The 71,562-nt window shown below is 51.0% G+C and overlaps 1 protein-coding gene across 1 annotated transcript; it reads left to right on the top strand.

Annotated features, from left to right (window-relative positions):
- The first annotated feature begins 20,720 nt into the window (after nt 1-20,720).
- Nucleotides 20,721-57,205, top strand: ETNK1 (ethanolamine kinase 1). Its single transcript, XM_077267217.1, has 8 exons — nt 20,721-21,129; nt 32,964-33,223; nt 44,239-44,379; nt 44,645-44,787; nt 46,701-46,784; nt 46,863-47,023; nt 47,135-47,208; nt 54,669-57,205. The coding sequence occupies exons 1-8, from the start codon at nt 20,983-20,985 to the stop codon at nt 54,739-54,741; spliced, it is 1,083 nt and encodes a 360-aa protein (XP_077123332.1). The 5' UTR covers nt 20,721-20,982; the 3' UTR covers nt 54,742-57,205.
- The last annotated feature ends 14,357 nt before the right edge of the window (nt 57,206-71,562 follow it).

The following is a 71,562-nucleotide window of genomic DNA, read 5'->3' as shown; positions in this document are numbered from 1 at the left end:
TTACTCGCCCGGGTATCACTATGCTCGGGGTACTCGCCCGGGTATCACTATGCTCGGTGTACTCGCCCGGGTATCACTATGCTCGTTACTCGCCCGGGTATCACTATGCTCGGTGTACTCGCCCGGGTATCACTATGCTCGGTGTACTCGCCCGGGTATCACTATGCTCGGTGTACTCGCCCGGGTATCACTATGCTCGGTGTACTCGCCCGGGTATCACTATGCTCGGTGTACTCGCCCGGGTATCACTATGCTCGTTACTCGCCCGGGTATCACTATGCTCGTTACTCGCCCGGGTATCACTATGCTCGTTACTCGCCCGGGTATCACTATGCTCGTTACTCGCCCGGGTATCACTATGCTCGGTGTACTCGCCCGGGTATCACTATGCTCGTTACTCGCCCGGGTATCACTATGCTCGGGGTACTCGCCCGGGTATCACTATGCTCGGTGTACTCGCCCGGGTATCACTATGCTCGTTACTCGCCCGGGTATCACTATGCTCGGTGTACTCGCCCGGGTATCACTATGCTCGGTGTACTCGCCCGGGTATCACTATGCTCGGTGTACTCGCCCGGGTATCACTATGCTCGGTGTACTCGCCCGGGTATCACTATGCTCGTTACTCGCCCGGGTATCACTATGCTCGTTACTCGCCCGGGTATCACTATGCTCGTTACTCGCCCGGGTATCACTATGCTCGTTACTCGCCCGGGTATCACTATGCTCGGTGTACTCGCCCGGGTATCACTATGCTCGTTACTCGCCCGGGTATCACTATGCTCGGGGTACTCGCCCGGGTATCACTATGCTCGGTGTACTCGCCCGGGTATCACTATGCTCGTTACTCGCCCGGGTATCACTATGCTCGGTGTACTCGCCCGGGTATCACTATGCTCGGTGTACTCGCCTGGGTATCACTATGCTCGTTACTCGCCCGGGTATCACTATGCTTGGTGTACTCGCCCGGGTATCACTATGCTCGGTGTACTCGCCCGGGTATCACTATGCTCGTTACTCGCCCGGGTATCACTATGCTCGGTGTACTCGCCCGGGTATCACTATGCTCGGTGTACTCGCCCGGGTATCACTATGCTCGGTGTACTCGCCCGGGTATCACTATGCTCGTTACTCGCCCGGGTATCACTATGCTCGTTACTCGCCCGGGTATCACTATGCTCGTTACTCGCCCGGGTATCACTATGCTCGTTACTCGCCCGGGTATCACTATGCTCGTTACTCGCCCGGGTATCACTATGCTCGGTGTACTCGCCCGGGTATCACTATGCTCGTTACTCGCCCGGGTATCACTATGCTCGGTGTACTCGCCCGGGTATCACTATGCTCGTTACTCGCCCGGGTATCACTATGCTCGGTGTACTCGCCCAGGTATCACTATGCTCGTTACTCGCCCGGGTATCACTATGCTCGGTGTACTCGCCCGGGTATCACTATGCTCGGGGTACTCACCCGGGTATCACTATGCTCGTTACTCGCCCGGGTATCACTATGCTCGTTACTCGCCCGGGTATCACTATGCTCGTTACTCGCCCGGGTATCACTATGCTCGGTGTACTCGCCCAGGTATCACTATGCTCGTTACTCGCCCGGGTATCACTATGCTCGGTGTACTCGCCCGGGTATCACTATGCTCGGGGTACTCACCCGGGTATCACTATGCTCGTTACTCGCCCGGGTATCACTATGCTCGGTGTACTCGCCCGGGTATCACTATGCTCGTTACTCGCCCGGGTATCACTATGCTCGGTGTACTCGCCCGGGTATCACTATGCTCGTTACTCGCCCGGGTATCACTATGCTCGGCGTACTCGCCCGGGTATCACTATGCTCGTTACTCGCCCGGGTATCACTATGCTCGGGGTACTCGCCCGGGTATCACTATGCTCGTTACTCGCCCGGGTATCACTATGCTCGGTGTACTCGCCCGGGTATCACTATGCTCGGTGTACTCGCCCGGGTATCACTATGCTCGTTACTCGCCCGGGTATCACTATGCTCGGTGTACTCGCCCGGGTATCACTATGCTCGGTGTACTCGCCCGGGTATCACTATGCTCGGTGTACTCGCCCGGGTATCACTATGCTCGTTACTCGCCCGGGTATCACTATGCTCGGTGTACTCGCCCGGGTATCACTATGCTCGGTGTACTCGCCCGGGTATCACTATGCTCGGGGTACTCGCCCGGGTATCACTATGCTCGGTGTACTCGCCCGGGTATCACTATGCTCGGGGTACTCGCCGAGCACCGAGCATTTCCGGGATTATTCGGCAGTAACTGCAGTCTCCACCCTGCGTTTTTGGTGGACTTTAGAGACCCAATCACGGTGCAGGGATTGTCTGCCAGGCCATGAAACGCGGCAGCCATCTTTGTTGTGGTCGTGCAGTGATTGACTATAAGAGACCTGGCGCCGCCCTGCTGGCCGGACTCAGCGAGAGTAGGGAGAACTGCTGCCGAGATCGGGTCAGAACCGTGGTTTTATGGGTAGTGTAGGTCTGCAACTGTTACATCCACAAAGAAACCAACAGTCCTTTTTAGGGCTAATTCTTGGGTCCCGAGATTGCAGCGCTAGGCAGGCAGGGCACAGCACATCCCCATCAGTGCGAGGCCTGCAGGCACTGTATGTGAGTACATTAGTCCCACTGCATCCCTCCCAAAGCTCCTTAACTGCCTGCTGCAGCTTATTTACTATATACCTAGTTCCATTTTTTTCCCCAAAAAAATTCACCCCCCAAAAAACAAAAATATACAGTCTGTTCTGTCAGACTGAGGCCTGTTGAAAAATAGTTTGTCAGGCATACGTAGCATAGTTGTGTGTGCTAGCCTTGTGATTTTTTTTTTTTGTCTTTTAAAATCACCGTGACAGCCGTCTTATACAGTACAGACCAAAAGTTTGGACACACCTTCTCATTTACAGATTTTTCTGTATTTTCATGACTATGAACATTGTACATTCACACTGAAGGCATCAAAACTATGAAGTAACACATGTGGAATTATATACTTAACACAAAAGTGTGAAACAACTGAAATTACGTCTTATATTCTAGGTTCTTCACAGTAGCCACCTATTGCTTTGATGACTGCTTTGCACACTCTTGGCATTCTCTTGATGAGCTTCAAGAGGTAGTCACGGGGAATGGTCTTCACTTCACAGGTGTGCCCTGTCAGGTTTAATAAGTGGGATTTCTTGCCTTATAAATGGGGTTGGGACCATCAGTTGTGTTGAGCAGAAGTCTGGTGGATACACAGCTGATAGTCCTACTGAATAGACTGTTAAAATTTGTATTATGGCAAGAAAAAAGCAGCTAAGTAAAGAAAAACGAGTGGTCATCATTACTTTAAGAAATGAAGGTCAGTCAGTCCGAAAAATTGGGAAAACTTTGAAAGTGTCCCCAAGTGCAGTGGCAAAAACCATCAGGCGCTACAAAGAAACTGGCTCACATGAGGACCGCCCCAGGAAAGGAAGACCAAGAGTCACCTCTGCTTCTGAGGATAAGTTTATCCGAGTCACCAGCCTCAGAAATTGCAGGTTAACAGCAGCTCAGATTAGAGACCAGGTCAATGCCACACAGAGTTCTAGCAGCAGACACATCTCTACAACAACTGTTAACAGGAGACTTTGTGCAGCAGGCCTTCATGGTAAAATAGCTGCTAGGAAACCACTGCTAAGGACAGGCAACAAGCAGAAGAGACTTGTTTGGGCTAAAGAACACAAGGAATGGACATTAGACCAGTGGAAATCTGTGCTTTGGTCTGATGAGTCCAAATTTGAGATCTTTGGTTTCAACCACCGTGTCTTTGTGCGATGCTGAAAAGGTGAACGGATGGACTCTACATGCCTGGTTCCCACCGTGAAGCATGGAGGAGGAGGTGTGATGGTGTGGGGGGGCTCTGCTGGTGACACTGTTGGGGATTTATTCAAAATTGAAGGCATACTGAACCAGCATGGCTACCACAGCATCTTGCAGCGGCATGCTATTCCATCCGGTTTGCGTTTAGTTGGACCATCATTTATTTTTCAACAGGACAATGACCCCAAACACACTACCAGGCTGTGTAAGGGCTATCTGACCAAGAAGGAGAGTGATGGGGTGCTACGCCAGATGACCTGGCCTCCACAGTCACCAGACCTGAACCCAATCGAGATGGTTTGGGGTGAGCTGGACCGCAGAGTGAAGGCAAAAAGGGCCAACAAGTGCTAAGCATCTCTGGGAACTCCTTCAAGATTGTTGGAAGACCATTCCCGATAACTACCTCTTGAAGCTCATCAAAAGAATGCCAAGAGTGTGCAAAGCAGTCATCAAAGCAAAAGGTGGCTACTGTGAAGAACCTAGAATATAAGACATAATTTCAGTTGTTTCACACTTTTTTGTTAAGTCTATAATTCCACATGTGATAATTCATAGTTTTGATGTCTTCAGTGTGAATGTACAATTTTCATAGTCATGAAAATACAGAAAAATCTTTAAATGAGAAGGTGTGTCCAAACTTTGGGTCTGTGCTGTGTCTCTGTGCTCCAAGTTTGGGCATTGGAGGCCGGTGGACCCTTTTTTTGCTGTCTGATACTCCAATTCCATACAGCACTATTTAGCATAAATTTACTTCACAAAAAAGCCCCCAAAAATTGAATACAGTCTGTTAGGTCAGGCTGAGGTCTGCCTGGTGTTTGGGTTTGAAAAATCATAGATTTACAGGCATACTGATCACATATTATTTCAATAGTAATAAAGACATTTGTGTTGAGCATTTGAAATAGTGCAGTAGTCCATTTACAATGGTTAAAGGGAACCTGTCACCCCCAAAATCGATGGTGAGATAAGCCCACCGGCATCAGGGGCTTATCTCCAGCATTCTGTAATGCATTCTGTAATGCTGTAGATAAGCCCCCGATATTACCTGAAAGAGGAAAAAAAGACGTTATAATATACTCACCCAGGGGCGGTCTCGCTGCTGGTCCGCGGTCAAATGGGCGTCTCAGGTCCGCTCCGGCGCCTCCCATCTTCATTCCATGACGTCCTCTTCTGGTCTTCATGCCGCGGCTCCAGCGCAGGCGTACTTTGTCTCCCTGTTGAGGGCAGAGTAAAGTACTGCAGTGCGCAGGCGCCGGGCCTCTCTGACCTTTCTGGCGCCTGCGCACTGCAGTACTTTGCTCTGCCCTCAACAGGGAGACAAAGTACGCCTGCGCCGGAGCCGCGGCATGAAGACCAGAAGAGGACGTCATGGAATGAAGATGGGAGGCTGACCTGAGACGCCCATCGGAGCGGACCGCCCCTGGGTGAGTATAATCTAACATCTTTTTCTCCTCTTTCAGGTAACATCGGCGACTTATCTAAAGCATTACAGAATGCATTACACAATGCTGGAGATAAGCCCCTGATGACGGTGAGCTTACCTCACCATCGATTTTGGGGGTAACAGGTTCCCTTTAAGGCAAGGGACGGGGAAGTGGACGTGATGCTGATGGTGCATGCAGAGGACGAGGCCGTGGGCAAGGTGAAAGTGGGCAACAACAAAGACCCACATCTTCTCGCTCCCGCTTGTTGGCCTTAGACTGAAGGCGTGCATCCATCCGTTCCCCGTAACACCAACATGAGGGAAGTTGCCATTCCAACTGATAGACCTTCCCGAGTCTGGTTATTTTTTAAAGACTCTGCTGATAACCCCAAACAGGCCATTTGCAGCACCTGCTATGCACTCATCAGCAAGGGTAGCAAAACAAACAGCCTGACCACCACCAGCATGATAAGGCACATGGCAGCAAAGCACCCGACTTTGTGGGACAAACCCCAGGCTCCAGGACCACTGCCTGCAGGTCACACCACTGCTTCTTCCACTGTTTTGCGTAGAAGCCAATCCCCAGTCCACTGTGCATCTGAAGATGCCTCTAGCCCTAACCACCGATCAACCAAACTGCTGCGCGGCCAGCTCTATCCTCGCCTACTGTATCCTCACCCATCCCTTGTAGACTGTGAGCCCTCTCGGGCAGGGTCCTCTCTCCTCCTGTATCCTCACCCATCCCTTGTAGACTGTGAGCCCTCGCGGGCAGGGTCCTCTCTCCTCCTGTATCCTCACCCATCCCTTGTAGACTGTGAGCCCTCTCGGGCAGGATCCTCTCTCCTCCTGTATCCTCACCCATCCCTTGTAGATTGTGAGCTCTCGCGGACAGGGTCCTCTCTCCTCCTGTATCCTCACCCATCCCTTGTAGACTGTGAGCCCTCTCGGGCAGGATCCTCTCTCCTCCTGTATCCTCACCCATCCCTTGTAGATTGTGAGCCCTTGCAGGCAGGGTCCTCTCTCCTCCTGTATCCTCACCCATCCCTTGTAGATTGTGAGCTCTCACGGGCAGGGTCCTCTCTCCTCCTGTATCCTCACCCATCCCTTGTAGACTGTGAGCCCTCGCGGGCAGGGTCCTCTCTCCTCCTGTATCCTCACCCATCCCTTGTAGACTGTGAGCCCTCTCGGGCAGGGTCCTCTCTCCTCCTGTATCCTCACCCATCCCTTGTAGACTGTGAGCCCTCGCGAGCAGGGTCCTCTCTCCTCCTGTATCCTCACCCATCCCTTGTAGACTGTGAGCCCTCTCGGGCAGGGTCCTCTCTCCTACTGTATCCTCACCCATCCCTTGTAGACTGTGAGCCCTCGTGAGCAGGGTCCTCTCTCCTCCTGTACCCTCACCCATCCCTTGTAGATTGTGAGCCCCCGCAGGCAGGGTCCTCTCTCCTCCTGTATCCTCACGCATCCCCTGTAGACTGTGAGCCTTCACGGGCAGGGTCCTCTCCCCTCCTGTACCCTCACCCAGCCCTTGTAGACTGTGAGCCCTCGCGGGCAGGGTCTTCTCTCCTCCTGTATCCTCACCCATCCCTTGTAGACTGTGAGCCCTCGCGGGCAGGGTCCTCTCTCCTCCTGTATCCTCACCAATCCCTTGTAGATTGTGAGCCCTCGCAGGCAAGGTCCTCTCTCCTCCTGTATCCTCACCCATCCCTTGTAGACTGTGAGCTCTCGCGGGCAGGGTCCTCTCTCCTCCTGTATCCTCACCAATCCCTTGTAGACTGTGAGCCCTCGCGGGCAGGGTCCTACTCCTCCTGTATCCTCACCCATCCCTTGTAGACTGTGAGCTCTCGCGGGCAGGGTCCTCTCTCCTCCTGTACCCTCACCCATCCCTTGTAGATTGTGAGCCCTCGCAGGCAGGGTCCTCTCTCCTCCTGTATCCTCACCCATCCCTTGTAGATTGTGAGCCCTCGCGGGCAGGGTCCTCTCTCCTCCTGTATCCTCACCCATCCCTTGTAGACTGTGAGCCCTCGCGGGCAGGGTCCTCTCTCCTCCTGTATCCTCACCCATCCCTTGTAGACTGTGAGCCCTCTCGGGCAGGGTCCTCTCTCCTCCTGTATCCTCACCCATCCCCTGTAGACTGTGAGCCCTCGCGGGCAGGGTCCTCTCTCCTCCTGTATCCTCACCCATCCCTTGTAGACTGTGAGCCCTCGCAGGCAGGGTCCTCTCTCCTCCTGTATCCTCACCTAGCCCTTGTAGACTGTGAGCCCTCTCGGGCAGGGTCCTCTCTCCTCCTGTATCCTCACCCATCCCCTGTAGACTGTGAGCCCTCGCGGGCAGGGTCCTCTCTCCTCCTGTATCCTCACCCATCCCTTGTAGACTGTGAGCCCTCTCGGGCAGGGTCCTCTCTCCTCCTGTATCCTCACCTAGCCCTTGTAGACTGTGAGCCCTCTCGGGCAGGGTCCTCTCTCCTCCTGTATCCTCACCAATCCCTTGTAGACTGTGAGCCCTCGCGGGCAGGGTCCTCTCTCCTCCTGTATCCTCACCCATCCCTTGTAGACTGTGAGCCCTCGCGGGCAGGGTCCTACTCCTCCTGTATCCTCACCCATCCCTTGTAGACTGTGAGCCCTCGCGGGCAGGGTCCTCTCTCCTCCTGTACCAGCTGTGACTTGTATTGTTCAAGATTATTGTACTTATTTTTATTATGTATACCCCTCCTCACATGTAAAGCGCCATGGAATAAATGGCGCTATAATAATAAATAACAATAATACCCCTGCACCTGTTGTGGCCCACAGTCAAGCAGCACCATCAGCAAGCCCGTCCACGTCCTTGTCCCAGCACAGCCTTCAGTTGTCTATAACCCAGTCTTTGGAACACAAGCAGAAATACCCAGCCAACGCCCCATAGGCCACAGTCCTCAATTCTAATATTTCTCTTCTGCTTGTGCTAGAAATGCTGCCTTTTAGGCTTGTTGAGACGGAAGCTTTCCGCAACCTGATGGCAGCGGCCATCCCAAGGTACTCGGTCCCACAGTCGCCACTATTTGTCCCGGTGTGCCGTAATGGCATTACACCAGCATGTGTCCCACAACCCTCAACAATGCTGTTACCGGGAAAGTCCACCTAACCACGGACACGTGGACAAGTGCTTGTGGGCAGGGACGATACATCTCACTGACGGCACACTGGGGTAACATAGTGGAAGCCGGGACCCAGTCGGACCTTGGGATGGAACACATCCTCCCCACGCCGAGGATTGCTGACCCAACTTCAATCAGGTTTGCCCCCACCGTCTACAGCTCCTGCACCTCCTCCTCCTATTCATCCTCCATCTCTGAAATCAACACATCAGTCAGAAGCTGGAAGCACTGCAGCACTGCCTCAGCCAAGCGGCAACAGGCTATGCTGAAGCTAATCTGCATAGGTGACAAACCGCACAATGCAGAAGAGTTGTGGACAGCGCTGAAAGAGCAGTCATATGTTTGGATGACACCACTGAACCGACAGCCAGGAATGGTCATGTGTGACAATGGCCGTAACCTGGTGGCAGCTCTGAGGCAAGGTGAGCTCACACACGTACCTTGCTTGGCCCATGTGCTTAACCTCTTGGTTCAACGTTTTCTGAAAAGCTACCTGGAGCTGCCAAATCTGCTAGTGAAAGTATGCCGTCTGTCTGCCCATTTTAGAAAGTCAGCTACAGTTTCCGCCACCCTTGCCGTGCTTCAGCAGCGTTTGCAGCTTCCAGCTCACCAGCTGGTGTGTGATGTCCCCATGCTTGGAATTCTATGCTGCTTATGTTGGAAAGGATTTGTGAGCAGAAGAGGGCAGTTGTTGACTACCAACATCAACAAGGCCGTCAAATTTCAGGTCAGACTCCACACATAAGACCTCAGGAGTTGACATGGATGTCCGACATATGTAACATCCTCCAAAACTTTGAAGACTGAACCAAGATGGTGAGCAGCGATGACGCCATAATTATTGTCACCATTCCGCTTCTCAGCATTCTGAAAAACTCTCTGCTCACAATCAAAATGGATGCATTGCAGGCAGAGCACGAGGACATGGAGCAAGGAAACATACAGGGGGATTACACTCAGCCCAGCCTCATGTCTTCTCAATGTGGATTGGTAGTCAATGAGGAGGAGGAAGAACAGGAGCTACTTTCATGCGCTATAGACGGTACTACAAACACATCTGTATTAGCTTCTGTTCAGCGGGGATGACCTGAGGACAGGGAGGAGGAGGAGGACAGCATGGTCAGTCGTCCTGTTGGTGAGGACACGGAAGTCTTACCTGTTAGCAGTCTGGCACGCATGGCTGACTTTATGTTGTGCTGCGTTTCACGTGACCTTCGCATTATCAAAATTTTGGGTGACACTCATTACTGGTTGGTGACACTTCTAGACCCACGCTACAAGGAGAACTTTCAATTTCTTCTGCCTGAGGCAGAGAGGTGTACTAATATGTTACAGCACCACAGGGCCCTTGTAGCGGAATTACTTAGAAAATTCCCATGTGAGAACGCTGGCAGCAGACGTCAGAGTTTGTTGTACAACCAAGGACTCCAAGCGAGAGACAGAAGTACAATCCAGCTCAGGCAGGGGAACAATGGCCAAGTTCTGGGACAGTTTTCTCAGACACTCCCATCGTGGCGGCAGAGAGGCAAGGGGTGCTGTCACAAGAAGTGCAATGTTTGGGAAGATGGTGAGGGAGTACCTTGCAGATCGTACAAACGTCCTCCGTGATTCCTCTGTGCCTTTTAATTATTGGGTATCCAAGCTGGACACGTGGCATGAACTGGCTCTCTATGCCTTGGAGGTCCTGACCTTATAAAAATGAACGAGGCCTGGATTGGGAAAGACTTCTGTACACCATCAAGTGAAAACAGCGAAATATAACCTCAAATACAATCTCTATTTTGGGGAGGTGAATTCTCATGCACCTCTTCACAACCCCATGTGGGTATACGCTTTCAGATTTGGACTGTTTGTTCTTATCCTCCTCCTTATCCTCATCCTCCAGAACCACTAGATCCCCAGGGTGAACGTGCTTTGTACTGTTATAGGCCGGTGAATTTTGGGGAAGGGGCTGTGATGGCAATAGTATATTTTTTAAAGCGGTACCCCCCATTGGTGAAACCACATCCTTGTTTGCAAACACTTCATAACATTTGTGTACCGTAAAGAGCTCCCTTAAAAAGCTCCTTTTTGTGTTGCCTGGTTGCTCACATTGGACACAATACACCTCATATAAATTTGATAAAGCAATGCTGTTACTTTTCCTCAGTAGTTTATTATAAATATTTCTTTGTCGACTATATTAGTTTCTCTCCTTGAGAGCCATAACTCTGTCTGTCTCAAATGTACAAATGGCGAATATACAAATGGCGATTTGTAAACAAGATTGAAATACTGTACACCGAATGCATTCAGACAATCACATAGCTGCATGTCTGGTAAAACATTTACAGATGTGACAGACAATGCTCATAGTGACACAATCTTGATAAATGTTTGTTTATTCACTTCACAAACAGTTCTAAGCCTCTATATGTTTGCTGTTTGTCATTGTAAAACATTAAGGTTTACTGAAACTCTGCCTGTGGTGGTTTGAGCTAAGTCCTTGTGGCTTTTATTTTCTAGTGGTTTATGGCCCCTCGTCTGATGACTCCATGATATCTCAGTTTAATCCAACCTTGAAAAGTGGCCACTTGAAGGTCTGGGTGAAACTAGAGTTACCACATAGTGTAAATCACTATATAAAACCAGAGAAACATGACTAAGACAGATGCCAAAACTGGGGTACCTGTACATGTACAGTGTGCCGATACCAGAATAATTGGGGATGCCCATGCAGTGTAGGTCATCTCCCAGGGGTTCTCTGTCTTGGTCTTGCTTCTTGGATATTCCAGATGGATCACGTTTAAAAGCCTCTTGGTGATGATGTAAGTATACTGTATGTAGTTTAATCTTCATATATACTCAATCATTATATGTATTCAATCCTTATATGTGCTTATTAACCTGTGTATGTTAACACATACAAAAGTGTACGCACTCACACTATTCAATCATACTATTCCTTGAATTTTGTAGTTTGCAATAAAATTGCCTTGTATTGCAAGTATTAGCCTTTTTTAAAGCCATAATGCACTAAAAAAAGGCTTTGTAAATAATGAGGCCACAGAATGTTCAGTTCAAGTTAGTAATTGTATATAAAATTACTTGTATATATTAATTGTATATAAAATTACTAACTTGAACTGAACATTCTGTGGCCTGCTTAATTATTTACAAGGCCTTTTTTAGTGCATTATTGTATTGAATATGTTCTCTACAAATCTTTGGACTAATATGTATACATTTTTTAAAGCAGTATCTGAACCTTAGTGTTAAAAACATGGCAAATAAAATTGGCAAATTAACCTTCAAATAATTGTGCAAAGAGGGAACCATCATACTATTAAATAATACGAGTGGATTTTCATGGTCCCATCCACTATGTGGGTTCCAAGGCTTATTGGGGTGCATATGAATTGGTAGCAGGGCAGGCCTTGAATTCTATACCACACTTTTTCAGGAGTCCCCCCTGGACATCTTATCACAGGGGTACTGTGGTGCGTCGTAATTCTTGGCAGCCCATCCACTCACAGCATAGCCTATAACAGCTTAGGAGACCCACTGTTTAATAATGGCCCTTTAAGAAGATTAATGCCGCCTGATGCACCAGTAAAAATAGGCTCTGTGACTTTGAGAAGATGGGTCTGCGTATGTGTCACCCACCACATGGCCAGCTAGGGGGGTTACATGTTACACTGACACATGGCCAGCTAGGGGGGTTACATGTTACACTGACACATGGCCAGCTAGGGGGGTTACACTGACACATGGCCAGCTAGGGGGGTTACATGTTACACTGACACATGGCCAGCTAGGGGGGTTACATGTTACACTGACATTTCCCATTTGTAGTGGTTGAAAGCAATGTTAAACTTGAAAAACGCTTCCAAAACGCTGCGTCTGAACTAAGCCTAAGTGGGGGAGGAAATTTTCGGTCTGGGGTTAAATATTTGGCCTTACAGGCAAGTCATTAACCTGCAAAGGATGCACCTTGACATATTTCCCAGCAAAACCTGTTTTGGTTTCGTTTTCATGTGTTTTTTGTGGCACCGGGAAAAATGGCATGAATCTCGGAAAAAATGATTAAGGCTGTGACCTAGGAGTCAGGAATGCTTCCGGGGCGATCCCCATGATGTTCCTGTGTCTTTTCAGCAGTGTTTCCATCATTTTCAGACGATTTTAGACCTTAAAAGGACCCCCGAGGGGATCGCAGTAAAAATACTCGGGTCTCCCATAGATTTATATTGGGTCCGTAGTTCTGGCCGAGTACCCGAGTATCCAATCTACTCAATCAGAGCAACGAGCACCCGAGCATTTTAGTGCTCGCCCATCACTATTCCTGGGCTGTCTAGCATGAACTGCGTGCTTGAGATCTCCCCAGAGAGGCTCAATGATACTGAGGTCAGGAGACTGAGATGGCCACTCCAGAACCTTCATTTGTTCTGCTGTAGCCAACGACAGGTCGACTTGGCCTTGTGTTTTGGATTGTTGTCATGTTGGAAAGTCCAAGTACGTCCCATGCGCAGCTTCTGGGCTGATGAGTGCAAATTTACCTCCAGTATTTGCTGATAACGTGCGGCATTCATCTTTACTTAACCTTTGACCAAGTTCCCTGTGCCTTTGTAGCTCACACATCCCCAAAACATCAGCGATCCACCTCCGTGCTTTACAGTAGGAATGGTGTTCCTTTCATCATAGACCTTGTTGACCTCTCTCCAAATGTAACGTTTATGGTTGTGGCCAAAAAGTTCAATTTTGGTCTCATCACTCCAAATTACCCTGTTCCAGAAGTTTTGAGGCTTGTCTCTGTGCTGTTTTGCGTATTGTAGGTGAGATACTTTGTGGCATTTGTGCAGTAATGGCTTTCTTCTGGAGACGAACATGCAGCCCATTTTTCTTCAAGTGCCTCCTTATTGTGCATCTTGGAACAGCCGCACTGCTAGTATTCAGAGAGTCCTGTATTTCAGCTGATGTTATTTGTGGGTTTTTCTTTCCATCCCGAACAATTTTCCTGGCAGTTGTGGATGACATTTTTGTCGGTCTACCTGACCGTGGTTTGCTTTTACAGAGCCCCTGATTTTCCATTTGTTAATCACAGTGTGAACGCTGCTGACTGGCATTATTAATTCCTTGGATATCTTTTTGTATCCCTTTCCTGTTTTATACAGTTCAACTACCTTTTCCTGTAGATCCGTTGACAATTCTTTTGCTTTCCCCATGACTCACAATCCAGAAACGTCAGTGGCTGGATGAAAGATGCAAGAGTCTGTCTGGATCCCAGAAACTCACTCAGCTTTTATGCGCACACACTGATTACAAGCAAACCGGTCACAGGTGAGGATGTTACCTTTAGTATCCATTCACACTCATTTGTGTCAACTTCTGTGCATGTTATCAGGCCAAAATCACCAGGGGATGTGAACTTTTCATCAGGGTCATTTGGATGTTTTGGGTTGTCATTAGGATTTATAAAGAGAAATCACAGCAGTGTAACAATAAATGGCTTCACCCAACCACTGACCATGAGTGGAGAAAAAGTAATGGTGTTATCATTCATATTCTCTGGAAAAAGGCCAAGAAAGCAAAAATTCTGCCGGGGTATGTAAACTTTTGACTGCAACTGTATATTGACTAATTCAGGGCGGGGTTATAGTGGCCGATTGGGGCGGGTTTATAGTGACCGGTACAGGGAAGGGTTATAGTGACCATTACAGGGCGGGGTTATAGTGGCCGGTACAGGGCGGGGTTATAGTGGCCGGTACAGGGCGGGGTTATAGTGACCATTACAGGGCGGGGTTATAGTGGCCGGTACAGGGCGGGGTTATAGTGGCCGGTACAGGGCGGGGTTATAGTGACCGGTACAGGGCGGGGTTATAGTGGCCGGTACAGGGCGGGGTTATAGTGACCATTACAGGGCGGGGTTATAGTGACCGGTTGGGGCGGGGTTATAGTGACCGGTTGGGGCGGGTTTATAGTGGCCGGTTGGGGCGGGTTTATAGTGGCCGGTTGGGGCGGGTTTATAGTGGCTGGTTCGGGCAGGGTTATAGTGGCCGGTTGGGGCGGGGTTATAGTGGCCGGTACAGGGCGGGGTTATAGTGACCATTACAGGGCGGGGTTATAGTGAGCGGTTGGGGCGGGGTTATAGTGGCCGGTTGGGGCGGGGTTATAGTGACCATTACAGGGCGGGGTTATAGTGACCATTACAGGGCGGGGTTATAGTGAGCGGTTGGGGCGGGGTTATAGTGACCAGTTGGGGCGGGGTTATAGTGGCCAGTACAGGGCGGGGTTATAGTGACCGGTTGTGGCGGGGTTATAGTGACCGGTTGGGGCGGGGTTATAGTGGCCGGTTGGGGCGGGGTTATAGTGACCGGTTGGGGCGGGGTTATAGTGGCCGGTTGGGGGCGGGGTTATAGTGACCGGTTGGAGCGGGGTTATAGTGACCGGTTGGGGCGGGGTTATAGTGGCCGGTTGGGGCGGGGTTATAGTGGCCGGTACAGGGCGGGGTTATAGTGACCGGTACAGGGCGGGGTTATAGTGACCGGTACAGGGCGGGGTTATAGTGACCATTACAGGGCGGGGTTATAGTGACCGGTACAGGGCGGGGTTATAGTGACCATTACAGGGCGGGGTTATAGTGGCCGGTTGGGGCGGGGTTATAGTGACCATTACAGGGCGGGGTTATAGTGAGCGGTTGGGGCGGGGTTATAGTGACCGGTTGGGGCGGGGTTATAGTGACCGGTTGTGGCGGGGTTATAGTGGCCGGTTGGGGGCGGGGTTATAGTGACCGGTTGGGGCGGGGTTATAGTGGCCGGTACAGGGCGGGGTTATAGTGGCCGGTACAGGGCGGGGTTATAGTGGCCGGTACAGGGCGGGGTTATAGTGACCATTATGCAGCGCCCCAGAGTCCTGGTCGTTGCAGTATCATGGCTCAGCCACTAAGGGGGGCCATGGTGCGTTCGATGGCACTGAAGGAGTTCTCTGAGCAGGTATCACAGTCACCAATACATTTCACAGCTGGGCCTCCGGGGGGAGCTAAGGGTTCTATTCATTAGGCCACTCCCCACCATAGTGGGTAAACTGGGGGTCAGGCAGGAAGTTAGAGAGAACGCTGACGGGATTGAACGGAGCAACACCCTGTGGCAGAGGGTGTTGTGAAGGGAGAGACTGTAGGGTCTCTGCCAGGGGTGGGATCCTGGCAGAGGCTTGGCATGGAAAGAACGTAAAGGGACCGTGCCTGCTCAGCATAGCGGCGGTGCCCAAGGAAGGACTAAGAAGCGAGATAGATTGTGCTGAGTGAGAAACGAAATCAAGCGAAAGGAGAAATACCAGTGAGGGTTGTGCTGAAAGAGGCAGCACCTTACTGAGGCGCACTACCGGTGGCCGGAACGCCGAGGAGGTAAAGAGTTTCAAGCCATACCTCAGACCTACGGCAGGGCAGTTAGCTTGAGGCGGACTGTCTCACGCATCACCCAGGAAGGCAAAGGGGGGTACCAACAGGAGAGGGGCGCAGATAGAGTCCCGGAAGATCTCCGAGCCTCCCCGTCATACGGGTGCGTTCCTACCATAGTATCTGGAGGGACGAGGAAGATCATTGCGAATTAATTTGTTGTGAGGGAACACGAGAAACAGACACAACAGTTGTGGGGTACTTTCCGTAAGCGCAGCAGGGAAGGACTGCAACACATAGCGCTAGAAGGAAGGCACCGATTTCCACCTGCAAGGAGAGCTCTGGAAGTGCCATTGGACCGGCCGGACTTGCGCAGCCTGGTGATCCGGATTCTGGACTGAGGACCCAGAGAGCTTCAGTAAAGAGGTAAAGAGACTGCAACCTGGTGTCCTCGTTATTTACCGCGACCTGCACCCCACAACTGCACCGCTACAACATCACTTATTGCACCGGACGTCCCCCACTGACAGACAGGGCCACGGACCGGGTCTAGCCACCGTGACAACCCCAGGACTGAGACCTAGAGGCCCGGCTCCGGGTACCCCTCGGCCCTGCGGAGGTGTGGGGGCGCTCCAACTTGGCGTCACGAACAGGATCTACTTAAGCCTGAAGAATCAGGTCATGTGTGCCTAGAGACTGTGATTTACTGTACTTTATTGCAAGACTGTGTGCTGTGCCATTTGCCGCCAAAATCCGCCGCCATTGCAGCGCTGAGGAGAGCGCAGGAAGAGAAGAGGGGCGTGGAGTGGGCGTAGACGAGCCGCAGAGCGCGAACAACAATGGCCGCCCAGTCTAAGTATTTCTGTGTCCTGAGGACGTGCCCGTCAACAGCCGAGGTACGCCTCCTGATCCTGGTTGGAGGGTGGAGACCATGGGGACGGGGCCGCCCACGAAAGAGACCGCGGGAAGAAAACGCGGAAGAGGAGAAAAAGATGGCGACATCCAGAGTGCCACGCGGAGCTGACCCGGCTCGGCCTGAGGATACGCAGCCTGAGGTAGCCTCAGGGACGCCCACACTGCGGGGTTCGGCCTTGGCAGGGCCACCGATGGGACGACCCCCTCCGCCGATGTCCGCGGAGTGTGCGGCTGCAGCCGAGACCCGACAGCTGGCACGCCGCCTAAAGGTTGACACCCGTGTGCTAGCTCGGATGGGGCAGCCAACAGAAATCCGCCTGTCCCCAGTGTCCCTCGCTTCTTCCCACCTGGCCGCATCCGAAGATACACCACCGACGCCGGACTTGAAAATAATCCCGGATGCGGAACATTACCGGCGTCCGATGGCAGCCTGGCGGAGCCGGCCCCAGGCCGCTGAGCAGATTGACCTGGTAAGCCCCCCAGAGATCCCACCGTCGCACTGGGGTGTAGTGGTGGCCTTCAATCCCCAGTCTGGACGGGGGATAATCCAGGAGATCGGGGAGCCACTACAGGTCCGTGTGGATCGGATAGAGGTGGAACCAAGCAGCGGGAGGTTTGATTGCAACTTAGAGCCAGGTGATGCTGTCACCTACACGCGGTGGAGGAGGGCCGCGGGTGAGACGGGCTGGATAGCCCGAGGCGTGCAGCGATGCGTTGCCCTCCAGGCTGCTGCAGGAGCACCGGAAGACGATACTCCGGCGAGGAAAGCTGCAGAGCCCGGTCCCGCGGAACCATCAGAAGCTCGACCTCACCGTGCCCCGGGGGAACGTGTACGGTTACCGACCAAGAGGATCTCCCAGCGGGGGATTCTGGCACTGCTGGGACCGGAACGACGCCCTGGCTCACCGGAACGATTTGTTGGTTTGGTGAGGCCGGAGAGAAGACCCCCCGCCACATCTCAACGGTAAAGTAATACCACTGAAAAATGTACATAGTTACTGTTCTTCCAAGTTGCTGCTAAACCCGTTTAGGGTTAAAGGTGACCCCTTGTTGACCCGGGGCCACTATTGTTGTTCTCAAAGTTTTGCACAAGTTTAAAGAACTGCAGAAATCATGGACTGTGCATGATTCGAACTTCCTTTGTAAATAGTTTGCACCTTCTTAAAGGTGCTCCCTACTGGTTTTAGCCAAAGACACTTTGCGAAGATATTTGCCCTATTGGTTTGAGCCAAAAGACACTTTGCGAAGATTCCTTCTCTACTGGGTTTAGTTAAAGACACTTTGTGAAGATCCCGGGCTGGAACTTTGCATAAGACTGGTAGGCTGAGAAGACGAGCGACCTCAGAAAGACTTGGTCCCCTCTTAAAGGGGATGTGACGAAGTAAATTTGAAAGAGATACTGTTACCGAACAGTAATGTGATAATGATGCCTTGAAAAAGAAAATGTAACTGTTTTACATGCCGAGTTATATGTGTTGAAGTTGTTGAAATGTGAAATTTGAATAATGTTTTGTAGAAAGGAAAGATGCAGAGAGCCCGTAGGGGTAGATGTAGAAGCCTGCATAGTTGAAAGTAAAAGAAGTAATAATGAAGGTGAGGATAGAAGGTAAACCCCGCGTCCCCATTGAAAAGTTACTTTGTTACTAAGGACAGAGAGTGAACCCGTAGGGGTTAGAGAGTGAGTCCTTAAAGGGGCCGAGTAGAGCTGGCTCAGAGTTCTTTAAATGAAAGGAATGTTATGTCTATACTGTGTATAGTAGCGAAAGGCAGTAGGCCCTGGCTGAACAGGGCGGTCCTGTAAAAGAAAGGAGAGGCAGTAGGTCTGGTGCCGTAGGGACAGGCGGTCCTGCAGGTTCACAAGAAGGAGAATGCGAAGTTACCCTACCCTGTAATGTGATTATAGGAAGGCCTTTGATAGACTAAGAGTGTGAGTTTCTTAAAGGCAATGTTAAGTTATTGTTCCAAAAATTGCACTAAGTAGAATACCCGGTTGGGTAACAGAAGTTATTTATGCTCTGTAATTTATAATGTTGATTATGTTTGCAACGTTAAAAGTGTCCTCACCTCCCATAAAGGGAAGCCTACTTAAGTATACTTATTGTTATTTGCACTCAACAAAATTGTATGTCTTTTTGCTAACCTGTATTGTTGTTTTTCTTCCCAGTCCTGGAGTACTGTGTTTAACCAGGGGGGAGTGCAGCGCCCCAGAGTCCTGGTCGTTGCAGTATCATGGCTCAGCCACTAAGGGGGGCCATGGTGCGTTCGATGGCACTGAAGGAGTTCTCTGAGCAGGTATCACAGTCACCAATACATTTCACAGCTGGGCCTCCGGGGGGAGCTAAGGGTGCTATTCATTAGGCCACTCCCCACCATAGTGGGTAAACTGGGGGTCAGGCAGGAAGTTAGAGAGAACGCTGACGGGATTGAACGGAGCAACACCTGGTGGCAGAGGGTGTTGTGAAGAGAGAGACTGTAGGGTCTCTGCCAGGGGTGGGATCCTGGCAGAGGCTTGGCATGGAAAGAACGTAAAGGGACCGTGCCTGCTCAGCATAGCGGCGGTGCCCAAGGAAGGACTAAGAAGCGAGATAGATTGTGCTGAGTGAGAAACGAAATCAAGCGAAAGGAGATACCAGTGAGGGTTGTGCTGAAAGAGGCAGCACCTTACTGAGGCGCACTACCGGTGGCCGGAACGCCGAGGAGGTAAAGAGTTTCAAGCCATACCTCAGACCTACGGCAGGGCAGTTAGCTTGAGGCGGACTGTCTCACGCATCACCCAGGAAGGCAAAGGGGGGTACCAACAGGAGAGGGGCGCAGATAGAGTCCCGGAAGATCTCCGAGCCTCCCCGTCATACGGGTGCGTTCCTACCATAGTATCTGGAGGGACGAGGAAGATCATTGCGAATTAAGTTGTTGTGAGGGAACACGAGAAACAGACACAACAGTTGTGGGGACTTTCCGTAAGCACAGCAGGGAAGGACTGCAACACATAGCGCTAGAAGGAAGGCACCGATTTCCACCTGCAAGGAGAGCTCTGGAAGTGCCATTGGACCGGCCGGACTTGCGCAGCCTGGTGAGCCGTATTCCGGACTGAGGACTCAGAGATCTTCAGTAAAGAGGTAAAGAGACTACAACCTGGTGTCCTCGTTATTTACCGCGACCTGCACCCCACAACTGCACCGCTACACCGTTACTACACCACTTATTGCACCGGACGTCCCCCACTGACAGACAGGGCCACGGACCGGGTCTAGCCACCGTGACAACCCCAGAACTGAGACCTAGAGGCCCGGCTCCGGGTACCCCTCGGCCCTGCGGAGGTGTGGGGGCGCTCCAATTACAGGGCGGGGTTATAGTGACCGGTTGCGGCGGGGTTATAGTGGCCGGTTGGGGGCAGAGTTACAGTGAACGGTTGAGGGCGGAGTTATAGTCGCCGGTTGGGGGCGGGGTTATAGTGGCCTGTTGGGGCGGGGTTATAGTGGCCTGTTGGGGCGGGGTTATAGTGAGCGGTTGGGGGCGGGGTTATAGTGACCGGTTGGGGGCGGGGTTATAGTGGCCGGTTGGGGGCGGGGTTATAGTGGCCGGTTGGGGGCGGGGTTATAGTGGCCGGTTGGGGGCAGAGTTACAGTGAACGGTTGAGGGCGGAGTTGCAGTGAACGGTTGAGGGCGGAGTTATAGTCACCGGTTGGGGGCGGGGTTATAGTGGCCTGTTGGGGCGGGGTTATAGTGAACGGTTGGGGGCGGGGTTATAGTGGCCTGTTGGGGCGGGGTTATAGTGAGCGGTTGGGGCGGGGTTATAGTGAGCGGTTGGGGCGGGGTTATAGTGACCGGCTGGGGGCGGAGTTATCACCGTGTGCTGTGTGCAGTTTTACCTGCAGAGATTCACAGTTCGCAGTGCGCGTCTATTCCGGTGATTACGGCGCCGCTCCTCCAGGCTGTGTGGTGACGTCACTGGCTGCTGCCTCGTCAGGTGACTTGGAGCGGTTTCCTGATTGGGCGGGGCTTTCTAGTCGGGCCCTTTCGGCAGGCGAGTGACAGTGGTGTGACGTCACGGGTCAGGCCACTTGCGCTGTCAGGAGGGGGGCGTGCCTGCGGTGTCGGAATTTTCCATTCCGCTGTGTAGTCGCCGTGTGCTGCGCTGCTCGCCGAGTGTCGGGACTGGTCGCGGTGCTCGGGGACGCGGTGCTCGGGGACACGGGCGGGCTGTGCGGGACGTCGGGCCGGGCGCTGCTGTCTCTTCTCCGCGGCCGTGTCCGCTGCAGGCTCCCGCTGATGGCGAATTACATCCACGTTCCTCCAGGATCCCCGGAGGTGCCGCGCCTGGAGCTCACCGTGCTGGAGGCCGCGTACCGGGAGGGGGCGCTGCGGCTGCTGCGGGAGCTGAGGCCGCACTGGAGACCGGAGGAGGTGACCACACAGGTACTGAGGAGGCCGGGGAGGAGGAGAGGAGAGAGAGGGGCCCCGGGGAGAGAGAGGAACCGGGGAGGAGGAGAGAGAGGGGAACCGGGGAGGAGGAGAGAGAGGGGAACCGGGGAGGAGGATAGGAGAGGGGCCCCGAGGAGGAGAGAGAGGGGCCCCGGGGAGGAGGAGGAGAGGAGAGGGGCCCCGGGGAGGGGAACCGGGGAGGAGGAGAGGAGAGGGGCCCCGGGGAGGAGAGAGAGGGGAACCGGGGAGGAGGAGGAGAGGAGAACCGGGGAGGAGAGAGAGGGGAACCGGGGAGGAGGAGGAGGAGAGAGGGGAACCGGGGAGGAGGAGGAGGAGAGAGGGGAACCGGGGAGGAGGAGGAGAGAGGGGCCCCGGGGAGGAGGAGAGAGGGGAACCGGGGAGGAGGAGAGGAGAGGGGCCCCGGGGAGGAGGAGAGGAGAGGGGCCCCGGGGAGGAGGAGAGGAGAGGGGCCCCGGGGAGGAGGAGAGGGGCCCCGGGGAGGAGAGAGGGGCCCCGGGGAGGAGGAGGAGAGAGGGGACCCGGGGAGGAGGAGAGAGGAACCGGGGAGGAGGAGAGAGAGGGGCCCCGGGGAGGAGGAGAGGAGAACCGGGGAGGAGAGAGAGGGGAACCGGGGAGGAGGAGGAGAGAGGAGCCCCGGGGAGGAGGAGGAGAGAGGAGCCCCGGGGGGGGGAGGAGAGAGGAACCGGGGAGGAGGAGAGAGAGGGGCCCCGGGGAGGAGGAGGAGAGAGGGCAACCGGGGAGGAGGAGGAGAGAGGGCAACCGGGGAGGAGGAGGAGAGAGGGCAGCCGGGGAGGAGGAGGAGAGAGGGGAACCGGGGAGGAGGAGGAGAGAGGGGGAACCGGGGGGGGAGGAGAGAGGAGGAGATAGGTGATCACACAGGTACTGTAGAGGCCGGGGGAGGGGAGAGGGTCTGGGTGAGGGACAGTGTGCTCGTGTTGTCCGGTGCCCCCCGCTGTCCTGGCTGACATTACAGCCCCCTACCCTCATGTCCGGGGGTCCGGTGCAGTCACCAGATTCTTCTGACACAAGGGGAGTTTCCTCACTATAATGAATTGGAATCTGACAGCCCACCATGCGACATTCCCGAAATACCAAGGAATCCCTACTCCGAGCATCACACCCGCGGCTCAGCCTGCTCAATACAAGCTATTGTTCTCTGCTATCAGCCATTGCACGCTGCCTGTACTGCTCATCAATGTGGAAAAGAGACAGGAAGTGTAGAAACGTCCCCTCCCCATATGTGCAGTGCCGAGACCCCCTGATGTCAGCCCCTCTTACACCCAGTACAGGGTCGGTGTCTTGTCACTATGTGATTGGTTCTCATGTCACAGCTCTGCCACAACCTAAGAAATCTCCTTCCAAAACAATTTCCGGGAACATGGCTGCCAGGTGTCATCAGTCTGGGCGAAAAGTGCCGACTCTAAGCTGTAATCTGAGGGGGTTTCATCCTAATTGGGGGAGAGGTTCAGGAATCCCGGCTCTGTAATGTGGACAATTAGCTCAGAAGCTCTGTAATTAGCACAGGCTTTTCTCTCATTAATCACTCATCAATAAAGCAGGTAAGAGGTCTGGAGCTGATTCCTGGTGCGGGCATTTGCATTTGGAAGCTGTTGCTGTGAACCCACAACATGCGCATATAGCAGCCCTCAATGGAAGAGAAACCAACTATCATTGGGCTGAAAAGAAGAAGAAGTAATCTATCAGAGAGAGCAGAAATGTCAGGAGCGGCCTAATCAACAGTTTGATACAAGAAAAGAGCGCTCAGATGAGCTGTGAACTCCGAAAGGCCTGGACGTCCACGGAAGGCAACAGTGGTCGATGATTGCAGACTTCATCCCATGGTGAAGAAAATCCCTTTCACAACATCCCCCTTCAAAAGAAGACCACTCTACAGAAACTCGGTGAATCAGCATCTAAAGTCCACCATAAAGAGAAGACTTCATTAGAGCAAATACCGAGGGGTCTCCACAACCACTAATCGGACAAAAAATAGAGCAGTTTAGACTTTACCAAAAAACATCTAAAGAAGCCGCCCAGTTCTGGAAAAGCAAAACTAAGGTCAACCTGCACCAGAATGATGGGAAGAAGAAAGTCTGGAGAAGGCTCCTGATCCTCGGCACATCCTCTGTAACACATGGTGGAAGCGCTGTGATGGCCCATGGCCTCCAGAATTCAGGCCCCTAGTGTTACACAGCCTCACGCCAGAGGAGACCAGTGATGGTAACAGCTATGGCCTCCAGAATTCAGGCCCCTAGTGTTACACAGCCTCACGCCAGAGGAGACCAGTGATGGTAACAGCTATGGCCTCCAGAATTCAGGCCCCTAGTGTTACAAAGCCTCACACCAGAGGAGACCAGCGATGGTAACAGCTATGGCCTCCAGAATTCAGGCCCCTAGTGTTACAAAGCCTCACACCAGAGGAGACCAGCGATGGTAACAGCTATGGCCTCCAGAATTCAGGCCCCTAGTGTTACAAAGCCTCACGCCAGAGGAGACCAGTGATGGTAACAGCTATGGCCTCCAGAATTCAGGCCCCTAGTGTTACACAGCCTCACACCAGAGGAGACCAGCGATGGTAACAGCTATGGCCTCCAGAATTCAGGCCCCTAGTGTTACACAGCCTCACACCAGAGGAGACCAGCGATGGTAACAGCTATGGCCTCCAGAATTCAGGCCCCTAGTGTTACACAGCCTCACACCAGAGGAGACCAGCGATGGTAACAGCTATGGCCTCCAGAATTCAGGCCCCTAGTGTTACAAAGCCTCACGCCAGAGGAGACCAGCGATGGTAACAGCTATGGCCTCCAGAATTCAGGCCCCTAGTGTTACACAGCCTCACACCAGAGGAGACCAGCGATGGTGACGTCTGTGGCCTCCAGACTTCAAGCTCCTAGTGTTACAAAGCCTCACACCAGAGGAGACCAGCGATGGTGACGTCCGTGGCCTCCAGACTTCAAGCTCCTAGTGTTACAAAGCCTCACACCAGAGGAGACCAGCGATGGTGACGTCCATGGCCTCTAGACTTTAAGCTCCTAGTGTTAGGCTGGGGTCACACATGCGAGTTTTACGGACGTAAGAGCGCAGAAACTACGTCCGTAAAACTCGCATTACATACGGCACAATTATTCTCAATGGGGCTGCTCCTATCAGCCGTATATTACTGTTCAGTATTATACGGCTTTCTACGGCCGTACAAAATCGCAGCATGCCGCGTTTGTCACCGTATTGCGCAAATAATACGCCAATGAAAGTCTATGGGGGCGAGAAAAATACGGATTCCACACGGACCAGCAGTGTGACTTGCGAGAAATACGCAGCGGTGTTAGTGAAAAGTCGGTAATTCAATTGCCGGCTTTTCATTTCTCCTGCACAAACCCGACAGGATATGAGACATGATTACATACAGTAAACCATCTCATATCCCCATTTTTTTTGCATATTCCACACTACTAATGTTAGTAGTGTGTATGTGCAAAATTTCAGCGCTGTAGCTGCTAAAATAAAGGGTTAAATGGCGGAAAAAATTGGCGTGGGCTCCCGCGCAATTTTCTCCGCCAGAGCGGTAAAGCCAGTGACTGAGGGCAGATATTAATAGCCAGGAGAGGGTCCATGGTTATTGGCCCCCCCCTGGCTACAAACATCTGCCCCCAGCCACCCCAGAAAAGGCACATCTGGAAGATGCGCCTATTCTGGCACTTGGCCACTCTCTTCCCACTCCCTGTAGCGGTGGGATATGGGGTAATGAAGGGTTAATGCCACCTTGCTATTGTAAGGTGACATTAAGCCAGATTAATAATGGAGAGGCGTCAATTATGTCACCTATCCATTATTAATCCAATTGTATGAAAGGGTTAAAAAACACACACACACATGATTACAAAGTATTTTAATGAAATAAACACAGCGGTTGTTGTAATAATTTATTGTTCTCTCAATCCATCAGGAACACCCTCGCTTGGCAAAATAATAAACGCACAAGATACATACCTTCTGGTGAACCGTCACATCCCACGAGGTAATCCATGATCTGAAGGGGTTAATTATTTTACAGGCAGGAGCCCTGCAAATGCAGCTGTGCTCCGTGCCTGTAATCCCCGGCGAATGAATGAAATGTAGGTCATTGACCTACATTTCCTTCAGTCGCGGTGATGCGCCCCCTGGTGGATGTCCTCATATGACCTGGAGCGTGGGAAAAAGTTCCCAGGCTGCAGTTCATGAGAACATCCAGCAGGGGCGCATCACCGCGACTGAATGTAAGTACAGATCCAGCTTTCCTTTCAGCACCCGGGGATTACAGGCACGAGCGAGTGGTTTATCGCAGCTCTGCCTGTAATATTAGTTAACCCCTTCAGATGGATTACCTCGTGGGACGTGATCGGACATCAGAAGGTATGTATCTTGTGCGTTTATTATTTTGCCAAGCGAGGGTGTTGCTGATGGATTGAGAGAGCAATAAATTATTAAAACAACCGCTGTGTTTATTTCATTAAAATCCTTTTTAATCATGTGTGTGTGTGTTTTTTAACTATTTCATACAATTGGATTAATAATGGATAGGTGTCATAATTGACGCCTCTCCATTATTAATCTGCCTTAATGTCACCTTCCAATAGCAAGGTGGCATTAACCCTTCATTACCCCATATCCCACCGCTACAGGGAGTGGGAAGAGAGTGGCCAAGTGCCAGAATAGGCGCATCTTCCAGATGTGCCCTTTCTGGGGTGGCTGGGGGCAGATGTTTGTAGCCGGGGGGGCCAATAACCATGGACCCTCTCCTGGCTATTAATATCTGCCCTCAGTCACTGGCTTTACCACTCTGGCGGAGAAAATTGCGCGGGAGCCCACGCCAATTTTTTCCGCCATTTAACCCTTTATTTTAGCAGCTACAGCGCCCAAATTTTGCACATACACACTACTAACATTAGTAGTGTGGAATATGCAAAAAAAAGGGGGATATGAGATGGTTTACTGTATGTAATCATGTCTCATATCCTGTCGGGTTTGTGCAGGAGAAATGAGAAGCCGGCAATTGAATTACCGGCTTTTCACAGATCTCGCGCTGAATGAAATCTAAATACAGAATATATATATATGTGTGTCTCAATGATATATATATATATATATATATACTGTATATATGTTTTCCCTAACATTTGAGCACATAAATCCATTAGATGTCGGTTTTGCAAGCCTGCGCGAAAATCTCGCAGTACGGATGCCATACGGATTACATACGGAGGATGCCATGCGCAAAATACGCTGACACACCCTGCCTACGGATCAATATTTTGGGAACATTTCTCCGTATTACGGCCGTAGTACGGACGTATAATACGTGGCGTATTGTCTTACGCCAAGTGTGACCCCAGCCTTACAAAGCCTCACACCAGAGGAGACCAGCGATGGTGACGTCCATAGCCTCTAGACTTCAAGCTCCTAGTGTTACAAAGCCTCACACAAGACGAGACCAGTGATGGTGATGGCCATGGCCTCTAGACTTCAAGCTCCTAGTGTTACAAAGCCTCACACCAGAGGAGACCAGTGATGGTGATGGCCATGGTCTCTAGACTTCAAGCTCCTAGTGTTACAAAGCCTCACACAAGACGAGACCAGTGATGGCCATGGCCTCTAGACTTCAAGCTCCTAGTGTTACAAAGCCTCACACAAGACGAGACCAGTGATGGTGATGTCCGTGGCCTCCAGGCTTCAGGCCCCCATTGCTACAAAGCCTCACACAAGACGAGACCAGCGATGGTGACGTCTATGGCCTCCAGACTTCAGGCCGTCATTGCTTCAAGGATTCTCCACAAAGGGTTAAACATGGACATTTTATTTATGGGAAAGTGAATTTGTCCAATTACTTCTGAGCCCTGAATTGAGGAGACTTTGTAGGAAAATGGCTGAAATTCCTAAACGTTTCACAGGAGTTTTCTGTACAATCCCTTTAATTAACTGTAAGTCTCCACGTCAGTCACATCTCAGTTGTTTTATGTTACATCCAAAATAGTGTCCTGCAGAGCTGAAATCATGAGGATTCGTCACTGGCCAAAGATTTGTGGACCTGACTGTATATACAGGAACAAAGGTACACCACTGCTGGAGAAGCCATAAACCACCGGGTAGCATAACAACAAGATTTATTAGAACATATCAAAATATCACAGAACACGTGTATAAGGTCTTATAAAGACATGTAGAAAAGCCGTGGAGACACCATCACGTCTTTCTCAACGCAAGCAATGAATAGCCAGGTCTTTCACCGGGAAGGAACAACCACGGGAAGGGCAGCATCCAATATAGGAAAACCACCTATGCAAAAACATGGTATCCATCCACAGACAGCTGTTTCGGGGTATTTGCCCCTCATCAGTGTGGAGTAGGAAACTGGCTATTAGGAGCAGTGCCTAGTGAAAAGGCTATAAGACTAGGTCATTCATCCTTACTAGGGTTGAGCGACTTTTGCTTTTTTAGGATCGAGTTGGGTTTTGTGAAACCCGACCTTCTCGAAAGTCGGATCGCGTGAAATCGGCCGATTCTACTGTAAAGTCGGGTTCCGGACCGGAACACGAAACCCAATGCAAGTCAATGTGGATTATTTTTTACATTTTTATTCTCTCCCTCTCCCTCTCCCTCTCCCTCTCCATCCGTGCAAAGCATATGTTGTGTTTGACTGCGGAAATCACTGCAGCCCAAATGGTAATATGGCTCTATGACGCCGCAGAAACCAGGCCGGAACCTATGTCATCACGCTGCCCACACTCCTTAATTGGCTGAAAAAATGGCGGGGAAGACGTCATACAAAACGCGACTTTGGCGCCAAGATCGCCGACCACGTGGCCGATCCCACGCTGGAGTCGGGTCGGGTTTCACGAAACCCGACTTCGCCAAAAGTCGGCGACTTTTGAAAATGAACGATCCGTTTTGCTCAACCCTAATCCTTACGTTTATAGTCTTTTTACAAGGCACTGCTCCTAATAGCCAGTTTCCTCCTCCACACTGATGAGGGGCAAATACCCCGAAACAGCTGTCTGTGGATGGATACCATGTTTTGGCATAGGTGGTTTTCCTTTCTTGGATGCTGCCCTTCCCGTGGTTGTTCCTTCCCGGGGAAAGACCTGGCTATTCATTGCTTGCGTTGAGAAACATGTGATGGTGTCTCCGTGGCTTTTCTACATGCATTGGCATATTTCCCTTTAGGGATGGGGGCAGTGTTCTGGATCACTGCGTTGAGAAACACATGATGGTGTCTCCGTAGTGTTGGATGTTTTGATCTCCCCGAGGTCATTCATCCTTATGTTTAAGGTCTTATAAAGAACATGAAGGAGGGCTGACGTGAATAGGATCACCCACGAGAAAGATGGCCGTTCTGTACATTTCAGGAGGAGAACTATTAATCGGTACGGTATGCAGAGTATGAAAATAGTTCAGATTGTACACGTCCAATGCACCATCAAGAAGTAGTTGCTTACACATGGTGTCTGATAGACCCTCCACACTGCCCTGACGCGCGTTTCGCCTTATTGCTTTCTCAAGTGGAGGTGCTGCGTTGTATTGTCCTGCCATCCAGAAGTCAGTCCAAAATAGGTGTCAGCCGTAAACATGTTGAGAAAATGGGGTTACCCATGCGAAAGAAGGGACCACCCAGCAAAGTTCGAGCATGAGACCACGATCAGTCTGTACATATGCACTAAAAGCAAGACAAACATACAGAAAAACCTCAAACTGCAAGGAACTAATACAAAAAGAAGCCAAACATCGGAGAGACAATAAGTACCGAGAAGTCCATAATAAAAATGGACAAAGCTGCGTTTCTCATTCAGGACTATTGAAGACGACATGTTCAGTATCAAAATCATTTTCTTTTTCGCTGGGCAAAATACAAGAATACTGGTACCGCAATGGGCCTTATCTACGCCCCTTACTCTAAAGGTACCTTCACACGAAGCGACGCTGCAGCGATAGCGACAACGATGCCGATCGCTGCAGCGTCGCTGTTTGATCGCTGGAGAGCTGTCACACAGACCGCTCTCCAGTGACCAACGATGCCGAGGTCCCCGGGTAACCAGGGTAAACATCTGGTTGCTAAGCGCAGGGCCGCGCTTAGTAACCCGATGTTTACCCTGGTTACCAGCGTAAAAGTAAAAAAAACAAACAGCACATACTTACATGCGTCCCCCAGCGTTTTGCTTCCTGACACTGACTGAGCTCCGGCCCTAACAGCACAGCGGTGACGTCACCGCTGTGCTTTCACTTTCACTTTAGGTGCCGGCGCTCAGTAAGTGTCAGGAAGCAGACGCTGGGGGACGCATGTAAGTATGTGCTGTTTGTTTTTTTTACTTTTACGCTGGTAACCAGGGTAAACATCGGGTTACTAAGCGCGGCCCTGCGCTTGGTAACCCGATGTTTACCCTGGTTACCAGTGTAAAACATCGCTGGGTATCGTTGCTTTTGCTTTCAAACACAACGATACACAGCGATCGGACGACCAAATAAAGTTCTGGACTTTATTCAGCGACCAGCGACATCACAGCAGGATCCTGATCGCTGCTGCGTGTCAAACTAAACGATATCGCTAGCGAGGACGCTGCAACGTCACGGATCGCTAGCGATGTCGTTTCGTGTGAAGGTACCTTAAGATCTCGAGGATCACAGTCATGGTAGACCTGATGTTTTGGGAGTGTTATTACTATGGATAGGTCAGATATTTCTTTAGTCGCCATGATGTCCCTGACGTGCTTGCAAGTCCAAATTTTTAACTCTGGCAATATTAGTCCAATGTAGATTTTTGCGCATGGACAAGTGGTGTAATTCTCCACATTTGTAGCATTATTGATCTGATAGTTTGGATCCAGCAGATGATGAAAAAATGGATCTCAAGATGCACACAATTGCCACAAGGATAGCAGTCGTGTCTGTGGCCCGCAGTCATGAATGGTACACGCTGCATAATGGCTTCTTACCAAAAGATCTTTGAGATTCCTGCTTCTTCGTGGTGTTATTCTGGAGACCCTGGGCAGAGGGGCCACCGATACATCATCGGCTTGTAATACTGGCCAACCTGTCACCGTTATTTTACGTGTCCTGCTCCAGTGACAATTAGAAGTGGATATGAAGCCGGTCTCATGACCGATACATGTCGCCTTCTTGGAATGTATCAGGAGATCATCCCTTGTCATCTCCGGCAGCCATTTCTGATGCTCGTACTGCTGAATCTTCTTGCTTTGAATCTAGTAGGATATTGAATTGTTGTTCGAACCTTTCGTTAGTGGAGCAAATTTGTCTGGCTTTCTGGAACTCTCCAGTCGGGATGGCCTTGATGAGTGGATCTGTGTTCATACAAGGCGTGTAGCAGAGTTCACTGCTGTCACTTTTTACAATATAAATCAGTTTGCATCAATCAGTCATCCTCGACACACAGTTGTATATCCAAGATGTCCATTTTCGATTTATGCCACTTACAAGTGAGTTTAAGGTAGAAGGAATTGCAATTAAGGGCCTGCATGAATTGGAGTAACTCAATTTCAGTGCCCTGCCAGATTAATAAAACATTGTCAGTATAGCAATGCCAACATTGCACTAGGTCTGACACGTTCACACTGTCACCATGCAAAATCTCTCTCTCTCCCAGAAACAATTTGCATATGACAGCGCACACGCCGTGCCCATGGCGGTGCCTTGTTTCTGTACGTAGAATCTGTCCTTGAAAACAAGTTGTTTAATATAAATTCACACCAATGTCCATCCCATATGGTCACCTCCAAGAAGAATCAAACTACCCTGAAGCCCTGACTGTATATACGCTGTTACATGTGAGGTTTTTGCACTGATGTCTCTACGTTGTGCCGTCTGTTGTCGCCCCGGACTCCTGTGTTCTCCCCCCAGTATCAGTGACTTTACTGGTCGCCGCCTTCATCAGATCTGTCTGAGATGTGTCACATCGAGGCCGGATCCAGGAAGTTAATACTGCGGCTTTGGAGACGTCTCCCGGATGCTCGATAGGTAAAGAGACACAATGTATCCACCGCTCATACAGTCCCGCGCCTCATTCCTGATAATTGTATAATGTGGACGATGGGCCCAGCAACGCTTCGTCACTGTGTATGAAGTCATTTACAGGACAAAGAATTCTCGTGCGACTTTCTATAAATGCGCAGTGTGAGTGAGACTGATCTCTCGTTCCTCGACGAGACGGGAAGAAGAGCAGAAACTCCCGTCCTGTGTGGTCCGATCCCGTCCAGAGAAACAGAATCGCTCTGGAGCCGCCGGAGCATCGGAAGGAGCAGAGATTCCTATTATCCAGAACATTGTCACATTAATTCAGAGACGTTATCTCCATACGATCAGGAGTCCACGTGTCTGATAAACGGCGTCACCTGTGCGACCTGAGCGATGTCCGCACCTCAGATTGTGTGTGAATGGTGCACCTTGTGGCCATCGCTATTGGGGGTCTTGCGAGGGCCGGCATCGTTGCAATGTGCGAGAGCTGGCGTTGCTGCATTGTGCTCTGGGGGGGCTAGCAATGCTGTGGGGGTGCTGGCAATGCTGCCTTGTACTGTGGGGGGGGCTGGCAATGCTTTGCTGTGGGGGTGCTGGCAATGCTGCCTTGTACTGTGGGGGGGGCCTGGCAATGCTGCCTTGTACTGTGGGGGGGGGGGGTTGGGGGGCTGGCAATGCTGCCTTGTACTGTGGGGGGGCTGGCAATGCTGTGCTGTGGGGGGGCTGGCAATGCTGCCTTGTACTGTGGGGGGGGGGGGGGCTGGCAATGCTGCCTTGTACTGTGGGGGGGGGGGGTTGGGGGGCTGGCATTGCTGCCTTGTACTGTGCTGTGGGGGGGCTGGCAATGCTGCCTTGTACTGTGGGGGGGGGCTGGCATTGCTGCCTTGTACTGTAGGGGGGTGCTGGCATAGCTGCCATGCGCGGGGCCCGGGGTTTCTCCTCTGTGTGGAGACTGACATAGCTGCCATGCGTGGGGTTTTTCCTCTGTGTGGGGGCTGGGGTCGCTGCATGCGTGGGGCCGGGGTTTCTCCTCTGTGTGAGGGCCAGCATCGATGCAGTGTGCGAGAGCTGGCTTTGCTGCATTGTTCTCTGAAGGGGCTGGCAGTGCTGTGGGGGGGCTGGCAATGCTGCCTTGTACTGTGGGGGGGGGCTGGCAATGCTGCCTTGTACTGTGGGGGGGCTGGCAATGCTGCCTAGTACTGTGTGTGTGGGGGGGTTGGGGGGCTGGCATTGCTGCCTTGTACTGTGGGGGGGGGGCTGACATAGCTGCCATGCGCGGGGTTTCTCCTCTGTGTGGAGGCTGACATAGCTGCCATGCACGGGGTTTTTCCTCTGTGTGGGGGCTGGTGTCGCTGCATGCGTGGGGCCGGGGTTTCTCCTCTGTGTGGGGGCTGGCATCGTTGCCATGCGCGGGTGTCGGGGTCTCTGCGATGTTTGGGTCCTGCCCATTATATTACCCATGGTTCTGTCGTGCTGCCCTCTCCGGTGCGACTCTCATTTCTTCCTTTTGGACTGAATTTCTAGCACCTGCAGGACTCTGTCCCCGGTCGTCCATCACTCGGCAGCACTCGGCAGCACGCTGCGCCGCTCCTCACAAGACCATCCTCGATCCTCATTAGTTATGTGATATATTTCTTCTGTGATGAAGGGCGCGTTGGACGTGGGGAGCGTGTCATCGGTGTCTGTGCTCCTCGTCAAGAGGTTTTTAACTTTAAGTGCAGCCGACCGCTCTGTTTTATCGGGGTACCTGCCTCATACACTCTCCTTTATATTGGGGTACGCTCCTCATACCTTCTGTTTTGCTCTTTCAGGTCTTTACAGACGGGATTACCAATAAGCTGATTGGCTGCTATGTCGGAGACACTATGGAGGACGTGGTCCTGGTGCGAATCTACGGAAATAAGACCGAGCTGTTCGTGGACCGAGACGAGGAAGTGAAGAGTTTCCGGGTTCTGCAGGCGCACGGCTGCGCCCCCAAACTGTACTGCACCTTTAACAACGGCCTGTGCTACGAGTTCATGCAGGGAGCGGCTCTGGATCCGGAGCACGTCTGCAACCCAAAGATCTGCAGGTACAAGATCACAGCCGCGAACTGTATGAGCCGATGCTGCGGGGTCTGGTATACAGGACTGTATGAGCGGCTGCTGTGGGGTCTCTGGTATACAGGGCTGTATGAGCGGCTGCTGCGGGGTCTCTGGTATACAGGGCTGTATGAGCGGCTCCTGGGGGTCTCTGGTATACAGGACTGTATGAGCCGATGCTGCGGGGTCTCTGGTATACAGGGCTGTATGAGCGGCTCCTGGGGGTCTCTGGTATACAGGACTGTATGAGCCGATGCTGCGGGGTCTCTGGTATACAGGACTGTATGAGCCGATGCTGCGGGGTCTCTGGTATACAGGACTGTATGAGCGGCAGCGGGGTCTCTGGTATACAGGACTGTATGAGCAGCAGCGTGGTCTCTGGTATACATGACTGTATGAGCCGATGCTGCGGGGTCTCTGGTATACAGGACTGTATGAGCCGATGCTGCGGGGTCTCTGGTATACAGGACTGTATGAGCCGATGCTGCGGGGTCTCTGGTATACAGGACTGTATGAGCGGCAGCGGGGTCTCTGGTATACAGGACTGTATGAGCCGATGCTGCGGGGTCTCTGGTATACAGGACTGTATGAGCGGCAGCGGGGTCTCTGGTATACAGGACTGTATGAGCCGATGCTGCGGGAGCTCTGGTATACAGGACTGTATGAGCGGCAGCGGGGTCTCTGGTATACAGGACTGTATGAGCCGATGCTGCGGGGTCTCTGGTATACAGGACTGTATGAGCGGCTGCTGGGGGTCTCTGGTATACAGGACTGTATGAGCGGCTGCTGCGGGGTCTCTGGTATACAGGACTGTATGAGCGGCTGCTGCGGGGTCTCTGGTATACAGGACTGTATGAGCGGCTGCTGCGGGGTCTCTGGTATACAGGACTGTATAAGCCGATGCTGCGGGGTCTGGTATACAGGACTGTATGAGCGGCTGCTGCAGGGTCTCTGGTATACAGGACTGTATGAGCCGATGCTGCGGGGTCTCTGGTATACAGGACTGTATGAGCGGCTGCGGGGTCTCTGGTATACAGGACTGTATGAGCCGATGCTGCGGGGTCTCTGGTATACAGGGCTGTATGAGCCGATGCTGTGGGGTCTCTGGTATACAGGACAGTATGAGCCGATGCTGCGGGGTCTCTGGTATACAGGACTGTATGAGCCGATGCTGTGGGGTCTCTGGTATACAGGACAGTATGAGCCGATGCTGCGGGGTCTCTGGTATACAGTGCTGTATGAGCCGATGCTGCAGGGTCTCTGGTATACAGGGCTGTATGAGCCGATGCTGCGGGGTCTCTGGTATACAGTGCTGTATTATTATTATTATTATTATTATTATTATTATTTATTGTTATAGCGCCATTTATTCCATGGCGCTTTACAAGTGAGGAGGGGTATACATAATAAAAACAAGTACAATAGTCTTGAACAATACAAGTCATAACTGGTACAGGAGGAGTGAGGACCCTGCCCGCGAAGGCTCACAATCTACAAGGGATGGGTGAGAATACAGTAGGTGAGGATAGAGCTGATCGTGCAGCGGTTGGTTGATCGGTGGTTACTGCAGGTTGTAGGCTTGTCGGAAGAGGTGGGTCTTCAGATTCTTTTTGAAGGTTTCGATGGTGGGCGAGAGTCTGATGTGTTGTGGTAGAGGGTTCCAGAGTAGGGGTGATACGCGAGAGAAATCTTGTATACGATTGTGGGAAGAGGAGATAAGAGGGGAGTAGAGAAGGAGATCTTGTGAGGATCGGAGGTTGCGTGTAGGAAAGTACCGGGAGATGAGGTCACAGATGTAAGGAGGAGACAGGTTGTGGATGGCTTTGTACGTCATGGTTAGGGTTTTGTACTGGAGTCTCTGGGCAATGGGGAGCCAGTGAAGGGATTGACAGAGGGGAGAGGCCGGAGAATAGCGGGGGGACAGGTGGATTAGTCGGGCAGCAGAGTTTAGAATAGATTGGAGGGGTGCGAGAGTGTTTGAGGGCAGGCCACAGAGCAGGAGGTTGCAGTAGTCAAGACGAGAGATGATGAGGGCATGGACTAGGGTTTTTGCAGATTCTTGGTTGAGGAATGAACGGATTCGTGCAATATTTTTGAGTTGAAGTCGGCAGGAAGTGGAAAGGGCTTGGATATGTGGTTTGAAGGAGAGATCAGCGTCCAGGATAACCCCGAGGCAGCGAGCTTGTGGGACTGGGGAGAGTGGGCAGCCATTTACTGTAATGGATAGGTTCGTTGGGGGGGTCACGTGAGATGGGGGAAAGATGATGAATTCTGTTTTGTCCATGTTAAGTTTCAGAAATTTAGCGGAGAAGAAGGATGAAATAGTGGACAGACATTGAGGGATTCTGGTTAGTAGGGAGGTGATATCTGGTCCAGAGATGTAGATCTGTGTGTCATCAGCATAGAGGTGATACTGAAAGCCATGAGATTCTATGAGCTGTCCCAGGCCAAAGGTGTAAATGGAGAAGAGCAGGGGCCCAAGGACTGAACCTTGTGGGACTCCGACAGAGAGGGGGCGAGGTGAGGAGGTGGTGTGTGAGTGGGAGACGCTGAATGTCCGGTCTGTTAGGTATGATGAGATCCAGGATAGGGCCAAGTCTGTGATGCCAAGGGATGAGAGGGTCTGTAATAATAGGGAATGGTCCACTGTGTCAAAGGCAGCCGACAGGTCGAGGAGGAGGAGAACAGAGTAGTGTCGCTTGCTCTTGGCGGTTAAAAGGTCAGTGGTGACCTTAGTTAGGGCAGTTTCAGTGGAATGGTGTGGCCGGAAGCCAGATTGTAAGCGGTCAAAGAGGGAGCAAGAAGAGAGATGGGAGGACAGTTCAAGGTAGACGTGTTGTTCCAGTAGTTTTGAGGCATAGGGGAGAAGTGATATAGGGCGATAGCTAGATACAGAGGATGGGTCAAGAGAGGGCTTTTTGAGGATAGGTGTGATGGAGGCATGTTTAAAGCTTGAGGGGAAAACACCATTTGTTAGTGATAGGTTGAAGAGATGGGTTAGGGTTGGGATGAAGATTGTGGTGAGGTTTGGGATGAGGTGGGTTGGGAGCGGGTCAAGTGCACAGGTGGTGAGATGCGATCTTGAGAGTAGAGTGGCGAGTTGATCTTCTGTAATGGTGGAGTAGTTGGTTTTGGAGGTGGAGGGTAGGGAAGTTGGGAGGAAGGGCTCTGGGGCTTGTTGACCAAAACTGTCTCTGATGTTATCAATCTTCTGCTTGAAGAATGAGGCAAAGTCTTCAGCAGAGATAAGTGAGGAGGGAGGAGGTGCTGGGGGACGGAGGAGAGAATTGAAGGTGTTGAATAACTGTTTAGGATTGTGAGACAGGGAGGATATGAGAGATGAGAAGTAGGTTTGTTTAGCTGTGGCGAGTGCGGTCTTGAAAGTAGTGAGGGACTGTTTGAATGCGATTAAGTGGTCGTTGGAGTGGGATCTTTTCCATCTGCGCTCAGCAGCCCTGGAAGCTCGCCTCAGTTCTTTGGTCAGGCTGGTGTGCCAGGGCTGTCTGTTGATTTTGCGAGCTTTGGTATGTGTAAGTGGGGCAGCAGATTCCAAAGCTACAGCTATTGTGGTGTTATATAGAGCGGCAGCGTCATCCGCATTGTGTATGGAAATTATGTCTGTGAGAGGGAGGAGGGATTCAGAGAATGAATGTAGGTCAAGATGTTTAAGATTTCTGCGAGGGTGTGAAAGTTTGTGGGGTGGGGACTCTAGACATGGAGTGGAGAGAGATGAGAATGTGAGAAGGTTGTGGTCAGAGAGAGGAAGAGGCGAGTTAGAGAGGTTAGATAGGGAGCAGAGGCGGGTGAAGATGAGGTCCAGTGTGTGACCATCTTTGTGAGTGGCTGCAGAAGACCATTGAGTGAGGCCGAAGGAGGAAGAGAGAGATAGAAGTTTAGTGGCAGCTGAGAGGGAAGTGTCAATGGGTATGTTGAAATCGCCCATGATGATAGTGGGGATGTCCGCAGAAAGGAAATGAAGTAGCCAGGTGGTGAAGTGGTCAAAGAAGGTGGTGGCTGGCCCTGGGGGGCGGTAAATGACAGCAAGTTGGAGGTTGGAGGGGGAGTAGATGCGCACAGAGTGCACCTCAAAGGAAGGGAGGGTAACAGAGGGTGGCAGTGGGATTGGGGTGAAGGAGCAGTTATCTGACAGGAGAAAACCAACTCCTCCACCATGCTTGCTGCTGGGGCGGGGTGTGTGAGAAAGGTGGAAGCCACCGTAAGAGAGTGCAGCAGGGGAGGCCGTGTCAGAAGGGGTGAGCCAGGTTTCGGTGATGGCGAGGAAGGAAAGTTTGGTAGTAACAAAAAGATCATGGATGTAGGAAAGCTTGTTACAGACAGAGCGAGCGTTCCACAGAGCTCCTGTTAGTGGGACTGGGGAAGCGGGGGCTGGGCGAATGGGTATAAGGTTAGAGAGGTTACGGAAGTTTGTGATGGAGTGTGGATGGGAGGTAGAAATGACTGTGGGAATATGGTGAGGAGGACCAGGATTTGGAGAGATATCACCAGCAGTGAGAAGGAGCAGAGATAGTGTTAGCAGGTGGGAGCAGGAGAGAGCGTGAGGGGGCTGCCTGTGCTTTGAGACAGAGGATTGTATGTTAAGGAACAGTTCTGAGGAGGAGGTGAGATGGATGGGGAGGATTGAAGAGGAGATGAACAGTTCCTTACTTGGTGTGGGGATTGGGGGAGGTAGCAGAAAGTGAAGGATTATAGGGGTGAAAGTGAAAACAAACTGAAACATTGTTTACAGTGACAGGCCAGTTACCTTCAGTTCCCTTCAGGTTCAATTCAGGTTTTAATTCTAATGTAATCCACACTTTTAGAACACACTTCTAGAAATCACACTGCAGACTGAAGTCTAGCAGACTTGTGCTATACAATATATGGAAAACTAAGTGCGGTCAGGTGTGGAGCAGAGAGGAGTGGTCTCTGCTCATCTTGGTCAGAGAATTAAGGGTCGACCAGATGCATACAATCAAGACTAAGTAAACAAGGTCATAAATATCACACAGTAAGTTGGGGGTTAGCTGAAAGGCATACCATCACAATGCTAGGAGCAGGGGAAAGTCTATGCGCAAAGCTGGGTGATGTATTATGTGCGCTTCATGTAGGAGAGCTGGATGAACATACCATCACAATGCTAGGAGCAGGGGAAAGTCTATGCGCAAAGCTGGGTGATGTATTATGTGCGCTTCATGTAGGAGAGCTGGATGAACATACCATCACAATGCTAGGAGCAGGGGAAAGTCTATGCGCAAAGCTGGGTGATGTATTATGTGCGCTTCATGTAGGAGAGCTGGATGAACATACCATCACAATGCTAGGAGCAGGGGAAAGTCTATGCGCAAAGCTGGGTGATGTATTATGTGCGCTTCATGTAGGAGAGCTGGATGAACATACCATCACAATGCTAGGAGCAGGGGAAAGTCTATGCGCAAAGCTGGGTGATGTATTATGTGCGCTTCATGTAGGAGAGCTGGATGAACATACCATCACAATGCTAGGAGCAGGGGAAAGTCTATGCGCAAAGCTGGGTGATGTATTATGTGCGCTTCATGTAGGAGAGCTGGATGAACATACCTGTTGGAAGAATAGAGATGCTTGTTAGAGTGCGATGGTGGCAGGTAGCAGGGCACAGTCTGTATACATCTTTCAGGTTTTAATTCTAATGTATGAGCCGATGCTGCAGGATCTCTGGTATACAGGGCTGTATGAGCCGATGCTGCGGGGTCTCTGGTATACAGGGCTGTATGAGCCGATGCTGCGGGGTCTCTGGTATACAGGACTGTATGAGCCGATGCTGCGGGGTCTCTGGTATACAGGACTGTATGAGCCGATGCTGCGGGGTCTCTGGTATACAGGACTGTATCAGCAGCTGCTGTGGGGTCTCTGGTATACAGGACTGTATGAGCCGATGCTGCGGGGTCTCTGGTATACAGGACTGTATGAGTCAATGCTGCGGGGTCTCTGGTATACAGGACTGTATGAGCGGCTGCGGGGTCTCTGGTATACAGGACTGTATGAGCGGCTGCGGGGTCTCTGGTATACAGGACTGTATGAGCGGCTGCTGGGGGTCTCTGGTATACAGGACTGTATGAGCGGCTGCTGGGGGTCTCTGGTATACAGGGCTGTATGAGCGGCTGCGGGGTCTCTGGTATACAGGACTGTATGAGCCGATTCTGCGGGGTCTCTGGAATACAGGGCTGTATGAGCCGATGCTGCGGGGTCTCTGGTATACAGGGCTGTATGAGCCGATGCTGCGGGGTCTCTGGTATACAGGACTGTATGAGCGGCTGCGGGGTCTCTGGTATACAGGACTGTATGAGCGGCTGCGGGGTCTCTGGTATACAGGACTGTATGAGCGGATGCTGCGGGGTCTCTGGTATACAGGACTGTATGAGCGGCTGCGGGGTCTCTGGTATACAGGACTGTATGAGCGGCTGCGGGGTCTCTGGTATACAGGACTGTATGAGCCGATGCTGCGGGGTCTCTGGTATACAGGGCTGTATGAGCGGCTGCGGGGTCTCTGGTATACAGGACTGTATGAGCCGATGCTGCGGGGTCTCTGGTATACAGGACTGTATGAGCGGCTGCGGGGTCTCTGGTATACAGGACTGTATGAGCGGCTGCTGCGGGGTCTCTGGTATACAGGACTGTATGAGCCGATTCTGCGGGGTCTCTGGTATACAGGACTGTATGAGCCTATGCTGCGGGGTCTCTGGTATACAGGGCTGTATGAGCCTATGCTGCGGGGTCTCTGTATGAGCGGCTGCTGCGGGGTCTCTGGTATACAGGACTGTATGAGCGGCTGCTGGGGGTCTCTGGTATACAGGACTGTATGAGCGGCTACTGCGGGGTCTCGTATACAGGACTGTATGAGCGGCTGCGAGGTCTGGTATACAGGACTGTATGAGCGGCTGCTGTGGGGTCTCTGGTATACAGGACTGTATGAGCGGCTGCTGGGGGTCTCTGGTATACAGGGCTGTATGAGCGGCTACTGCGGGGTCTCGTATACAGGACTGTATGAGCGGCTGCGGGGTCTCTGGTATACAGGACTGTATGAGCGGCTGCTGGGGGTCTCTGGTATACAGGACTGTATGAGCGGCTGCTGGGGGTCTCTGGTATACAGGGCTGTATGAGCGGCTGCGGGGTCTCTGGTATACAGGACTGTATGAGCCGATGCTGCGGGGTCTCTGGTATACAGGACTGTATGAGCGGCTGCGGGGTCTCTGGAATACAGGGCTGTATGAGCGGCTGCTGGGGGTCTTTGGAATACAGGACTGTATGAGCGGCAGCGGGGTCTCTGGTATACAGGACTGTATGAGCGGATGCTGCGGGGTCTCTGGTATACAGGACTGTATGAGCGGCTGCGGGGTCTCTGGTATACAGGGCTGTATGAGCGGCTGCTGCGGGGTCTCTGGTATACAGGGCTGTATGAGCGGCTGCGGGGTCTCTGGTATACAGGACTATGAGCCGATGCTGCGGGGTCTCTGGTATACAGGACTGTATGAGCGGCTGCGGGGTCTCTGGTATACAGGACTGTATGAGCGGCTGCTGCGGGGTCTCTGGTATACAGGACTGTATGAGCCGATTCTGCGGGGTCTCTGGTATACAGGACTGTATGAGCCTATGCTGCGGGGTCTCTGGTATACAGGGCTGTATGAGCCTATGCTGCGGAGTCTCTGTATGAGCGGCTGCTGCGGGGTCTCTGGTATACAGGACTGTATGAGCGGCTGCTGGGGGTCTCTGGTATACAGGACTGTATGAGCGGCTACTGCGGGGTCTCGTATACAGGACTGTATGAGCGGCTGCGAGGTCTGGTATACAGGACTGTATGAGCGGCTGCTGGGGGTCTCTGGTATACAGGGCTGTATGAGCGGCTGCTGGGGGTCTCTGGTATACAGGGCTGTATGAGTGGCTGCGGGGTCTCTGGTATACAGGACTGTATGAGCCGATGCTGCGGGGTCTCTGGTATACAGGACTGTATGAGCGGCTGCTGGGGGTCTCTGGAATACAGGACTGTATGAGCGGCTGCGGGGTCTCTGGAATACAGGACTGTATGAGCGGCTGCGGGGTCTCTGGTATACAGGACTGTATGAGCGGCTGCTGGGGGTCTCTGGTATACAGGGCTGTATGAGCGGCTGCGGGGTCTCTGGTATACAGGACTGTATGAGCCGATGCTGCGGGGTCTCTGGTATACAGGACTGTATGAGCGGCTGCTGGGGGTCTCTGGAATACAGGACTGTATGAGCGGCTGCTGGGGGTCTCTGGAATACAGGACAGTATGAGCGGCTGCGGGATCTCTGGAATACAGGGCTGTATGAGCGGCTGCTGGGGGTCTCTGGAATACAGGACTGTATGAGCGGCTGCGGGATCTCTGGAATACAGGACTGTATGAGCGGCTGCTGGGGGTCTCTGGAATACAGGACTGTATGAGCGGCTGCGGGGTCTCTGGAATACAGGGCTGTATGAGCGGCTGCGGGGTCTCTGGTATACAGGACTGTATGAGCCGATGCTGCGGGGTCTCTGGTATACAGGACTGTATGAGCGGCTGCTGGGGGTCTCTGGAATACAGGACTGTATGAGCGGCTGCGGGGTCTCTGGAATACAGGGCTGTATGAGCCGATGCTGCGGGGTCTCTGGAATACAGGACTGTATGAGCGGCTGCGGGGTCTCTGGAATACAGGGCTGTATGAGCCGATGCTGCGGGGTCTCTCGTGGTCTCTGAGCTTCTTCGGGACCAGTTTCAGGCTCGGTACCTGAGGTGGTTGCGATTTTCTGGCCCCTCGGGTGCAGACCCCCGTCTCGTGTGCAGACCCCCCGTCTTCTGTGTTGCCCCCTTGTGGACACTTCTTTCCTCCGTTCCTCTCTGAAGGTGACGGCGTCAGTGTTTGTCATTCGCCCTCTGCTGACAGTCGGCGGCTAAGAGGCTTTTGTGGCCCCGTGGTTTCTGCGCACATTCTCCTCATTAATGGGATCAGCCGGTGATCCGCCCCATTAATCTCTGTCCCGGCCTGCAGGGCGTCCTAACTTTCAGGAATCGTGTGTGGTGTAGGTCTATGAATTTGTCCTTGTAGTGGGGCGGGGGCTGTATACTTTACTGATCTGTTATGTACTGGTCCCCGACTCTGTATCTGGAGGTGTCCCCCCAACCACAGGCCGCAGGGGGCCACCAGTAAGGGGAACCTAAAGAGGCCGTTATTAGGCAGTGGAGATACAGCGGCCGGTCAGTGTCTGTGCCCCTCACTGTGTACGGTCCTGTGGAGGCTGCCATGTATCCCCCCGAATGTCATGTGGTATCTCCCCCCACCCTCGAATGTCACACTGTATCTCCCCTCCATGTTACATCTTCCTTGGAAAGTCACGTAGTATCTCTCTCTCCTCCGCCCCCAAAATGTCACGTCGTATCCCCCCTCCATCCTTGAAATGTCACGTCGTATCCACCCTCGGAATGTCGCGTTGTATCCCCCCCCTCCACCCTCGGAATGTCGCGTAGTATCCCCCCTCCACCCTCGGAATGTCGCGTTGTATCCCCCCTCCACCCTCGGATTGTCGCGTTGTATCCACCCTCGGAATGTCGCGTTGTATCCCCCCTCCACCCTCGGATTGTCGCGTTGTATCCCCCCTCCACCCTCGGAATGTCGCGTTGTATCCCCCCTCCACCCTCGGAATGTCGTGTTGTATCCCCCCTCCACCCTCGGAATGTCGCATTGTATCCCCCTCCACCCTCGGAATGTTGTGTTGTATCCCCCCTCCACCCTTGGAATGTCGTGTTGTATCCCCCCTCCACCCTCGGAACGTCGCGTTGTATCCCCCCTCCACCCTCGGAACGTCGCGTTGTATCCCCCCTCCACCCTCGGAACGTCGCGTTGTATCCCCCCTCCACCCTCGGAATGTCGCGTTGTATCCCCCCTCCACCCTCGGATTGTCGCGTTGTATCCACCCTCGGAATGTCGCGTTGTATCCCCCCTCCACCCTCGGATTGTCGCGTTGTATCCCCCCTCCACCCTCGGAATGTCACGTTGTATCCCCCCTCCACCCTCGGAATGTCGTGTTGTATCCCCCCTCCACCCTCGGAATGTCGCATTGTATCCCCCTCCACCCTCGGAATGTCGTGTTGTATCCCCCCTCCACCCTTGGAATGTCGTGTTGTATCCCCCCTCCACTTTTGGAATGTCGCGTTGTATCCCCCCTCCACCCTCGGAACGTCGCGTTGTATCCCCCCTCCACCCTCGGAATGTCGCGTTGTATCCCCCCTCCACCCTCGGAATGTCGCGTTGTATCCCCCCTCCACCCTCGGAATGTCGCGTTGTATCCACCCTCGGAACGTCGTGTTGTATCAACCCTCGGAATGTCGTGTTGTATCCCCCCTCCACCCTCGGAATGTCGCGTTGTATCCCCCTCCACCCTCGGAATGTCGTATTGTATCCCCCCTCCACCCTCGGAATGTCGTGTTGTATCCCCCCTCCACCCTCGGAATGTCGTGTTGTATCCCCCCTCCACCCTCGGAATGTTGTGTTGTATCCCCCCTCCACTTTCGGAGTGTTGTGTTGTATCCCCCCTCCACTTTCGGAACGTCGCGTTGTATCCCCCCTCCACCCTCGGAATGTCGTGTTGTATCCCCCCTCCACTTTCGGAATGTCACGTTGTATCCCCCCTCCACCCTCGGAATGTCGCGTTGTATCCACCCTCGGAATGTCGCGTTGTATCCCCCCTCCACCCTCGGAATGTCGCGTTGTATCCCCCCTCCACCCTCAGAATGTCGTGTTGTATCAACCCTCCACCCTCGGAATGTCGCGATGTATCCCCCCTCCACCCTCGGAATGTCGTGTTGTATCCCCCCTCCACCCTCGGAATGTCGTGTTGTATCCCCCCTCCACTTTCGGAATGTTGTGTTGTATCCCCCCTCCACCCTCAGAATGTTATTCTGTTCCCCTTTTCTCCCGCCGAGTGTTGCATTGTGTCCAGGGTGTTACATTATGTCTCCCCTTCTCCTTCTGTCCCGCAGGCTCATCGCCCGGCAGCTCGCTAAGATCCACGCCATCCACGCACACAACGGCTGGATCCCCAAGTCCAACCTGTGGCTGAAGATGCGGGCGTACTTCTCCCTCGTCCCCACCGAGTTCTCGGAGCCGCTCGTCCAGGACAGGTGAGGACACGGTGTGATGGAGGGAAGCCTCCTACTGTCCAACAGCTTCACTGGTTCTGGACCTGTGCGGTCCGTGAGTAGAAGATTTACATTATGGCTGACACCGGTCATTGTGATAGTTTGTTACAATGTGTCAGTGTAGGCGGTCTACGCTGATACATTGTGACCACCACGCCTTGCGTCCTGTTGGTGCTGAAGGCCGTCCTCTGTGTGCTCCCTTTTATCCGCCGTCCTTGGGGTCTCCTCATCTCCTCGTATCCTCCAGGTTTGTACGTGACGTCCCGGGCCGGCAGGATCTGGAGGAGGAGATGGTGTGGATGGAGGAGACGCTGTCCAGCCTGGGCTCCCCGGTGGTGCTGTGCCACAACGACCTGCTGTGCAAGAACATCATCTACAATGGCAAGAGAGGTGGGTGCCCCGCCCGTGACTACCCGGCGCCCCCCGCCCGTGACTACCCGGCGCCCCCCGCCCGTGACTACCCGGCGCCCCCCGCCCGTGACTACCCAGTGCCCCCCGCCTGTAACTACCCTGCGATCCCCGCCTGTGAGTGCCCCCCGCCCGTGACTACCCGGCGCCCCCCTCACAGCTGCTTCTTTGTCTTTGCAGTTTTTTTTCCTATTTCCGTGGATAAGTAGGAAAAGTGCCAACGTGAGAGTGACTGTCGCTGACAGGACGTGGGGTGCTATAACTGGCCCCCGCCCGGCATTCCCGGCCCTCCATGTGACATACAGTCCCTGGTCCAGTCACCGACACCGTGTGAGCCCCCCAGGACCCAACTCAGGAGTAAAGGCACAAAACTGAGCAGCCAACGGGAAAGGGTGACACTGTGCCGGGTCACAGCCGAGGGCGACAGAGCTACAGAACGCCCCAACCCGGTCATGTGACAGTCAGGGGTGTGAAGGAAAAGTGTGACTGCAGCTCTGGAGGTGACTGGAGGATAAGACACGATGTAACAGCAGAATAGTGACTGCAGCTCTGGAGGTGACTGGAGGATAAGACACGATGTAACAGCAGAATAGTAAGTGCAGCTCTGGAGGTGACTGGAGGATAAGACATGATGTAACAGCAGAATAGTGACTGCAGCTCTGGAGGTGACTGGAGGATAAGACACGATGTAACAGCAGAATAGTAAGTGCAGCTCTGGAGGTGACTGGAGGATAAGACACGATGTAACAGCAGAATAGTGACTGCAGCTCTGGAGGTGACTGGAGGATAAGACACGATGTAACAGCAGAATAGTAAGTGCAGCTCTGGAGGTGACTGGAGGATAAGACATGATGTAACAGCAGAATAGTGAGTGCAGCTCTGGAGGTGACTGGAGGATAAGACACGATGTAACAGCAGAATAGTGACTGCAGCTCTGGAGGTGACTGGAGGATAAGACACGATGTAACAGCAGAATAGTAAGTGCTGCTCTGGAGGTGACTGGAGGATAAGACATGATGTAACAGCAGAATAGTGAGTGCAGCTCTGGAGGTGACTGGAGGATAAGACAAGATGTAACAGCAGAATAGTGAGTGCAGCTCTGGAGGTGACTGGAGGATAAGACAAGATGTAACAGCAAAATAGTGAGTGCAGCTCTGGAGGCGACTGGAGGATAAGACACGATGTAACAGCAGAATAGTGAGTGCAGCTCTGGAGGTGACAGGAAGATAAGACATGATGTAACAGCAGAATAGTGAGTGCAGCTCTGGAGGTGACTGGGGGATAAGACATGATGTATCAGGAGAATAGTGAGTGCAGCTCTGGAGGTGACTGGAGGATAAGAGAAGATGTAACAGCAGAATAGTGAGTGCAGCTCTGGGGGTGACTGTAGTTCGGGGGTCCGTGGCTCATTACTCGCCCACCTTTCCATGTTCCCTCCTTGATTTTCTCTTTTAACCCTTGCCGTCCTGTTGTGGATGGAGTACCCCACTGTCTCCGTCCTCCTCTGCGGTTGCCGTGCTCCCGACCTCTTATTTGGCGGTTTGCCGATCACACGTTCTTGCGCCTCACATCCTGGTAACGGCCTCATCAGTCTCTGGTTTCTTTCTGTGTGGTATTATATAACCTAGGATGGCGGAGATGGATACGGGCACGCGGGGGCGCTGTTTACTGACCATAGACCCCCCGGCTGACTGCCCTCCTCTGTTATTATTGGAGGTGTGGAGCCTGCTGATCTTGGCTGCTGCAGGGCTGTGCTGACATCTAGTGGACAGTGTGAGAAGTGCAGCTATGGTCCTGTAATGTCCACAGCTCCTGCCGCGCGGTGTGGGGGTTACCTGGTGTCCGTGTTGTGGTGCCCCCTCCCCCACACTAATGCCCCCTCTCCTCGTCTCTAGATGACGTGCAGTTCATTGACTATGAATACTCGGGATACAACTACCAGGCGTACGACATCGGCAATCACTTCAATGAGTTTGCAGGTACAGAGCGTCTCGTGTCTTCTCCTGTTATTTCCGTGGTTCCCGTGGCAGCTCCTGACCTGTCCTTCTCCTCTCCAGGGGTGAACGAGGTGGATTACAGCCTCTATCCAGAGAGGGCGCTGCAGCTCCAGTGGCTACAAGCCTATCTGTTGGCCTACAAGGAATACAAGGGCGTCAAAGCCGAGGTGTCGGAGAGCGAGGTGGAGCGTCTGTACGTGCAGGTCAACCAGTTTGCTCTGGTAAGTGACATGGGAGCGGCGCCTGAGGATGTTATAGGGTCTAGTCCTGTAGATAGCGGAGGTCCGTCCTGATGAAGCCGCCAAACTTCTCATGTTTTCTCTTCGCTCCAGGCTTCTCACTTCTTCTGGGGTCTTTGGGCGTTGATTCAAGCGAAATATTCCAAAATTGACTTTGACTTCTTAGGGTGAGTATTATTGGGTTTGCAACATCAAAGTATGTTCAGTGATTCTGCTCCCTGCAGTGACCACTAGGAGGCGCTTTCTGCGTTCAGGATTATTATCAATGAGAGCTGCATAAAGAGAGCCGTGTGTAGTGAGCGCCCCCTAGTGGTGACTGTATAAATCTGTGTATAGTGAGCTCCTCCTAGTGGTGACTGTATAAATCTGTGTGTAGTGAGCTCCCTCTAGTGGTGACTGTATAAATCTATGTGTAGTGAGCTCCCTCTAGTGGTGACTGTATAAATCTGTGTGTAGTGAGCTCCCTCTAGTGGTGACTGTATAAATCTGTGTGTAGTGAGCTCCCCCTAGTGGTGGCTGTATAAATCTGTGTGTAGTGAGCTCCCTCTAGTGGTGACTGTACAAATCTGTGTGTAGTGAGCTCCCCCTAGTGGTGACTGTATAAATCTATGTGTAGTGAGCTCCCTCTAGTGGTGACTGTATAAATCTGTATGTAGTGAGCTCCCTCTAGTGGTGACTGTATAAATCTGTGTGTAGTGAGCTCCCTCTAGTGGTGACTGTATAAATCTGTGTGTAGTGAGCTCCCTCTAGTGGTGACTGTATAAATCTGTGTGTAGTGAGCTCCCTCTAGTGGTGACTGTATAAATCTGTGTGTAGTGAGCTCCCTCTAGTGGTGACTGTATAATCTGTATGTAGTGAGCTCCCCCTAGTGGTGACTGTATAAATCTGTGTGTAGTGAGCTCCCTCTAGTGGTGACTGTATAAATCTGTGTGTAGTGAGCTCCCCCTAGTGGTGACTGTATAAATCTGTGTGTAGTGAGCTCCCCCTAGTGGTGACTGTATAAATCTGTGTGTAGTGAGCTCCCCCTAGTGGTGACTGTATAAATCTGTGTGTAGTGAGCTCCCCCTAGTGGTGACTGTATAAATCTGTGTGTAGTGAGCTCCCCCTAGTGGTGACTGTATAAATCTGTGTGTAGTGAGCTCCCCCTAGTGGTGACTGTATAAATCTGTATGTAGTGAGCTCCCCCTAGTGGTGAATGTATAAATCTGTATGTAGTTGGCTACCTCTAGTGCTGGCTGTTTACATCTGTATGTAGTTTGTTTTTCCCTCATTCTTGCTCTCTTCCCCTAGTGGTGTGCTGTGGTTTTGCTGATTCTCGCTCTCTCCCCCTAGTGGTGTGTTGTGGTTTTGCTGATTCTCGCTCTCTCCCGCTAGTGGTGTGTTTCGGTTTTGCTGATTCTCGCTCTCTTCCCCTAGTGGTGTGCTGTGGTTTTGCTGATTCTCGCTCTCTCCCCCTAGTGGTGTGTTGTGGTTTTGCTGATTCTCGCTCTCTCCCCCTAGTGGTGTGTTTCGGTTTTGCTGATTCTCGCTCTCTCCCCCTAGTGGTGTGTTGTGGTTTTGCTGATTCTCGCTCTCTCCCCCTAGTGGTGTGTTTCGGTTTTGCTGATTCTCGCTCTCTCCCCCTAGTGGTGTGTTGTGGTTTTGCTGATTCTCGCTCTCTCCCCCTAGTGGTGTGTTGTGTTTTTGCTGATTCTCGTTCTCTCCCCCCTAGTGGTGTGTTGTGGTTTTGCTGATTCTCGCTCTCTCCCCCTAGTGGTGTGTTTCGGTTTTGCTGATTCTCGCTCTCTCCCCCTAGTGGTGTGTTGTGGTTTTGCTGATTCTCGCTCTCTCCCCCTAGTGGTGTGTTGTGGTTTTGCTGATTCTCGCTCTCTCCCCCTAGTGGTGTGTTTCGGTTTTGCTGATTCTCGCTCTCTCCCCCTAGTGGTGTGTTGTGGTTTTGCTGATTCTCGCTCTCTCCCCCTAGTGGTGTGTTGTGGTTTTGCTGATTCTCGCTCTCCCCCCTAGTGGTGTGTTGTGGTTTTGCTGATTCTCGCTCTCCCCCCTAGTGGTGTGTTGTGGTTTTGCTGATTCTCGCTCTCTCCCCCTAGTGGTGTGTTTCGGTTTTGCTGATTCTCGCTCTCCCCCCTAGTGGTGTGTTGTGGTTTTGCTGATTCTCGCTCTCTCCCCCTAGTGGTGTGTTTCGGTTTTGCTGATTCTCGCTCTCTCCCCCTAGTGGTGTTTTGCTGACTCTCGCTCTCCCCCTAGTGGTGTGTTGTGGTTTTGCTGATTCTCGCTCTCCCCCCTAGTGGTGTGTTGTGGTTTTGCTGATTCTCGCTCTCCCCCCTAGTGGTGTGTTGTGGTTTTGCTGATTCTCGCTCTCTCCCCCTAGTGGTGTGTTGTGGTTTTGCTGATTCTCGCTCTCTCCCCCTAGTGGTGTGTTGTGGTTTTGCTGATTCTCGCTCTCTCCCCCTAGTGGTGTGTTGTGGTTTTGCTGATTCTCGCTCTCTCCCCCTAGTGGTGTGTTGTGGTTTTGCTGATTCTCGCTCTCTCCCCCTAGTGGTGTGTTGTGGTTTTGCTGATTCTCGCTCTCTCCCCCTAGTGGTGTGTTGTGGTTTTGCTGATTCTCGCTCTCCCCCCTAGTGGTGTGTTGTGGTTTTGCTGATTCTCGCTCTCTCCCCCTAGTGGTGTGTTTCGGTTTTGCTGATTCTCGCTCTCTCCCCCTAGTGGTGTTTTGCTGACTCTCGCTCTCCCCCCTAGTGGTGTGTTGCGGTTTTGCTGATTCTCGCTCTCCCCCCTAGTGGTGTGTTGTGGTTTTGCTGATTCTCGCTCTCTCCCCCTAGTGGTGTGTTGTGGTTTTGCTGATTCTCGTTCTCTCCCCCTAGTGGTGTGTTGTGGTTTTGCTGATTCTCGCTCTCTCCCCCTAGTGGTGTGTTGTGGTTTTGCTGATTCTCGCTCTCTCCCCCTAGTGGTGTGTTGTGGTTTTGCTGATTCTCGCTCTCTCCCCCTAGTGGTGTGTTTCGGTTTTGCTGATTCTCGCTCTCTCCCCCTAGTGGTGTTTTGCTGACTCTCGCTCTCCCCCTAGTGGTGTGTTGTGGTTTTGCTGATTCTCGTTCTCTCCCCCTAGTGGTGTGTTGTGGTTTTGCTGATTCTCGCTCTCTCCCCCTAGTGGTGTGTTTCAGTTTTGCTGATTCTCGCTCTCCCCCTAGTGGTGTGTTTCGGTTTTGCTGATTCTCGCTCTCTCCCCCTAGTGGTGTGTTGTGGTTTTGCTGATTCTCGCTCTCCCCCTAGTGGTGTGTTGTGGTTTTGCTGATTCTCGCTCTCCCCCCTAGTGCTGTGTTTCGGTTTTGCTGATTCTCGCTCTCTCCCCCTAGTGGTGTGTTGTGGTTTTGCTGATTCTCGCTCTCTCCCCCTAGTGGTGTGTTGTGGTTTTGCTGATTCTTGCTCTCTTCCCCTAGTGGTGTGTTGTGGTTTTGCTGATTCTCGCTCTCTCCCCCCTAGTGCTGTGTTTCGGTTTTGCTGATTCTCGCTCTCTCCCCCTAGTGGTGTGTTGTGGTTTTGCTGATTCTCGCTCTCTCCCCCTAGTGGTGTGTTGTGGTTTTGCTGATTCTCGCTCTCCCCCTAGTGGTGTGTTTCGGTTTTGCTGATTCTCGCTCTCTCCCCCTAGTGGTGTGTTGTGGTTTTGCTGATTCTCGCTCTCTCCCCCTAGTGCTGTGTTTCGGTTTTGCTGATTCTCGCTCTCTCCCCCTAGTGGTGTGTTGTGGTTTTGCTGATTCTCGCTCTCTCCCCCTAGTGGTGTGTTGTGGTTTTGCTGATTCTCGCTCTCCCCCCTAGTGGTGTGTTGCGGTTTTGCTGATTCTCGCTCTCCCCCCTAGTGGTGTGTTGTGGTTTTGCTGATTCTCGCTCTCTCCCCCTAGTGGTGTGTTGTGGTTTTGCTGATTCTCGTTCTCTCCCCCTAGTGGTGTGTTGTGGTTTTGCTGATTCTCGCTCTCTCCCCCTAGTGGTGTGTTGTGGTTTTGCTGATTCTCGCTCTCTCCCCCTAGTGGTGTGTTGTGGTTTTGCTGATTCTCGCTCTCTCCCCCTAGTGGTGTGTTTCGGTTTTGCTGATTCTCGCTCTCTCCCCCTAGTGGTGTTTTGCTGACTCTCGCTCTCCCCCTAGTGGTGTGTTGTGGTTTTGCTGATTCTCGTTCTCTCCCCCTAGTGGTGTGTTGTGGTTTTGCTGATTCTCGCTCTCTCCCCCTAGTGGTGTGTTTCGGTTTTGCTGATTCTCGCTCTCTCCCCCTAGTGGTGTGTTGTGGTTTTGCTGATTCTCGCTCTCTCCCCCTAGTGCTGTGTTTCGGTTTTGCTGATTCTCGCTCTCTCCCCCTAGTGGTGTGTTGTGGTTTTGCTGATTCTCGCTCTCTCCCCCTAGTGGTGTGTTGTGGTTTTGCTGATTCTCGCTCTCTCCCCCTAGTGGTGTGTTGTGGTTTTGCTGATTCTCGCTCTCCCCCCTAGTGGTGTGTTGTGGTTTTGCTGATTCTTGCTCTCTTCCCCTAGTGGTGTGTTGTGGTTTTGCTGATTCTCGCTCTCTCCCCCTAGTGGTGTGTTGTGGTTTTGCTGATTCTCGCTCTCTCCTCCTAGTGGTGTGTTTCGGTTTTGCTGATTCTCGCTCTCTCCCCCTAGTGGTGTGTTTCGGTTTTGCTGATTCTCGCTCTCTCCCCCTAGTGCTGTGTTTCGGTTTTGCTGATTCTCGCTCTCTCCCCCTAGTGGTGTGTTTCGGTTTTGCTGATTCTCGCTCTCTCCCCCTAGTGGTGTGTTTCGGTTTTGCTGATTCTCGCTCTCTCCCCCTAGTGGTGTGTTGTGGTTTTGCTGATTCTCGCTCTCTCCCCCTAGTGGTGTGTTGTGGTTTTGCTGATTCTCGCTCTCTCCTCCTAGTGGTGTGTTGTGGTTTTGCTGATTCTCGCTCTCTCCTCCTAGTGGTGTGTTGTGGTTTTGCTGATTCTCGTTCTCTCCCCCTAGTGGTGTGTTGTGGTTTTGCTGATTCTCGCTCTCTCCCCCTAGTGGTGTGTTGTGGTTTTGCTGATTCTCGCTCTCCCCCCTAGTGGTGTGTTGTGGTTTTGCTGATTCTCGCTCTCTCCCCCTAGTGGTGTGTTGTGGTTTTGCTGATTGTCGCTCTCTCCCCCTAGTGGTGTGTTGTGGTTTTGCTGATTCTCGCTCTCTCCCCCTAGTGGTGTGTTTCGGTTTTGCTGATTCTCGCTCTCTCCCCCTAGTGGTGTTTTGCTGACTCTCGCTCTCCCCCCTAGTGGTGTGTTGCGGTTTTGCTGATTCTCGCTCTCCCCCCTAGTGCTGTGTTGTGGTTTTGCTGATTCTCGTTCTCTCCCCCTAGTGGTGTGTTGTGGTTTTGCTGATTCTCGCTCTCTCCCCCTAGTGGTGTGTTTCGGTTTTGCTGATTCTCGCTCTCTCCCCCTAGTGGTGTTTTGCTGACTCTCGCTCTCCCCCCTAGTGGTGTGTTGCGGTTTTGCTGATTCTCGCTCTCCCCCTAGTGGTGTGTTTCGGTTTTGCTGATTCTCGCTCTCTCCCCCTAGTGGTGTGTTGTGGTTTTGCTGATTCTCGCTCTCTCCCCCTAGTGGTGTGTTTCGGTTTTGCTGATTCTCGCTCTCTCCCCCTAGTGGTGTGTTGTGGTTTTGCTGATTCTCGCTCTCTCCCCCTAGTGCTGTGTTGTGGTTTTGCTGATTCTCGCTCTCTCCCCCTAGTGGTGTGTTTCGGTTTTGCTGATTCTCGCTCTCTCCCCCTAGTGGTGTGTTGTGGTTTTGCTGATTGTTGCTCTCTCCCCCTAGTGGTGTGTTGTGGTTTTGCTGATTCTCGCTCTCCCCCTAGTGGTGTGTTGTGGTTTTGCTGATTCTCGCTCTCCCCCCTAGTGGTGTGTTGTGGTTTTGCTGATTGTTGCTCTCTCCCCCTAGTGGTGTGTTGTGGTTTTGCTGATTCTCGCTCTCTCCCCCTAGTGGTGTGTTGTGGTTTTGCTGATTCTCGCTCTCCCCCTAGTGGTGTGTTGTGGTTTTGCTGATTCTCGCTCTCTCCCCCTAGTGGTGTGTTGTGGTTTTGCTGATTCTCGCTCTCTCCCCCTAGTGGTGTGTTTCGGTTTTGCTGATTCTCGCTCTCTCCCCCTAGTGGTGTGTTGTGGTTTTGCTGATTCTCGCTTTCCCCCCCTAGTGGTGTGTTGTGGTTTTGCTGATTCTCGCTCTCTCCCCCTAGTGGTGTGTTGTGGTTTTGCTGATTCTCGCTCTCTCCCCCTAGTGGTGTGTTGTGGTTTTGCTGATTCTCGTTCTCTCCCCCTAGTGCTGTGTTTCGGTTTTGCTGATTCTCGCTCTCTCCCCCTAGTGGTGTGTTTCGGTTTTGCTGATTCTCGCTCTCTCCCCCTAGTGGTGTGTTGCGGTTTTGCTGATTCTCGTTCTCTCCCCCTAGTGCTGTGTTGTGGTTTTGCTGATTCTCGCTCTCTCCCCCTAGTGGTGTGTTTCGGTTTTGCTGATTCTCGCTCTCTCCCCCTAGTGGTGTGTTTCGGTTTTGCTGATTCTCGCTCTCCCCCTAGTGCTGTGTTTCGGGTTTGCTGATTCTCGCTCTCTCCCCCTAGTGGTGTGTTTCGGTTTTGCTGATTCTCGCTCTCTCCCCCTAGTGGTGTGTTGTGGTTTTGCTGATTCTCGCTTTCCCCCCCTAGTGGTGTGTTGTGGTTTTGCTGATTCTCGCTCTCTCCCCCTAGTGGTGTGTTGTGGTTTTGCTGATTCTCGCTCTCTCCCCCTAGTGGTGTGTTGTGGTTTTGCTGATTCTCGTTCTCTCCCCCTAGTGCTGTGTTTCGGTTTTGCTGATTCTCGCTCTCTCCCCCTAGTGGTGTGTTTCGGTTTTGCTGATTCTCGCTCTCTCCCCCTAGTGGTGTGTTGCGGTTTTGCTGATTCTCGTTCTCTCCCCCTAGTGCTGTGTTGTGGTTTTGCTGATTCTCGCTCTCTCCCCCTAGTGGTGTGTTTCGGTTTTGCTGATTCTCGCTCTCTCCCCCTAGTGGTGTGTTTCGGTTTTGCTGATTCTCGCTCTCCCCCTAGTGCTGTGTTTCGGGTTTGCTGATTCTCGCTCTCTCCCCCTAGTGGTGTGTTTCGGTTTTGCTGATTCTCGCTCTCTCCCCCTAGTGGTGTGTTGTGGTTTTGCTGATTCTCGCTCTCCCCCTAGTGGTGTGTTTCGGTTTTGCCGATTGTCGCTCTCTCCCCCTAGTGGTGTGTTGTGGTTTTGCTGATTCTCGCGCTCTCCCCCTAGTGGTGTGTTTCGGTTTTGCTGATTCTCGCTCTCCCCCTAGTGGTGTGTTTCGGTTTTGCTGATTCTCGCTCTCTCCCCCTAGTGGTGTGTTGTGGTTTTGCTGATTCTCGCTCTCTCCCCCTAGTGGTGTGTTGTGGTTTTGCTGATTCTCGCTCCCCCCCCCCCTAGTGGTGTGTTTCGGTTTTGCTGATTCTCGCTCTCTCCCCCTAGTGGTGTGTTGTGGTTTTGCTGATTCTCGCGCTCTCCCCCTAGTGGTGTGTTGTGGTTTTGCCGATTGTCGCTCTCTCCCCCTAGTGGTGTGTTGTGGTTTTGCTGATTCTCGCTCCCCCCCCCCTAGTGGTGTGTTGTGGTTTTGCTGATTCTCGCTCTCCCCCAGGTACGCCATTGTTCGGCTGAACCAGTACTTTCAGATGAAGCCGGAGGTGATGGCTCTGAGTCTTCCCGAATAACCCGATGGCGTGGGACAGTTCTCCATCGATCTCATCACTTCGCCGGCCTCTGTCGGGACCACGCCGGACGCTCTGGACAGCGCGGTTTCCTTTTCTTGCCTTCTCATGTTTTTTTAGATGAAGCCTGCCTTCTTCATTACCGCGACGCCCGGCGACATTTTATTTTTTTCGTTTTAATTTAATCATTTCCGTCTGTTATTTATAGCATTACTTGATTTGCCGCCGGCGCAGGATTGAGGCTCGCGCTCCTTTTTCCTGTCCTGCTCCTGTGGACGCGCTCCGTGGTGCGTCACTAGTGGTCTTTCCGCCTGCATTTCATCCACTGGATACAACATGTGGGGCCCCGGGCCCCCAATACTGTACAATGTGAATGTCGGTGGGACTGATGGTTCATCCCACCCGGTAACTGGAAGCCTTCAGTACCTCCTCCTGCGGGGCCGCGGCCGCGGGGTTACTCTTCTTGACGCACTTTAGAGACACGCGCCGCGCGGTGCGAGCGTTCGCGGTGACGGATTCACCTTGTAGTGTATATATGTAATATAGTCGCGGGATCCTGGTGAGACGCCGGCGATGTTGTGTGTCGCGTTGCTGGGTGTTGTCGTGTCGCTGATCTCCTCGGGGGGGGGGGGGGGGGGCAATTGTTAGGCGCTGATTTAGCGCACAAGACCAAAATCCCCCCTGTGTGCCGGCGCCCTCTTCAGGGTGATGTATGTTCTATGGGCTATGTGGAAATTTATGCCACAAGAGGCAGAAACTGAAGCAGTCGCAATGGCTCCCAGAATTCACCATGAAGGTAGCAGAGGAGTCTGGGAAAGCGAGGTGACTGCAGCCAGTGGCGGTCACACACTGGTCCTGGCCATGTTTGGTGTAAAGCTGCTGCTGATAGGCCGTCACTGACACGACGCCTGATGGTGGAAGTGGATGCGCAGTCCAGGGTTGTCGCACTGCTGATGTGACCGCACTGTCCAGGGTCGTAGTCGGACTGCTGATGTGACCGCGCAGTCCAGGGTCGTAGTCGGGCTGCTGATGTGACCGCGCTGTCCAGGGTCGTAGTCGGGCTGCTGATGTGACCGCGCTGTCCAGGGTCGTAGTCGGGCTGCTGATGTGACCGCGCAGTCCAGGGTCGTAGTCGGGCTGCTGATGTGACCGCGCAGTCCAGGGTCGTAGTCGGGCTGCTGATGTGACCGCGCAGTCCAGGGTCGTAGTCGCACTGCTGATGTGTCCGCGCAGTCCAGGGTCGCAGTTGCGCTGCTGATTTGACTGCACAGGCCAGGTTCATAGTCGGGCTGCTGATGTGGCTGCACAGTCCGGGGTCGTAGTTGCACTACTGATGTTACTGCGCAGTTCATGGTCGCAGTGGCACTGCTGATGTGACCGTGCAGTCCAGGGTCGTAGTCGGGTTGCTGCTATGACCGCGCAGTCCAGGGTCGTATTCGGACTGGTGATATGACTGCACAGTCCGGGGTCGTAGTTGGACTGCTGATGTGACCGCGCAGTCCAGGGTCGTAGGACTGCTGATGTGACCGCGCAGTCCAGGGTCGTAGGACTGCTGATGTGACCGCGCAGTCCAGGGTCGTAGTCGGACTGTTGGTGTGACAGCGCAGTCCAGGGTCGTAGTCGCACTTCTGATATGGCTGCACAGGCCAGGGTCTTAGTCGGGCTGCTGATGTGACCGCGCAGTCCAGGGTCTGTCGGGCTGCTGATGTGACCGCGCAGTCCAGGGTCTGTCGGGCTGCTGATGTGGCTGCACAGGGCAGGGTCGTAGTCGCACTACTGATGTAACCACGCAGTCCAGGGTCGTAGTCGGGCTGCTGATGTGGCTGCACAGGGCAGGGTCGTAGTCGCACTACTGATGTAACCACGCAGTCTACGGTCGTAGTCGCACTACTGATGTGACCGTGCAGTCCAGGGTCGTAGTCGGGCTGCTGATGTGGTGGCCCCGGGCTAATCGCTGTGTGCGCGCCATGTTGGATTCTCCGCTGCTTCTCTACCTCCGCCTCATCAATCTCTCCCGTGTAGCGTCGGCGGGGGTCTCGTTGCCTTTTCTATCACTGATTTGTCTCAATAAAGGTGTAAATACTATAATATTGCCGAGACGGGCGCTTGGTGCCGCCGCATGTAGCATATTGTACATACAGAGCCCGTGTAAATGACTCTTGTAAATTGTAGATGAGGCGTCACTGCTGCTCTGTATCCCCTGCCTATGTAAAGCCCCCACCCCGAAATCCTCCGCTCACTACAGAAACTGCGTCTTAACCAAAAATGAACATCATCATTGGGTCTTTATACAAATGTATGTTTTCCTAAATGTCAGCACTTTACTTATTGTACACGGCAATAAGTGACTGCAGCACCGCTCCTGCACTGACGCTCCAACCCGAACAGGCAGGACGGCCGCAAACAACTGTGAAATCTGTGCAACCTCTAACTGGTCTGAAATAAAGAGCAACCCTGACAACTGTAATCCGTCTCTGTCATTACTGAGTGCGGCGTGTGTGAAGTCTCAGAGCGGAGAGGAGGAGAACTCCAGTATACCTCCTTATATGTCTGCAGCCACCACTAGGGCGAGCTCCCTGTATACAGAGATACATGATAAGATCCTGTCTGCAGCCACCACTAGGGGGAGCTCCCTGTATACAGAGATACACGATAAGATCCTGTCTGCAGCCACCACTAGGGGGAGCTCCCTGTGTACAGAGATACATGATAAGATCCTGTCTGCAGCCATCACTAGGGGGAGCTCCCTGTATACAGAGATACATGATAAGATCCTGTCTGCAGCCATCACTAGGGGGAGCTCCCTGTATACAGAGACACATGATAAGATCCTGTCTGCAGCCACCACTAGGGGGAGCTCCCTGTATACAGAGATACATGATAAGATCCTGTCTGCTGCCACCACTAGGGGGAGCTCCCTGTATACAGAGATACATGATAAGATTCTGTCTGCAGTCACCACTAGGGGGAGCTCCCTGTATACAGAGATACATGATAAGATCTTGTCTGCAGTCACCACTAGGGGGAGCTCCCTGTATACAGAGATACATGATAAGATCCTGTCTGCAGCCACCACTAGGGGGAGCTCCCTGTATACAGAGATACATGATAAGATCCTGTCTGCAGTCACCACTAGGGGGAGCACCCTGTATACAGAGATACATGATAAGATCCTGTCTGTAGCCACCACTAGGGGGAGCTCCCTGTATACAGAGATACATGATAAGATCTTGTCTGCAGCCACCACTAGGGGGAGCTCCCTGTATACAGAGATACATGATAAGATCCTGTCTGCTGTCACCACTAGGGGGAACTCCCTGTATACAGAGATACATAAGATCCTGTCTGCAGTCACCACTAGGGGGAGCTCCCTGTATACAGAGATACATGATAAGATCCTGTCTGCAGTTAGCACTAGGGGGAGCTCCCTGTATACAGAGATACATGATAAGATCCTGTCTGCAGCCACCACTAGGGGGAGCTCCCTGTATACAGAGATACATGATAAGATCCTGTCTGCAGTCACCACTAGGGGGAGCTCCCTGTATACAGAGATACATGATAAGATCCTGTCTGCTGCCACCACTAGGGGGAGCTCCCTGTATACAGAGATACATGATAAGATCCTGTCTGCAGCCACCACTAGGGGGAGCTCCCTGTATACAGAGATACATGATAAGATCCTGTCAGCAGCCACCAATAGGGGGAGCTCCCTGTATACAGAGATACATGATAAGATCCTGTCTGCAGTCACCACTAGGGGGAGCTCCCTGTATACAGAGATACATGATAAGATCCTGTCTGCAGACACCACTAGGGGGAGCTCCCTGTATACAGAGATACATGATAAGATCCTGTCTGCAGTCACCACTAGGGGGAGCTCCCTGTATACAGAGATACATGATAAGATCCTGTCTGCAGCCACCACTAGGGGGAGCTCCCTGTATACAGAGATACATGATAAGATCCTGTCTGCAGTCACCACTAGGGGGAGCTCCCTGTATACAGAGATACATAAGATCCTGTCTGCAGTCACCACTAGGGGGAGCTCCCTGTATACAGAGATACATGATAAGATCCTGTCTGCAGACACCACTAGGGGGAGCTCCCTGTATACAGAGATACATGATAAGATCCTGTCTGCAGTCACCACTAGGGGGAGCTCCCTGTATACAGAGATACATGATAAGATCCTGTCTGCAGCCACCACTAGGGGGAGCTCCCTGTATACAGAGATACATGATAAGATCCTGTCTGCAGCCACCACTAGGGGGAGCTCCCTGTACACAGAGATACATGATAAGATCCTGTCTGCAGTCACCACTAGGGGGAGCTCCCTGTATACAGAGATACATGATAAGATCCTGTCTGCAGTCACCACTAGGGGGAGCTCCCTGTATACAGAGATACATAAGATCCTGTCTGCCGTCACCACTAGGGGGAGCTCCCTGTATACAGAGATACATGATAAGATCCTGTCTGCAGTCACCACTAGGGGGAGCTCCCTGTATACAGAGATACATGATAAGATCCTGTCTGCAGTCACCACTAGGGGGAGCTCCCTGTATACAGAGATACATGATAAGATCCTGTCTGCAGCCACCACTAGGGGGAGCTCCCTGTATACAGAGATACATGATAAGATCCTGCCTGCAGCCACCACTAGGGGGAGCTCCCTGTATAGATACATGATAAGATCCTGTCTGCAGACACCACTAGGGGGAGCTCCCTGTATATAGAGATAAATGATAAGATCCTGTCTGCAGCCACCACTAGGGGGAGCTCCCTGTATACGGAGATACATGATAAGATCCTGTCTGCAGCCACCACTAGGGGGAGCTCCCTGTATACAGAGATACATGATAAGATCCTGTCTGCAGCCACCACTAGGTGGAGCTCCCTGTACACAGAGATACATGATAAGATCCTGTCTGCAGCCACCACTAGGGGGAGCTCCCTGTATACAGATACATGATAAGATCCTGTCTGCAGACACCACTAGGGGGAGCTCCCTGTATATACAGATAAATGATAAGATCCTGTCTGCAGCCACCACTAGGGGGAGCTCCCTGTATACAGAGATACATGATAAGATCCTGTCTGCAGTCACCACTAGGGGGAGCTCCCTGTATACAGAGATACATGATAAGATCCTGTCTGCAGTCACCACTAGGGGGAGCTCCCTGTATACAGAGATACATGATAAGATCCTGTCTGCAGCCACCACTAGGGGGAGCTCCCTGTATACAGAGATACATGATAAGATCCTGTCTGCAGTCACCACTAGGGGGAGCTCCCTGTATACAGAGATACATGATAAGATCCTGTCTGCAGCCACCACTAGGGGGAGCTCCCTGTATACAGAGATACATAATGAGATTTTGTCTACCCAGCCCCTCATTTTTGCTTCCAGCTTATCGGGGGGGTTGCCGGATATGTTGGGGGGGACGCTCCCTATTTCCTTTATTGTCTTCTGCTTCTAATATACTGATTAGACCCTGCAGGAATTAGATCCTTATACGATTGGCAGATTCTGGATCATCACAAGTTACAGACTATTAGAAGGGTCTTGTCCGGGTAGATAGACTGTAGGAGCCTAAATAATGGTGCCAGCTGCATCGCTCGGCGCCCAGGTTATGTCACCATTCACATGTTATACCGCCGGCAGACATCGCTACTGATTCCGTCACCAAGGTTCTGATCCCGCGGTCCCTGCAGGGGTTTGTGCCAGTATTGGTATGGAATCACCATAGGCCGAGTGTCGCCCATTTTATCTGCGATGCAACTGACCCCTGGGGAGCGATTACAGAACGGCTCCGAATATGATGTACATAGAAATCATGGGGCCCCATAGCAGAGGTTCTATTTTCCTCAAAAAACCCTTAATATTCAGTGGAGTCACAGAAGAGCGGATCTCAGAACTGTGCAGCCCTTACAAAGTCATTTTCCTCCTATACAGCCCTCCATACAGTATGATGCCCCCACATTGCTCCTTAGAGTATGATGCCCCCCACATTGCTCCATACAGTATGATGCCCCCCACATTGCTCCATACAGTATGATGCCCCCACATTGCTCCTTAGAGTATGATGCCCCCCACATTGCTCCATACAGTATGATGCCCCCCACATTGCTCCATACAGTATGATGCCCCCCACATTGCTCCATAGAGTATGATGCCCCCCACATTGCTCCATAGAGTATGATGCCCCCCACATTGCTCCATAGAGTATGATGCCCCCCACATTGCTCCATGCAGTATGATGCCCCCCACATTGCTCCATACAGTATGATGCCCCCCACATTGCTCCATACAGTATGATGCCCCCACATTGCTCCTTAGAGTATGATGCCCCCCACATTGCTCCATACAGTATGATGCCCCCCACATTGCTCCATAGAGTATGATGCCCCCACATTGCTCCATAGAATATGATGCCCCCCACATTGCTCCATGCAGTATGATGCCCCCCACATTGCTCCATGCAGTATGATGCCCCCCACATTGCTCCATACAGTATGATGACCCCACATTGCTCCATACAGTATGATACCCCCCACATTGCTCCATGCAGTATGATGCCCCCCACATTGCTCCATACAGTATGATGCCCCCACATTGCTCCATGCAGTATGATGCCCCCACATTGCTCCATAGAGTATGATGCCCCCCACATTGCTCCATACAGTATGATACCCCCCACATTGCTCCATGCAGTATGATGCCCCCCACATTGCTCCATACAGTATGATGCCCCCACATTGCTCCATGCAGTTTGATGCCCCCCACATTGCTCCATACAGTATGATGCCCCCCACATTGCTCCATAGAGTGATGCCCCCCACATTGCTCCATAGAGTATGATGCCCCCCACATTGCTCCATGCAGTATGATGCCCCCACATTGCTCCATAGAGTATGATGCCCCCCACATTGCTCCATACAGTATGATGCCCCCCACATTGCTCCATACAGTATGATGCCCCCCACATTGCTCCATACAGTATGATGCCCCCCACATTGCTCCATACAGTATGATGCCCCCCACATTGCTCCATACAGTATGATGCCCCCCACATTGCTCCATAGAGTATGATGCCCCCCACATTGCTCCATAGAGTATGATGCCCCCCACATTGCTCCATACAGTATGATGCCCCCCACATTGCTCCATACAGTATGATGCCCCCCACATTGCTCCATAGAGTATGATGCCCCCCACATTGCTCCATACAGTATGATGCCCCCACATTGCTCCATAGAGTATGATGCCCCCCACATTGCTCCATAGAGTATGATGCCCCCCACATTGCTCCATAGAGTATGATGCCCCCACATTGCTCCATGCAGTATGATTCCCCCCACATTGCTCCATACAGTATGATGCCCCCCACATTGCTCCATACAGTATGATGCCCCCCACATTGCTCCATACAGTATGATGCCCCCCACATTGCTCCATAGAGTATGATGCCCCCCACATTGCTCCATGCAGTATGATTCCCCCACATTGCTCCATACAGTATGATGCCCCCCACATTGCTCCAGAGTATGATGCCCCCCACATTGCTCCATACAGTATGATGCCCCCACATTGCTCCATAGAGTATGATGCCCCCCACATTGCTCCATACAGTATGATGCCCCCCACATTGCTCCATACAGTATGATGCCCCCACATTGCTCCATAGAGTATGATGCCCCCCACATTGCTCCATAGAGTATGATGCCCCCACATTGGTCCATAGAGTATGATGCCCCCCACATTGCTCCATACAGTATGATGCCCCCCACATTGCTCCATACAGTATGATGCCCCCACATTGCTCCATAGAGTATGATGCCCCCCACATTGCTCCATACAGTATGATGCCCCCCACATTGCTCCACGCAGTATGATGCCCCCCACATTGCTCCATACAGTATGATGCCCCCCACATTGCTCCATACAGTATGATGGGCCCCCAACAATGCTACATACAGAAAAAAAATCAAATCCTCACCCCTCCCCATTCCCCCATTCTCTGCAGTCTCCGCTCCTCTGACCTGCTGTGCTGAGACGTCATAGAGGTCACATACAGAGGGGACTGGTATAATATAATAATAATAATAATAATAATAATAATTTTTATTTATATAGCGCCAACATATTCCGCAGCGCTTTACAACTTATAGAGGGGACTTGTACAGACAATAGACATTACAGCATAACAGAAATCACAGTTCAAAACAGATACCAGGAGGAATGATGGGGCCCGCCGGTGCTCACAAGCTTACAGACTATGAGGAAAAGGGGAGACACGAGAGGTGGATGGTAACAATTGCTTTAGTTATTTGGACCAGCCATAGTGTAAGGCTCGGGTGTTCATGTAAAGCTGCATGAGCCAGTTATCAGCCTAAGTGTGTAGCAGTACAGACACAGAGGCTATTAACTGCATGAAGTGTATGAGAACATGATGTGAGGAACCTGGTTATGCTTTTTTTTTTTGAATGGGCCACACAGGGATAGTTAGGTTAATGCGTTGAGGCGGTAGGCCAGTCTGAACAAATGCGTTTTTAGGGCACGCTTAAAACTGTTGGGATTGGGGATTAATCGTATTTACCTAGGTAGTGCATTCCAAAGAATCGGCGCAGCACGTGTAAAGTCTTGGAGACGGGAATGGGAGGTTCTGATTATTGAGGATGCTAACCTCAGGTCATTAGCGGAGCGGAGGGCACGGGAAGGGTGGTAGACTGAGACCAGAGAGGAGATGTAGGGTGGTGCTGAGCCATGGAGTGTTTTGTGGATGAGGGTAGTAGTTTTGTGCTGGATTCTGGAGTGGATGGGTAGCCAGTGTAATGACTGGCACAAGGTAGAGGCATCGGTGTAACGGTTGGTGAGGAATATGATCCTGGCAGCAGCATTCAGGACAGATTGGAGCGGGGAGAGTTTGGTAAGAGGGAGGCCGATTAGTAGAGAGTTACAATAGTCCAGACGGGAATGAATAAGTGAGACAGTAAGAGTTTTTGCAGAGTCGAAAGTAAGAAAAGGGCGAATTCTAGAAATGTTTTTGAGATGCAGATAGGAGCGAGCCAGTGATCGGATGTGGGGGGTGAATGAAAGCTCGGAATCAAGGATGACCCCAAGGCAGCGGGCATGTTGGTATGGAGTAATGGTGGAACCGCACACGGAGATGGCAATGTCAGGCAAAGGTAGGTTAGTAGAGGGAGAGAACACGAGGAGTTCAGTTTTTGACAGGTTCAGTTTCAGATAGAGGGAGGACATGATGTTAGAGACAGCGGTAAGACAATCACTGGTGTTTTCTAAGAAGGTCGGAGTGAAAGCAGGAGAAGAGGTATATAATTGGGTGTCGTCAGCATAGAGATGGTACTGGAACCCAAATCTACTGATTGTTTGTCCAATAGGGGCAGTATACAAAGAGAAGAGGAGGGGGCCTAGGACTGATCCTTGAGGAACCCCAACAGTAAGGGGAAGGTGAGAGGAGGAGGAACCAGCAAAACATACAGTGAAGGATCGGTCAGAGAGATAGGAGAACCAGGAGAGAACGGTGTCCTTGAGGCTGATGGAGCGGAGCATAGTGAGGAGGAGCTGATGATCCACAGTATCGAATGCTGCGGAGATCCAAGAGAATTAGCATGGAGTAGTGACCATTAGATTTAGCTGTTAGTAGGTCATTAGAGACTTTAGTGAGGGCAGTTTCAGTAGAGTGTAAAGAGCGGAAGCCAGATTGAAGAGGGTCGAGAAGAGAGTTATCTGAGAGATAGCGGGTAAGACGGGAATGGACCAGGTGTTCGAGGAGTTTAGAGATGAAGGGAAGATTAGAGACAGGTCTATAATTAGCGGCACAGTTTTGGTCGAGGGAGGGTTTTTTAAGTAATGGATGTATGATGGCATGCTTAAATGAGGAGGGAAAAATACCGGAAGTGAGGGAAAGGTTGAATATTTTTGTTAGGTGAGAGGTGACAGCCGGGGAAAGGGACTGGAGGAGATATGACGGAATGGGGTCACTGGTGCAAGTGGTCGGGCAAGAAGATGCAAGGAGCCTGATTACTTCTTCTTCTGTAACTGGTTCAAAGTCAGAGAGTGAACTAGATGCAGTGGGGGAGGGAGGACAGTGCTTGGTATGAAGAGATTGGGAGATGATTTCCTGTCGAATGTGGTCAATTTTTTCTTTGAAGTAATTGGCCAGATCGTCAGCGCGGAGATCCGTGGTTGGGGCCTGCTCTCTTGGGTTGAGTAGGGACTGGAAAGTGTCGAAGAGACGTTTAGGGTTATTGGACAGCGAGGTGATGAGGGTGTTGAAATAGGTTTGTTTGAAGAGGTGAAGAGCAGAGTTGTATGTTTTTAGCATGAACTTATAATGGATGAACTCTTCGGGTAGATAAGATTTTCTCCACAGACGTTCGGCGCACCTGGAGCATCTCTGCAGAAAACGTGTTTGCAGCGTGTGCCACGGTTGTCGCCGTCTGTGCCGAGTTGCTCTATGTATAGGAGGAGCAGCTTCATCCAGGGCACTTTGCAGGTTCATTGTAATGCTTCAGAGCAGAATCAGGACATTAGATGGAGGAGATTGGGCCAATGAGGACTGCAAGTTCTTCATAAGTTTCTGGGTGTTAATGGCCTGTATGTTTCTATAAGTGTGGAAAGTGGGGGTGACCTGAGCGGGATGGCAGTTCTTGATAGAGAATGAAAGAAGGTTGTGGTCAGAGAGCGGGAGAGGGGAGTTTGTGAAATCATCCACTGAGCAAAGTCGGGAGAAGACCAAGTCAAGGGAGTTTCCATCTTCATGCGTTGGAGAGTTAGTATGCTGCGAGAGGCCGAAAGAGGAGGTTAGAGATAAAAGGTGAGAAGCAGATGGGGAGAGGGGAGAAGCAATGGGGATGTTGAAATCACCCATGATAAGGGTGGGGGTGTCACAGGAGAGAAAGTGTGGAAGCCAGGTGGCAAAGTGATCCAGGAACTGATGAGAGGGGCCTGGAGGACGATACACCACCGCCACTCGCATGGAGAAGGGGACGTAGAGTCTGACAGCATGGACCTCAAAGGAAGGGAATACAAGTGAGGGTACTTGGGGGATAACTTGGAAGGTACATTTGGGTGATAGGAGCAGACCAACGCCTCCACCTGCTCTATTGTCTGATCTTGGGGTATGAGAAAAGTGTAGTCCACCATATGAGAGAGCAGCAGCAGCGGTTGCGTCTGACTGCTGGATCCAGGTTTCAGTAAGAGCCAGGAGATTAAGAGCCTGTATGTTTCCACGTTCAGGAAACGCTGCGTTTTTGACGCTGCGTTTTTCTGCTGCGTCAAAAACGCAGCGTCCAGATGTTCCAGCATAGTGGATGGGATTTTATGAAATCCAGACTCCACTATGCGTTTAAAAACGCATGCGTTTTTGCCGCGAAAACGCATGCGTTGTGCGTTTTTTCAAAACGCTGCATGTTGCTACTATGAGCAAAACACGCAGGTACACCGCAGGTGACCTGCCAGTGACCTCAGGTGCAGTTTTGGTCAGGATTTTACTTGCATAAAATCCTGACCAAAGACTGATGCAATCCTGAACGTGGAGACATACCCTTAGAAAGGAAGAAGTCATGAATGAAGGAGAGTTTATTACACACAGAGCGAGAATTCCAAAGAGCACAATTGAAAGAGGCAGAAGGCATGCATGGAATATTAATAAGGTTAGAGGGGTTTCTGAGTGTAGCAGTTGGGAGGTTAGACTTGCTATAACATGGGGGGCCGGGGTTGGGAGAGATGTCTCCAGCGACTAGGAGAAGGAGGATAGAAAGAGTGAGCAGATGGTTAAGTGATTTGTGAGAGCGTCTCTTGTGTTGGATGGTGGGACTGAATGGATCTGCGCTGTTAAGCAATGTGAACAGAGCATGAGTGCTATACATAGGAGCAGAAAGGACAGAGGGGCCGATATGGATGGAGTGTAAAGAGTTAATGCAAGGACGGTGAGTGAATGCAGCAGCCAGGATATAGATTATACAGATACATATGGTGAGTATTTGTTCTGTTCCAAATGAATAGGAAGTAGGTTTAGATTGTCTTACCTGTCTCCTGCCATGTTATAACTGCCATGTTATAACTGCTGAATACTTAGAAAAAAAATACTTTGAATAAACCTACACGAATAATAGTGCATGAATGCACCCCTGCATGAATGCATCCCCAAGCTATACTTAGTAAAAGAAAAAAGTTGTAAGCCAGCTCACCATTGATGAACGCAGGTGCACGGAACTCCGTAGCGGGAAGTCGAGTAGAATCCCAAAAAAAAAGAAGTATGAGTTCCAGCTCCGTAAAATTCAAAAAGTTTATTTAAAGCCAACATAAAATAAGACAAATGAGTATGCTCCCTCCGGTGTACATCTCCAAATGTGAGGAGCAAGTAGCAACGCGTTTCGATCCGAAGATCTTTCTCAAAGCCATATATAAATCTGATTGTGTTTCTCCTATATACAGGGACCCACCAATCAGATTCAATTCCTGAGTCACATGACATTTCGTAAGGTCCTAATAAAAACATTTATCAATCTATACAGATACATTTAAAATATTCACTTTATATTTAACAATAATGCAGCATAGTTTCTGTCCGTTTATTGAGTCCCATCGGATGTCTAGTGTTTAGATGAAAAATCCAATACGCCTCTCGTGTTAGGAGACGTCTTCTCATATCCCCGCCTCGCCGAGGCACATTCACCTGCTCTATAGCCTGGATCTGAAAACTTGCAGTGTTACGTGCATGGCAGGCAACGAAATGTCTAGAGGCTGCTGACATGTTCCTATTATTACTTGTTATGTTGTTAAGATCATATAAATGTTCCCGAATACGGGTTTTGAGTTTCCTTGATGTGCAGCCGACATATGACATATTGCATTTTGTGCAATCACTTTTGTATACTAGATTCATAGAATTGCAATTTATATACTGTTTAATGTTAAATTTAATTGTACCTTCCACATTCTGAAAGGTTTTAGTCGCTACGGCATGTTTACATGTGCTGCAGTTATTTGTGCCACATCTAAAGAAACCTGGATAATCCAGCCATGTTTTTTTCTGTCCCATTGTCTGTGATTGGAATAGGCTGGGGATATTTGGCTTCCTATGGTTGGAGCCCTTCTAGATGCTACATTAACACCGGATTTCAAAATGTCATTGAGTTGTTGGTCCTCCTAGAGCACGGGCAAATATCTGTGGATAATATGTTTTATTTTATTGTATTGAGGACTATATTGAAAACATATATATGGTTTTTTTACCTGATTTAGATCCATCTTCCTCTCTGTTGTTATTAGATCTCTCCGATCTTTTTTTTCTACTATTTTTTTTGCTCTATTAATTACCCAATTAGGATATTTATGATTTTTTAATTTATTTTCAATCTGCCTAAATTCCCCCTGAAGATCTTCTGCCAGAGAACAATTTCTTTTAATTCTGGTGAGCTCCCCCACCGGAATTGCCTTTATAGTAGGTTTACTGTGGCTGCTATCTGCATGTAAAATAGTGTTGCCACTAACTGGTTTGTGATGGGTTTTGGTGGTAACATTTTTATTAACAACTCCACTGAGTTCCAAATCCAAAAAAGATATCCTGGCTTTATCGGCTTTATATGTGAATCTGATATTGTATTGGTTATCATTTAGATAATCCACAAATTGTGGTATGGCAGATACATCGCCCCTACAAATTATGAGGGTATCATCTATGTATCTGCCATACCACAATACATCATCCAGATACGGATTACCCACCGAAAAAACATTCCAATTCCCAGAATGACATGACCAAATTTGCTAGGGAGGGTGAGTACTTAGCAGCCATGGCCACTCCCGTCAAACAAACAGAAATTGTTGGACAATAGAAATTGAACCACACTCAGCAGATAATCAATCAAATCCATGGAAAAATGACTGAATTTAGTAAGATGATATTGTATTGCTTTTAGTGCCAGCCTATGAGGAATACACGTCTAAAGATAAATAGATTGATAAATGTTTTTATTAGGACCTTACGAAATGTCATGTGACTCAGGAATTGAATCTGATTGGTGGGTCCCTGTATATAGGAGAAACACAATCAGATTTATATATGGCTTTGAGAAAGATCTTCGGATCGAAACGCGTTGCCATTTGCTCCTCACATTTGGAGATGTACACCGGAGGGATCACAGTCATTTGTCTTATTTTATGTTGGATTTAATTAAACTTTTTGAATTTTACGGAGCTGGAACTCATACTTCTTTTTTTTTGGATCCCCAAGCTATGTCTACATTTATAGAAGGCTAGCTCTTGGATCTCACTTTTTTTTTTTTTTTTTTTTTTGGAAAAGGGTGTTTCTCCCCCTCTCGTTAACAATCAATCTAACTCAGTTGACACAGCAGGACACAATAAATGTAGTGATCAGATAAACAAATGTCCAGGTCTGCATGGATCATAAACCCCTTTGAAACAGTTGTGTGATCTCTCTACATAGGGACAAGCAGAAGTGAGTTAAATATCTATAAACACAAACAAATGCATAATAAGATGACTAACATATATAGCTATATGCAGGATGGTATCTGCGCTGGCTCCGGGCCCTCCCCAACTCATGGAGGCCCATACCAGTTGTGTGGGGTGCCACCATTGCTCCTAATTAGTCTCATGCTGCAGGGATCTGCTCAAAGCCATCATCATCATCATCATCATCATCATCATCATCAGTAGAAGTTAAAGCAGCACAAAAATCTGCACTGATACAATGTATCAGAATTATGGTGACACATCGCCCTCTGGTGACCGCTGCACAGATTGCAGTTCAACAGCTTCATCCCCAGCACAGGACATAATCTCTGATCACTAGCTCTGCAGCCCCATGTAAAAATAGAAGAACCAGTGACAAAGGAGGTGGAGGAATCAGCAGAACCCCCATATTCCATAATAGCAGAGATGCAATGATGTGTCCAGCGACTTTACACCATTCAGGGAGCATAAAACGCAATGTGACAGCAGAATAGTGAGTGCAGCTCTGGAGGTGACTGGAGTAGGGGCAGACGTAGATGATATATGATCATTGAACAGTGATATTGCATGTAATTACACAGGGAACTATTAATCCTCGTTATGTGCCCTCCGGCCTACATAGACGGAGCCGGACCCCGACCTGACTGTGAACCTCCGGCCCGTGGAACGTTATATAAAATGGACGCAGCTCAAAGAGGTGAACACGGCGCAAAACAATAAAGAAAAACGCTGCTTTATCCCAGGATTTCCTGTGAGCCACAGTCCGTGTGTCCAGCCCGAATCTTCTCAGATTTCCAACTTCTGTGACATTTGTTTTATATTTAATCCTAAACAGATTATGAAAAGAAGAGACCAAAGTCTATAATTCTATCATTGTAATGTGGCGGAACAAGAAATACCGCCAGAGAATAATTAACTCTCATACAACTGCGTCCTTAATGAGCCTCATTAATCGTTACCACTGATTATTATCAAATCACAAACAATCTCCAGGAGATCATAGAGGGCACGGAACGGCACAAGAATATACAGTAACAGCAATAATACTGCTCCTATGTACAAGAATATAACTACTATAATACTGCTCCTATATACAAGAATATAACTACTAGAATACTGCTCCTATGTACAAGAATATAACTACTATAATACTGCCCCTATGTACAAGAATATAACTACTATAATACTGCTCCTATGTACAAGAATATAACTACTATAATACTGCTCCTATGTACAGAATATAACTACTATAATACTGCTCCTATGTACAAGAATATAACTACTATAATACTGCTCCTATGTACAGAATATAACTACTATAATACTGCTCTTATGTACAAGAATATAACTACTATAATACTGCTCCTATGTACAGAATATAACTACTATAATACTGCTCCTATGTACAAGAATATAACTACTATAATACTGCTCCTATGTACAAGAATATAACTACTATAATACTGCTCCTATATACAAGAATATAACTACTATAATACTGCTCCTATGTACAGAATATAACTACTATAATACTGCTCCTATGTACAAGAATATAACTACTATAATACTGCTCCTATGTACAAGAATATAACTACTATAATACTGCTCCTATGTACAAGAATATAACTACTATAATACTGCCCCTATGTACAGGAATATAACTACTATAATACTGCTCCTATGTACAAGAATACAACTACTATAATACTGCTCCCTATGTACAAGAATATAACTACTATAATACTGCTCCTATGTACAAGAATATAACTACTATAATACTGCTCCTATGTACAAGAATATATCTACTATAATACTGCCCCCTATGTACAAGAATATAACTACTATAATACTGCCCCTATGTACAAGAATATAACTACTATAATACTGCCCCTATGTACAAGAATATAACTACTATAATACTGCCCCTATATACAAGAATATAACTACTATATTACTGCCCCCTATGTACAAGAATATAACTACTATAATACTGCTCCTATGTACAAGAATATAACTACTATAATACTGCCACTATGTACAAGAATATAACTACTATAATACTGCCCCTATGTACAAGAATATAACTACTATAATACTGCCCCTATGTACAAGAATATAACTACTATAATACTGCCCCTATATACAAGAATATAACTACTATATTACTGCCCCCTATATACAAGAATATAACTACTATAATACTGCTCCTATGTACAAGAATATAACTACTATAATACTGCCCCTATGTACAAGAATATAACTACTATAATACTGCCCCTATGTACAAGAATATAACTACTATAATACTGCCCCTA

This window comes from Ranitomeya variabilis, chromosome 5, assembly GCF_051348905.1.
Source record: "Ranitomeya variabilis isolate aRanVar5 chromosome 5, aRanVar5.hap1, whole genome shotgun sequence".
In the NCBI taxonomy this organism is placed as follows: Eukaryota; Metazoa; Chordata; class Amphibia; order Anura; family Dendrobatidae; genus Ranitomeya; species Ranitomeya variabilis.
The sequence above is the reverse complement of the archived record's forward strand: the minus strand, read 5'-3'. Positions and strand labels throughout refer to the sequence as shown.

Bases quoted from the DNA above. Each gene is read 5' to 3' on its own strand.
- ETNK1 (XM_077267217.1), top strand. From the start codon at position 20,983: ATGGCGAATTACATCCACGTTCCTCCAGGATCCCCGGAGGTGCCGCGC. The intron at 33,224-44,238 runs GTACAAGATCAC...TCTGTCCCGCAG, and splicing joins TGCAACCCAAAGATCTGCAG to GCTCATCGCCCGGCAGCTCG. The intron at 44,788-46,700 runs GTGGGTGCCCCG...CCTCGTCTCTAG, and splicing joins CATCTACAATGGCAAGAGAG to ATGACGTGCAGTTCATTGAC.